This window comes from Danio rerio, chromosome 11, assembly GCF_049306965.1.
Source record: "Danio rerio strain Tuebingen ecotype United States chromosome 11, GRCz12tu, whole genome shotgun sequence".
In the NCBI taxonomy this organism is placed as follows: domain Eukaryota; kingdom Metazoa; phylum Chordata; class Actinopteri; order Cypriniformes; family Danionidae; genus Danio; species Danio rerio.
Window position 1 is genome coordinate 18,673,373 of NC_133186.1, and position 72,089 is coordinate 18,745,461.

General features: G+C 37.7%; 3 protein-coding genes and 1 long non-coding RNA gene across 4 annotated transcripts; all 4 read left to right on the plus strand.

The window, feature by feature from the left end:
- Window positions 1-10,122: 10,122 nt before the first annotated feature.
- Window positions 10,123-15,327, plus strand: LOC141376697 (uncharacterized). Its single transcript, XR_012387427.1, has 3 exons — window positions 10,123-10,325; window positions 12,449-12,571; window positions 12,689-15,327. It is a non-coding gene; the product is annotated as an uncharacterized lncRNA (long non-coding RNA).
- Window positions 15,328-25,074: 9,747 nt separating this feature from the next.
- Window positions 25,075-33,792, plus strand: LOC101883780 (zinc finger CCHC domain-containing protein 12-like). The gene is made up of 2 exons (XM_073917232.1): window positions 25,075-25,299; window positions 25,603-33,792. Exon 2 carries the CDS (start codon window positions 26,259-26,261, stop codon window positions 27,963-27,965), a length of 1,707 nt encoding a protein of 568 aa, XP_073773333.1. The 5' UTR covers window positions 25,075-25,299; window positions 25,603-26,258; the 3' UTR covers window positions 27,966-33,792.
- On the plus strand, window positions 32,809-41,526 carry LOC110438917 (zinc finger CCHC domain-containing protein 12-like). The gene is made up of 2 exons (XM_073917233.1): window positions 32,809-33,033; window positions 33,337-41,526. Exon 2 carries the CDS (start codon window positions 33,993-33,995, stop codon window positions 35,697-35,699), a length of 1,707 nt encoding a protein of 568 aa, XP_073773334.1. The 5' UTR covers window positions 32,809-33,033; window positions 33,337-33,992; the 3' UTR covers window positions 35,700-41,526.
- A 15,099-nt stretch (window positions 41,527-56,625) lies between these two features.
- On the plus strand, window positions 56,626-66,163 carry kbtbd8 (kelch repeat and BTB (POZ) domain containing 8). The gene is given in 4 exon segments (NM_001110030.1): window positions 56,626-56,672; window positions 57,681-57,888; window positions 62,931-64,048; window positions 65,494-66,163. Coding segments are annotated over 4 exon segments (1,806 nt in total). The 5' UTR covers window positions 56,626-56,656; the 3' UTR covers window positions 65,958-66,163.
- The last annotated feature ends 5,926 nt before the right edge of the window (window positions 66,164-72,089 follow it).

Here is a 72,089-nt window from a genome sequence, read left to right on the forward strand (position 1 = left end):
TTTTTTAAACGTCTTTTAAAGCTTTATTTTCCTTGTTTTTACACATTAAATAATTGTGGCTAAGAAATACTTATTTGGTATGGTCAGAGATAAATTTGGTAAAATTTTAAGCACTGAAAAGTCCTGTGAAATAAAAACTGATTGCATTGCGACACAACCCATTTGCTGGTGTACAATGAGCACGCTAATACACAATACACACAAGAAGTGAAATGAATGAGGAGGCATGTGGACATAACACAACATCTAAATCAAGTAATTTAGCTTGTCAAAGACAAATTTATGCATATATAATATATTTTCTCAACAAGAAAAGTGGGGCTAGTGATCACATGGTGGCTAGTAATGTTAGAAATCTACTAGCCACAGTGGCTGGTGATCAAAAAAGTTAATGTCAAGCCCTGGTCACATTTATTAAAAACCTATATCAAAACCCATATTAAAACATATATATTTATACAGGTTTTTTTCCGTGGATGCTCTGGCTACACAATTTACGACTTTCAGAAATATATATTCATTTTTAGAATGGGCCTATGTTGATATAACTTTACCACAGGTGTTTAAATTTCAACTAAATGCTTTTGATTTGAACTTTTTAGATATTAGACATTTCCTTTTCACTAAATATTAAGAAACAAAGGGAAACAAAGGGAAACAGGGCAACTGAAGCAACAAGCTGCTTTATGAGAGAGGAGTGTGATGCAGCACAAGAGTTTTTATCATGTCACAGTTTACTGCTTCCGGTTCTTCGGATCATTATGGGAAATGTTTTTTTTTTTTTAAAGCAGAGATGTCCAAAGTAGGGTTTTGCAGGCCAAAGTTGGCTCATTGTAACTTTTGATTTGGTCCACCATGATGGAGAGGGTTGGGGTGAATGCCTTTAACACAGAGATCGTCGTTCCTAATTTGATGTAACAGAAAAAACAAACTGAAATGAAATGCTTCAATGTTTTTAATGTTAAATGTTTTTAAAAATGTAAAAACTGTCACTCGATGAATAGAAGACTATACAGAAGATATCAGCAAGCAAATCAAGGCAAAAACTAGTGTAATTAGATTGTTTTGTTTTTACTGTGATAAGTTCATTGTACAATATAAAAATACTGTGTTAGTTAATATAAAGCAATGTTTCCTAGGTATTTTTAAACATTATTGAATTCATTTGGAAATTACCCATGGTAAATTGGCCCACCTATATTTACTATCAGCCCACTAGCCTCAATCAGCTTTGGTTTATGACCCTTCTTAATAAAAAGTTTGGGCACCCCTGATCTAAAGTCATGCGAAATACATTTTAGGGTTCTGTTGTAATGCTGCTCAGTGCACAACATGTTAATGTTAAATCTATTGTGTTTTGCCATTTTCTAAAAACCAAACCAGAAACTGTGGGTATATAACATCATTAGCATACAACACATTTGAACATTCTTTAAAGCAAGGTTGCCCAAACTTTTTCCTATAAAGGGCCAAAAAAGTAAACTTGATTGTAGGGTGTGGAGTGAATATATATCAAAGGTATATATCACATTTGCCATGGGTAATTTTCTAATTTATTTGGTAATATTCAAAATAACTAGAAGTCCTTGCTTTAAATAATATTAACTAATGTTTTATCATTTTTAACATTAACTAGTGAATTTATTATAGTAAAGCATAAACAATCTCATTTATAACCAAGATTAATGCTGAATACTCTAGCTGACCTAACTTGATTTGCTCGCAGATGTCTTGTGTCTTGCGGACAGTATTTTAAAAGTCTGATTCACTTACAGTATTTAATTAAATAATTAAATTTCAGTTGGATTTTTTTGTAGCTCAACAATAAAACAAAAAAACAAAAGGTTGTACATTAAATTCGAAATGACAGTAACTGTCAAAGGCAATCGCTCCAACCACTTCCTCTCTCTTTTCAGATGGGATGGCAGGCCAAACCATGGGCCAGTTTTGACACGTGTGCGCTACTTTGGGCATCTCTGCTGTAAAGCATTTGGAATGATGTCCTGTAAAAAAGGACATGTTTGTTTTCCCTGTTTATTTATGCTCCCGAATTGCATTGTGTGATATTGATCTTTCTTCCAATGACTTTTAACCTTGTAAAGTTAAAAAAGGGACTTTTATTAACATTTTAAATAGATTATATCACTTAGCAATGCAATGCCAGACACAATGCACTCAATGGAGTGAGTGACGTCACTGTGATGGGTAGGGTTAGGGGCGGGGTTAGGTGAGCGCATTAAAAAAGCATTGGATGCAGCTCAGATTGCAATGCGCCAGGTCTGCATCCAGACCCCTCTCTAAAAACGTGCTGGATAAGTTGGCGGTTCATTCTGCTGTGGTGACCCCGGATAAATAAAGGGACTAAGCCGAAAAGAAATTAATGATAAATTTTCTGGGAGGGCATCACGGTGGCGTAGTGGGTAGCATGATCGCCTCACATCAAGAAGGTTACCGATTCGACCCCTGATTAATAAAAGGACTAAGCCGAAAAGAAAATAAATGAATGAATATTGTCTGAGTTGGTGTTGTATATTACGACACAAAAGCTTTGTAATAATCTGTCAGTACATTTTCTTTTACTTTACAAACTTCTCTGCATACATTACCCTTTATATTTCAAACTACTAAAATGTCAATAAAATCACTTTGTTAAACAGTAGAGTTAATCTTTTAACATTTAATGTCGACATAGTAGAGATCAACGTCCCATAATGCTAATGTTAATTAACAGATTTTTTTACAGTGTAAGTACGTAAGTCAGAAAAATATATAACACTGTTCTAGTGGTTTTCAGATATTTTAGATAAAAAAAAAAATCTTACATAATGTACCAATGAGATAATCAATGACAAAAATAACACTTTTTGCTCAGATGTAAAGAGAAAACCTGAAGGCAAGTATATATTCAGTCAGGTGAAAGGTGTTCAAAAAATGACACGCTCGCTTGAATAATTAATCATCTTCTCCCTTTCAGAGATCAATCGATGACTTTACTCGACCTACAAGGCCTTCAGATCTTCTAAGTTTAACTCTAACTGCAAAACACCTATCGAAGACAAACTGTGGTTTGACAGTAAAATTACAATGCGATAAATAAAACAGAACACAAAGCAATACTGCTGCGAGACAAAGAAAAGCATTGATAATAAACGGGTTGGGCATCAGCTAGGGATCCGGATTAAAGGTGCGCTTATTTCCTAAAAGGATTTTGACCTCTGTGTGTTTCTGACAGGAGGAATCATTAAGCTCTCGAAGCGCCGGCCGCTGCTTCAGCTGCTCTGATGCAAATTTCACGTCATAACATCAAACGCGCTGCTGATCAAAGGTCATCTCCCATTTGTGTAGGTGTTTGATAGCAAAATTTCTATTTCATCTCCGACTGTCATAGCGCGTTAGTCTCTGTGCGACTGTCTCTGCGGTGAGAGGAGAGAGAAAAGAGGCTTTTGAGGTGTTTATGAGTAGTTTGTATTTTTAAATTTGTTGAGTTTTTCACATAACTGACTTACAGGATGAGGATGATAACTTAAAGAGCAATATCTCTGTGATTTAGGATGGGCAAGTCAGTTTGTTCATGTTGCAAAATAGGCTTTGTAATAAACTCTTCATCTAGACTTGTGTATGTGCTTGTGTGTGGTATGACAGCACACACAACTCAAATTTCACCTTTTGATGTGTGTGTGTGCAGTAGACCTATAGACACTTTATGTATGAGGCCATTTTAACTCGCCTTTATTCATTTTAACTATATATATACACATACAAAGACATTTTGAAGTTAGAGGATCAGAGATATTTGTTAAAATGAAAATGGAATATATATATGAAAATATGAAAAAATGAAAAATATATGTATATTCATTCATTCATTCATTCATTTTCTTTTCGGCTTAGTCCCTTTATTAGTCTGGGGTCACCACAGCGGAATGAACCGCCAACTTATCCAGCACGTTATACGCAGCGGATGCCCTTCCAGCTGCAACCTATCACTGGGAAACACACATACACCCTACATTCACACACACTACGGACAATTTTAGTGTACCCAACTCACCTGAACCACATGTCTTTCGACTGTGGGGGAAACTGGAGCACCCGGAGGAAGCCTAGTGAATGTGGGGAGAACATGCAAACTTCACACAGAAATGCCAACTCACCCCAAAGCCGAAGCTCGAACCAGCGACTTTCTTGCTGTGAAGGGAAAGCACTACCACTATATATATATATATATATATATATATATATATAGTACACACACAAACACACACACACACACACACACACACACACACATATATATATATATATATATATATATATATATATATATATATATATATATATATATATATATATATATATATATATATATATATATATGTGGTGGCACAGTGCTGTAGCACTTGTTCGCGCCTCGGCTTCAGCTTTTATATATATAAAAGGTGTGTGTGCCTAAGTGTCCGACCAGTGACAATAAACAGCCATATTGCACTTCTACGGGTGTGGTATTGCATTTTAACAACAGTTTGACATCATAATCGTGTATATAAAAAAGAAAATCAATCACAAAGTCTGCACTTACTCCACATCTGCAGCTGACGTCAGAACAGCAGAACAGCAGAACCCGTAGCAACTTCACCAATGTCACTTTAGAGCTAGTATTTGAATGTTTTTTTAACGTGATGTCTAAAGTGATGACAAAACAGGTGATTTTGCTCACGATTTTAAGATTATAAGACCGAACGGCATAAAATGCCATCAGTCTAAAGAGATTTTCCAGCATTTCTCTTTTGCAGTCGGGAGATCACAATAATTGACCACGAAAAAGCCAAAGCAAAGCAAACAATACCAGATTGTATACATACAGTAATACAACATACAAAAGATAGAGATTACCATAGAATGTCCCTTACCTGTTTTAAAATGATTGGTTCAGCTGTAGAAAATGCTGTTTTTCTCTTCTATGGACTTATTATGCGGTCTCTGTCTAAGCAGGTCTGTGCGTGCGAGATGATATATTGTAGTTTTTTCCATTATTTTTTTAATCAAAAAAAAGTCTATATTAAAAAAACATTTCTACTCATAAATGAGTAATAATGTGTGTGTTTTTTTTTATTTTTATTTTGTCTCCACATTTCCTCTAAACTTTTTAGTTATCTATAGTTTCCTTTCCGGTGCACACGACAAACGACAAGCAACAGACCGGAATTCATTCATTTCCAATGGAAAGCAGTCCGGGAGCTACGTGGAGTTCCGATCATCTCCATATGCGGAAAATTCGGATCGAAATTGAGCTGTGGATCTGTTGAAATATTTGAACTCCTGCGACTAGACCGTATGCGACCGGATGTGATGTATTCCAGTGTTGTACAAGCAGGTCTGTGCACGCGAGATAAGAAATAGGAGTTTATTTGGTTATTTTTTGAACTATGAAAAGTCTATATTAAAAAAAACATTTCTGTTCTTAAATGTAAGTAAGAAAGTAATAAAAATATTTTTTTATGTTGTCTTCACATTCTTTCCAATATTTTAGCGGTCTATGAACGCACAGAGAATAAAGGCTCTTGCTTTTGCACTCCTTTTTTTCGGACACTGAGAATCAGCTTCTCTCCCATGGTGCACGACAACACTGAAAATACTGTGCGACTGCCACAAGGGGGCATATTCTGACAGTCGTGTCCAAATGTTGTGTGCAGTAGAAAGGCGGCTTATGAGTTTCTAGAATTCATTCGTTCATTCATTCAGTCAGGGTGAATGGACGGAGAATAATAACTTTTGCTTTTGCACTCCTTTATTTTGGACACCGCAAGAATCAGCTTCTCTCCTTGGTGCAAAACAAAACTGAAAATTCTGTGCGACTGCCACAAGGGGGCGTATTCCGACAGTCATGTTCGCAGTCATGTTCGCAGTCATGTACGCAGTGGAAAAGTGGCTTATTGCATGGCTATCATATTCGAGAACCTACGGAAGCCTGGAAGGGACGTAGTGGAGGAGAAATTAATTGGCTGGGTGAAAAAATAATTATGAGTGAAAGAAAAAATGGGTGGAAGGAAAATTTATATTTCTAAGTTTTTGCGTTCTCTCGCAAAGTTTTGCGTTCTCTTGCAAAAATGTTTTGCCTTCCCTTGCAAAACTTTCTTCACAAACACTTCCTGTTCACTTCACTCACGTAAACTCTCCCGTTTTTGTCGAAATTCTCCAATATTTTTCCATTCTATCCAACTTTCTTTGCATTAAATCTGTGCGTCGATCTTCGCCTTTTCATATGCATCTGTCAGTAAGCGCTTATAAATCCATTCACTGGTTCATTCAGAGGTTGCATATGAAAGGCGACGATCGATGCACAGTATTAATGTAAAGAAAGTGGGAAAGAATGGTAAAATGCGGGAAAATTTTGGCAAAAATGGGAGGGTTTACATGAGTAAAGTAAACAGGAAGTGTTTGTGGTGAAACAGTTTTGCGAGGGAACGCAAAACTTTGCGAGAGAACGCAAAACATTTTTGCGAGGAAACGCAAAACTTAGAAATATATATTTTCCTTCCACCCATTTTTTTTCACCAATTTTTTTTTTTTCACCCAGCCAATTTTTTCGCCTCCACTACGTCCCTTCCAGTGGAGACAGAACTGTTGTATAAACACTTAAACTATTTTTTTTCTTAATTAAAATGAGCTAAAGCAACACAATTCTTAAGATTTCATTTGGACAACTTCATTTTTTAATGTTCAATCTACATAAATTTGTCAAAAGTGTTAACTTAATCAATTTGTGTTGGGCCAACATGAATCAATTATGTGGAAACCTGAATTGTTTTCAGTGTATATATATATATATATATATATATATATATATATATATATATATATATATATATATATATATATATATATATATATATATATATATATTTTTTTTTTTTTTTTGTCTGATTTTGTATTGTTTTATTATTCAAAAGTAATCACCAGAGGGAACTGCTTTTTTAAAATTTATTAAAATATTAAATAGTTGGATTATGATAATATTTCACAATATTACAGCATTTGTGATCAAGTAAATATAGCCAAGGGGAGATCAGAGAATTCCTTTCAAAATATAAAAAAAATATAACTCAAAAATATTCATAAGGTCATGCGTGGAAAATCTGCATACTTTCTATAACTTCTAGCATCTTTACTATTCGCAATCCCATCTCAACATCAAAGAATCTCATCCTTCACTCAGATCTTCGGGAATAAGGTTGTGAAATTAAACAGGCTGCACCTTTGGAGCATTGCACTGCATTATCAGTACTGCATTTTCTGCCGACCTCTTCTAGTTCCCATGCAAATGTGATACCTGTGGAGGAGGAAGGTGCTCAAACGCAGCTGGTGAAATGGATTTCACGCCTCATAATGCATAGCCGGGAAAAGCAGGTGTTAGAATATGACACTGCATGCAAATCGAGTGAGTACGAACCACGTGATTAATAGTAAAATATGCCTGATCCATTAACAGCTGGACGATTCATCTATGGCAAGCTGTATTTGCATTTAATCTATAAAACACACCATTTTCATGCTAATATATATATATATATATATATATATATATATATATATATATATATATATATATATATATATATATATATATATATATATATATATATATAAGATACTACTATGGTTTTGTCATTAAGTACAGTGCTTATTCGGTACATTTAAAACTGTTATTGTCTATTAGATACTTGTACAAATTTATCATGTACTGGTAACTATCAAATAAACACTAACCGGACAATAAATACTTAGAACGTCTTTACTATATATAATTTAAAAATAAATAAATACCTGTACGATTAATAAATTACTTTATTTATTTAATTACACTTTAAATCTTTTCCTGTATCTCTTCCATAATCTTTCTAAAAAATACACTGAGTATAATACAAATGTTTGCTACATTTTCCTGTGATAAAGCAGATGACATTACACAGAACCTTAGCTATAACATCTACACAGAGCTGATTAAAAATAAATAAATTGCTAAATATGGTCTGGACAGAGATTGTAAAGCCTAAAACTTATTGTGTCATTTAACAATCTACTACAAGTTATATGTCAAGGTGTTCACATGGCTGAAAACAGAAAATTAGTCAGATGCTGTCAGTACTCTGTTTTGAGGATCTGGGTTATATTCTTTATGTGGATTACTAACTGGATTTGCTTATTGAGATTTGACATGATCCAGGATAGTTCTGTTCTTGAAAATTCATCTAAGGGTTTTTGTCATAGCAACAGGTATAGTGGTAATAGCAGATACTTTGGTGGTTGGATTTTACTGATCTTATGTCAACTCATCTTATATATGTAAGTGTACATTTATGCACAGTTTTTAAAACTGAATAAATAAACTTTCTAGTGATGTATGTTTTTTACGTTATGCTAATTTTTGGCAACTATAATACAATGTATATATCTGAAATCTGAGGGTTCAAAAAATCTAAAAATTGAGAAAATCCCTTTTAATAATTTTCAAACTAAGTCCTTAGCAATGCATATCATAGGAAATAAATGGAACTTATATTAATGAATAAGCACAACTAAACCTTAATACCTAAATTTCATCCAAAATTTTCACCAGGAACATATGCAATTTTATTCTTGATGTTTCATTTTATCTATTTGCTAGAAATTAGTTCACAAACTAAATCTGACATTAATTATAGTCCACAAAACTACATCTTCTTTATCTAGTTACCTGAACTTACTATTTTTATAGAAAAGCCATTAAGGAAATTTTGTGACCGACTCACCTGAACTTTTTCCACTCAACCTTCTCCAACTCCACTCCACTCGACTCAACCTGCTCTCTACATGCATTCTTCTATATCTGAGCTTTTCATAATGGAGTCATAATGGTCCATTAAATTTGTCATCTTCCAGGGCATCCTTCTTTGCAAACACAGTCTCTGGTCATTCTGTATCATCTTTCATATTTTTTGTCATATTAATATAAAACTTTATTTACTTGGACCGCAAAAATATTGCTGTCTTTTTTTATATATTGATGATGAGCATAGCGACCTCAGAATCCACATATTATTTCACACTGTGCATGTGAAGTCAACAACTAACCAGAAGTGCTGTAACAGGCCATTGCTAAAGGAAAGGGGAAAATTCTAACATAGATTCTGAACAATAATGAGTGTGGGCAGGAGAGAGTGTAGTTGTTACAGAGCCAGATCATTCTCAAAGATAATGCGTTTTCGTTTATTGGAGTTGTAAATTTATGAATTGTGTTTTAAATTAACGACTTGTGCTATGCATTTTTGGATTTTATGAATGCACAAATATTAATTTTGAGACTGATCTGGCTCCATAAGTTGTTGGCTTGTTTCATTACATTTTTCTTTGCAATTTTGCAGCATCCACAAGCAAAAATGAACTTTTAAAATGTTTATAGTAAAAAAAGAACATGAACTTTACTTAAAATAGTATTGATTAATGGCATAAAAGAAAAACATAATTGATAGTTTTGACCCTTACATAGTCTATTATTTTTGGCTATTGCTGTAAATATACCAGTGCGATTTACATCTAGATTTGGTTCAGGTTTATATGACAGCTAAGTTTTTAAATAGATAAGTACTACAAAATCTATTTAACAGTAGCATCTAAGTAATATGTAGCCTGCAAGTATCCAATAATAGGCATCATTGTCAAAAATGATGAATTTTGAAATAAATAGGTTAGCTTAATTAAATAGGCCTAAATCTAATCTACTAGAATATTTTAAAATATCATTAATAACTATATAATAAGCACCATTATCTAAATAAAATACAGGTAATGATGATGTACACAATACTTTTACTATTAACATTTAAAAAATTTAGTGGACTATGGTTGATACATTAAATGTTCAAACGGCTTGCCATATTAATTGCATAGACCACGTTGATCTGTATCTCGAGTTGACAGAATGAGACGTTCGCATGATGTTTATTCCAGACCTTTATACACTCTAGCGTCAGACCTATGTTTCAGAGACAGGTGATTGACCAAAAGTATTCAAGAATACACATAAAAAATTCACCTATACTCAGGTCCGATACTCTTTCCTTATCCGAGAGATGGCACTGTTGCACTTCCGCTCAGAGAAACTAATATTTGAATTCTCTGCTCGTGCACATAGTCACTTTGCGAATATGAACATAGGTGTGTATTGGTTTAACACCTTCACTTTTTTGAAGGTGTTACACTTAAATGAAGGCACCACGCTGTGACTTTGTTCCTGTGAGGATGTGTTAGGTTTTTCTGTAGCTGATTACCTGGAAAGTTCATAACAGGTAAGCAATTTAACTGTTGTGTACAGGACTAAATTGGTTCACTTACAGTGTGCCATGAAGAAACTTTTTACATTAAACCAAACTTACAAGTTATATATATATAATCTGACATTAATTGTGGACAATTTTATTCTGCCTGTAATCTCTAAAGAAGTTAGTCTTGTATCAAATACAAGGTAGGCTACAAAAGTGATAGGTTAAGACATAATAAACACAACTCTCTTTATTTTATAGCTTCAGACAACAAAATAATAATATGTCAGATACTTTTTCACTGTCATTCAGGATAACAAATATTATTATCATTCATTCATTCATTCATTCATTTTCCTTCGGCTTAGTCTCTATTTCAGAGGTTGCCACAGTGAAATGATCCACCGTTTGCCAGTATTGGGAAACATCCAAGCTTACTTATTTACTCCCAGGACAATTTATATCGCAGTTGATATTTAGCCCCACTATGTTGGTGTTCCATTCATTCATTCATTCATTCATTTTCTTTTTGGCCTAGTCCCTTTATTAATCAGGGGTCGCCACAGTGGAATGAACTGCTAACTTATCCAGCACATGTTTTACGCAGTGAATGCCCTTCCAGCCACAACCTAGTATTGGGAAAGATCCACACTTACTTATACTCCTAGGACCATTTATATCGCAGTTGATATTTAGCCAGACCATGCTGGTGTTACATTCATTCATTCATTTTCTTTTTTGGCTTAGTCCTTTTAATAATCAGGGGTTGCCACAGCGGAATGAACCGCCAACTTATCCAGCATATGTTTTATGCAGCGGATGCCCTTCCAGCTGCAACCCAGTATTGGTAAACATCCTTACTTACTTACTCCCAGGGCCGTTTATATGGCAGCAGATATTTAGCCGCACAATGTTGGTGTTTCGTAACATCTAATTTTAACCACTGAGCCATCGTGCCAACCTCTTAATTATCATATTTTGAATTATTAATAAGGCATTGCTGGCAAATAGCTAAAATCTAGCATATTCTAGCAGATTCTATTTTGGGCCTCCACTTATCTTTTATTTAATATTTCGAAAACTGATACTTTTTCTAAATCTGTGAACATATTTGGCCTTGTTACATTGTATTTTAGTGTTGTTTGCAAGATATTCATTATTTTTTCCTCAGAAACCTTTTGTGATTTGCCATTTTAATTAGGTTGGATAACTGTACACTGTAAAACCCAACATCCAACTTTATCAATTGAAATGAGTGTAGTTTGCTCAAAATGTACTGAAAGTTAATTCTACTCATTTGAAAAGAGTTTTGAACTCGGTGTTGAAGATAATAGGTTAATTAAATACCTCGCTATTTCAACTTAAATGGAGCAAGTTCACAGTACTCAAATTTTTTTTAACTCAAATGGTTTGTTGCAATCGGTTTCCCCAAACGGTTTGAGTTCTCATTATTTATTGGGTTTTACTGTGCTCAAATTGCTTTGTTTACTCAAATAGATTAAGTTTACAGTATCATTAGGATTAGTTTTTGAACTTTATGGGTTTTACAGTGAAAATATTCTGAATAAAATTTTATATTAATTAAATTTTAAATAATATATTTATTTAAAACATTTTGTTAATCTCACACACCCTTGGAAGTTTGCTGAGACCCCCCTACAACTGGCCACGGGGCCCCTGATTGAGAACCACTGATCTAAGGAAACTGATTTATATGCAACGCAGGTTTTCTAATATGAGAATATGATGTCTGAAAGACCATCAGTGTTAGAGAAACACAAAACTCATCTCCGTAACAGATTGCCTTGTCGTAACATGTCCAAAGTGAGTCAATGGGAGATAGATAGATTCATTCCAATGGGCAATTTATTCTCTTCCGGCTGCATATTAAAGTCAAGCTTCAATGTCCATTGTTGGGCATAAGGGATTAAGACTTTCACCGCAGCTCTAATAGAGAGAGAGTGAAATAGAGAGAGAGAGTGAGATTAGGAAAAGTTATTCAAGATTTATCCACAGATATTTTTTTTTTGAAGGACCATCAAAAACCCTGCCGAAGTCCCTCCGGTGCAGTTTAGTTCAGACGTATTTATTTCGATCTTTGTATTACTGCCATTAAATTTGCAATGTTTGCACGCTTATTCTCTCCCCAGGTCAGAGCCTTTGCCACACAAAGACCCGTCATTAGTATTCCTTATACGACTTTGCGCCAGACAGCCAGCGCTGCTTATAAAAAGCTCCTCTTCTATCACAGAGAGACACCCCCCGTACACATGGTGATGGGCTTATTTAAGCATGAGATATAGGTGTATAAATGGAAAGAGAAAGCTGAAAACCTTTATCCAACAACACAAAACCTATCCTGACTAAATCTGTTCCATTTTTTTGTTTAGGTCGGATTCAAATGGAATATGTAAAGGGAGTCCAAACAACTTCTCTTTCAGAAAAGATGGATTTCCTTGCACACACACACATGTATTTGTGCACACGCCTGCTCATAAATACAGAACAGGGGCCCCTGCTAACAGTTGTCATGTTGTCGGATGAAATGACCTTTGCTTAAATGACTGCATGTCTTTTCACGCCACATTGAGTTGCTTTGCATTAACAGACGGGCCTCTGCTGGACACTGTCATGTGTGTGTAATAGTGAAGAGGATACATAAGGGTCAGGGTGGCTAGACCACCTATTCAGATGGGCAACACTTTAGAATATGGGCCAGTTTCACTGTGTTGAGTAAGGTACTTTAAAAAATTTGTTACTAATTATCAGGTAAAAGAAACAAATTACAATTATTCAAATTACTGTAAATGAGTAGATGTTCTCAGGAATTATAATTTACTAAGTGGTCTTAAAAATGTGTACTTTTACTTTCCCTATTGAGTAGATTTTTAATGTGGTATCGGTACTTTTACTCCACTGCTTTTCTTCAACCTGCACTCACTACTTTATTATTTCCTGTCTATGGAGATTAGAAAAATCAATCCTGTGATACCTGTACAATCAAATCACACATAGAAAGTAAATCAAAAAATACTGAACCACCTTAAGACATGCAGCAAACTGTTTGGAAGCATTATAAGTGTACAAGACAAGCAATGATTGTGTAGACTGCATATGACCAATAAGATTACTGTTTACAGTATGATGACTGAAATGGCCTTAAACAATAACTAAATGCACTACAGAATGTTACGTTTTCACACACACGCACAAATTACATGTGAATGCATTAACCTTGCCAGATACTCTCTAGTTTTTACTCATACTTTGAGTAATATTTACAACAGATACTTTTACTCTACTTGTGCTACATTTTTGGGTGAGTAATAGTACTTTTACTTAAGTATGATTTTTCAGTACTCTTTCCAACACTGCTAATTATATCAATGTAATTGTATAACTATACCTAAAAAAATAATTTAATTACTCAAATATATAATTACTTCACTCAATAAAAATACCTATTCATTTTAACATAAAATAAATTAAACTGTTTTATTTCATAACATTTGAGTAAAACGTGTCGTTTAGCTTTAACATTCTGTTAATTAAATCAAAACAAATATTACTCTGTAAAAAAGAAACATTAAAAAAATATATAAAAATAGGAAACTTTTAAAGCTAAGAAACGTATTTTATTCATATTTCGTGGCGTGTTCAATGTAAACAACTGACAATCTTTAAACGCTTTGGTGCATCCGTTTGAGATTGGTGTCATTTAAGAAAAGATTGTAGCTCCAAAAACAGTTTTAAAAAGGTTCAAAAAGTTCTATAAAACAAATGTGATGTGCCTTAAGTTTATGAAAACAATAAAACAGAAAATGTAGTTTAATATATCACATAAAATATTGAGTGTAAGGTTTTTTTTTAATAAAAAATGTTTTTAATAGAAAATATTTTTAATAGGAAACAATAAATTGTCTTGCTAATAATAAAAATAAATAATGCAAATAGAATAAAATGTACTGAGGAAATATACTATTTAATGTAAACTGAATTTAAATGAATTGTGTGAAATCTGACTTGATAAGCATGTTACAATCATAGACTGTAAAAGATATGGACGTATATGCGTTGTCATCCATAGGTTTCTGAAGATCGCAAAAGAAGTTACAAGTAGGTTTGGCCAACCGTCAGCATTTTGTTCCCACGTCATCGCACTGACCGTGGGATACCAAACAAGGGCAAAGAGGCAAAGAGTGAGCGGAGCTACGAACCCTTCTAGCATTTTGCTCAGACAGGCTTTTCTTTGGAAGAAAAGCTTAATATTTCATCACCTGTGACTCGTTTGTGTTCTGACCACATGTGCTTGGTTGTACACTATATCAATAAAGTGTTTAGTTTTTAAAAACACTGTTGTTAACATAAACTAAACGGATGAGTTATAAAAGTATTCACCCCCCTCACAGTTGTCATGAAGAGTAATATTAGCTATATAAACCAAAATCATTCTTTGTACCAGGCTGTAAACACCTTTTTTTCTGCTGTAAAGTTAGCCATTTTATCAGTAAACTCCATAGAAACTTGCTCTATTATGTAGCCAAAACTAGCGGAATTTTCATGAATTGCAGTTTCAGTTACTTCCGTATTTGCTTCACGAGAGAGAGTGGGAGGTTGCCACCTGGTTACAACTAACCCTCTGTCTATTACAACTATTGGGGGTAAATAGTAACATTTTTACTACTGGCACTTTTGGCAATACTGCACAGACACCATAGTTCCGGAGATCATACTTTCAGAGCTCATTTGAAGGACAGGTTTGTGTTTGGTAGTTTAAAAAAATGGTTTGTCTAACCTCATTACATTGTTCATTATTTGGCCAAAACCAAAAAGTGTTATTTTGTGCCCCGCTCTCCCCTAGTCTTTGTTTTAACTGCAGGTAGCACCTCTGCGTTAAGATGCTAGCGACAACATTTTTTTCCTATAGTTCAGTAATTTGATTTGTCTCTGGGACTAAAGCAACTGCAAATACAAAAGTTTGGAAATAAAACTAAACCTTCAACTATTAAACTGATCCTCTTAATGTTCCAAATACAAGCACAGTTTTTTAGAGCTCATTTCTGTTTTTGATGCCAGAATTGACCAGTATTATTAGATGGATGTGTAAATGGTGCTTTTGCTAAGAAATGACGGAATGTTCTTGCCTATACGTGAACAGCTCATCTATGAATACACAGGTAAACAATAAGTGAAGCAAGACACCTGTCAGACAATGACAGATGGGTAGAGCTGTTACCTCACAGCAAGAAGGTCGCTGGTTCGAGCCTCTGCTAGGTCAGTTGGCATTTCTGTATGAAGTTTGCATGTTCTCCTGGTCTGGGTTTTCTCTGGTTGCTCCGGTTTCCCCCACAAGTCCAAAGACGTGGTGTAGGTGAATTGTGTGAGTGAGTATGAATGTTTTCCAGTGATGGGTTGCAGCTGGAAGGGCATCCACTGCGTAAAACATATGCTGGATAAACTGGTGGTTCATTCTGCTTTGGCGACCCCAGATTAATAAAGGGACTAAGCCAAAAAGAAAATGAATGAATGAATGAAATCTGTCAGTCTGATTGATCAGTCCAGTCCAAGTGCAGTCTAATTGTAGAAATCATGTAAACTTCTTATGATCATAATGAGTTTTGACTCATGCTAGTGCTCTTTCACTTGATCACGACACGAGAGTCCATCCAATTCTGTGTATCTTCATTTACATGGATTTATATTAGATATCCAAACGTGTCAATAATCACAATCCACTTCTATACAACTTGTTTGTTTCAGATTGATGAGTTCTTATACCAGTTTGACACTTATCAAAAGTGTGTGCTCTCCAACACCTGGCCATCACACTAACTCACATGTGTCAAAAAACATGCATACTAAAACAGCATACTATGCGCAGTAGTAAAAATAACTAAAAGTATATGACATACAAATCAACAACACATTACAAAACCTACAAAACCTAACACATTATATAACCCCAAAAATGATGATAATTACATTGAACAATAAACTATGAAATATGGCTATTACACAAACTGTAAAACTCTCATGATTGTCATCCCTACCCACCATTTTGTTTGAGATGCAGTTTTAATTGACTAAGATTTTAAATCAAGTTAGGATACATATGTTGAGGTAAAAATGGTCAGACATTTGTTTTTTAAATCACACAGGCCCTAACTGCATGCTATGATTATTGCTATCAAAAGACATCATGATGATGTTAAGTCAGTTCTGCTCAGTTTGCTTAACTCTCAGCTCACTGTTGTCCAATCAGCTCAATTCCGTGCAGTAGAAAAACAGTTTAATTGATTCAGCTGAAGTAAACTCAATTCTGCTGATGCAAAATGCTCAGTGAACACACTAACAGTGGGAACCGTTCTGTTTCATTGCCTTAAATATTCAATAACATGACACGTCTGTACAGCATAATCTGTAGATATTACTACAGTATGTTAATCAGGACATCCACATTGCTATAAAATTACCGTGTACAAGCACCATTTAGTCCCATTTACATTTGCATTGCATTTATATTCATAGAAGGCACTTTCTTATAAAAGCTTCTTAACATAGAGGATATTATCCTTATAAACATCCAACATATGAGGTTTTTATGACATGTGACATATGACATACTTACATGATTTAGCTGTCGTTTTTTTTTTTTTTTTTTTTTTTGTAATGCATAAGTGATGCATAGTTCACCAAAGTGACACATAACTAGGCATTGGCCTGTATAAGATTCAGATAACCTTGGATAAAAATACAATGGTTTCATGGTATCACAGTATTGTGATTACGGCTCTAAAATAAGTTTTTTTTTATGTCTGGGTAAAAAACAAAACATTTTTCCCCTTTGAAAACAATTTATTTTATTTTTTGAAAGATTAAAAATATTTTGGAGCAGTAAGCTGTCAGGCTAAATAATAATTAAAAAAAAATAATCATTGACTTCTGCTGTCTTCATCAGTTTCATAAACACAAATTTCTTTACAATTTAAAACGGCATCTTTGGATATTTGTTTCTGCTGAAAATACTGTTGTCCTAAAAAAGTAAATCAAAAATCCTTCACATACTTTAGAAACAGTATTACAGAAAATCTTGGAGGTTTTAAAACCTTGACTTTTCCGAACCAAACGGTTATCGTCCCATGCCTACATATAACTAAATACACAAAACTTGTTGTGAAGAAAATATACAAAAGTTGTCAAGAAAATTTACTAAGTTCATTAATTCATTCATTTTTCTTCGACTTAGTCTCTATTACAGAGGTCACCACAGTGGAATGATAAGGTATAGGGCTACTATATAAATAAAATGTTAAATAAAAAACAGAATAGAAAAGTTAACAAAAGTGTTTCTTACAGCACGTCCCTGTATTGAAAATCTGACCTATGGCATGATGGCAACCTAAGCTAATTACATTTGGATTTCACTGCAAAAATAAAAATTTCAAACATATCATGTATACATATATCTGTGTATATGTGTTCTTATAGTATAGAAAAATATAGTAGTTGGAAAAAAATGGCAATTTTTGCAATATTTTGCCATGCATGACAAATATTTTATATGTGTGAAATTCAAATGAGCTAGTATGTCACATATGTCATTTACATATATTTCTATATGTCAGATTTCTATTTTGAGATATGTGTTTCCATCAGTCTGATCTTGTGGATTTGGCCAAAGGTTCTCCCCTTTACATCACAATGGTTTTTTTCATTAGTCAAAAGCTTGGAAATAACCTTCTGTCAGTGTGAATCTAGACCTGACATTGGTCTGCTGTGATTGGGATATCTTGCATACATGTCAAATATGAAAACATTGTCTGTAAAAGCAGTACATAAAAACCATATAAGGATGAAATCATAATGTAGTCCAGTTGGTCACCTTCTGTGGTGGTAACTGATGTCATATGATCTATCCTGAAACTTTCATCATCTAAATATGTAATATTGTCCATTGTTATTTACATATTTACGTTATGTATGTTAATTATAGTTTTTTTACAATCGTTTTGCCACAAATTTTAGAGAGGTCTGGATACAGACTCGGTGCAGATGCAATCTGAGCTGCATCCAATGCTTTTAAAATGTGCGTCTTCGACGTGACATTGAGTGATGTACAATATGATTAGATGATTAGAGTTTGAGGATAGACCAAATGACATTAGTTACCACAGAAGATGACCCTAATTCCATTTATGGTTTATTTGTTCCGTGTACCACTTTTACAGACAATGTTTTCATATCTGATATTACTGTACTGTTTGTAAGAAAGCCCAATCACAGCAGACCAATATCAGGCCTGGATTTACATTGACAGAAGGTTCTTTCTAAGATTTTTGAGTAATGAAAACACCACTGTGATGTAGAGGACCAGACTGACGGTAACACAGATGCCAAAATAGAAATGTGATATATAGAAGTATATGTAAATTACATGTGACATAATAGTTCATATAAATTTGACTTTATAAGATATCATACTGTCAAAATATTGCCATTTTCTTCAACTGCATAATAGAATTACAAATATGTACATATATGTTACATAAATATGTTATATTTTATGTTTTATATTTTACCCCTTTTTAAAAAAAAATAAATAAATAACAGTAAACCTATATTATGATGGAATGATCAGTGTATCCACTGTCTGCACAGTGTGCATATTGTGTGCTAGTGATCTAAAACATTGTTCCTGTAGTATTTGTATGATAAAAGGATTATATGAGCCAATGATCCTGCAAATGCAAGACTTCTTTAAGGAAATGAACCCAACATGCAGAGTTTTGAACAGTAGAGAGTCTGCGTTAAAAGCAGTAAGTGTTTAGAGTTTTTTATCTACAGTATTGAAAGTTGACATCAGGGTTCTGAAATTTGTGGCAAAACAATTGAAAAAAAAAAAACTAAATGAATATATTTCAAATGTAATTTTAGAGCTGCATTTTAAATTGTGATCAATTTGATGTTTAATTTAATTATATTGGAAAGGTGATTTAAGTTCAATGAACAAAGTATATTTGAGTTAAGAGTTTTACATAAATGTGTAATTTTGGCAATGGTTGTGAATTTTTTGTCTGGAGTTTTGAAAAGTGACACCATGGTTCTGAATGTTGTTGCGAAACAATCGAAAAAAAAAAAACTAATAATGTAAGGGTACATGCAAGTTTAAAATAATAAATATTAATTATTAAATATTAATTAATTATAGAAGATTTTATGAATGTATAAATAAATAATATATATATATATATATATATATATATATATATATATATATATATATATATATATATATATATATATATATATATATATATATATATAAATAAATGTTATATATATAAAGATGTAACAATGTAACAGTTTTGAGTTGACAGACCAATTATAATGATCATTTTTAAAAACGGGACACTTTATTTTAAGGTTCAATTCTTGCTTTTAATAAACCATTACTTTACATCAATACATCAATGCCTCCAATTTGTTGCTTATTAAAAGATATATATTATGCAATGTAATAGTTGGGTTTAGATATTAGGTAGGATTAGAGATGTAGAACAAGATCGTGCAGTACTATAAAAACGTAATAATAGACAGGTAATAAGCCACTAGTTAATAGTGAGAAGTGGAACTAAAGTGTTACCTTTTGAAGAATTGAACAATTAACTATTAAACAGAATATTATTCATTCATTTATTTTCTTGTCAGTTTAGTCCCTTTATTAATCCGGGGTCGCCACAGCGGAATGAACCGCCTACTTATCCAGCAAGTTTTTATGCACCGAATGCGCTTCCAGCTGCAACCCATCTCTGGGTGGGAAACATCCACACACACATTCACACACACACACACACACACACACTCATAAACTACGGACAATTTTAGCCTATCCAATTCACCTGTACCGCATGTCTTTGGACTGTGGGGGAAACCAGAGCACCCGGAGGAAACCTACGCAAACGCAGGGAGAACATACAAACTACACAGAAACGCCAACTGAGCTGAGGCTCGAACCAGCGACCTTCTTGCTGTGAGGCGACAGCACTACCTACTGCGCCACTGCTTCGCCCACTAAACAGAATATTAAAACTTTTAAATTATTATTTAAATGATTATTGAACTTAAAGCTTATGAAACAGAACATTTAACATGTATTTCAATAAAATAAAAACATCTTTAGATAGTGTAACAACAATAATTGTAACTAATCACTATCACAACAATATTTAATGAAATTATAGATATGCGTTACTAATTTGAGCCACATACCAAACTACTGCTAGAGAGCATTCACATTCATACAGTTTGATTTATGACTAGTTCTTACATTTGTGAAAACTTGCTCTGGCATTCCTTATACTCGCAGGAAGTAAGAGTTTAGCACCTTTCTTTATCTGTTGAACTTAAAAATAGTTGCCTATTATTGTACTTTACCTACTTATCTAAAACCAGTGACAAAAAGGACAGATTTTTTGTTTTTTGCACAATAAATGTTCTGAGTTATTGATGAAAAAAGCCTTGTGTTTTTTCTCACGGCAGAGACACACACACTGTTGCAAGGGCAGTAAAGCCACGGTGCCCTTGTTAAAGGAATGGATGCCTGAGGCTGGTTCAGATGCATCTATATCCAGGGTGTGATCTTAAGCTGGAACATTCTCATCTGACCCAGGATCAGTCCAGCCCTCTGGAAACACAGCCAGGGAATCAATCACACAGTAATGCCGACCACCCTCTTCCCTCAGAGCTTTCGGAAAAAACATAGCCTCCTTTCTCCCCCTTCTCTGCTCTCCAGGTCAGAGTTTGTCTATGAATTTTTTGTCTTTCTCTCCCAAGGGCAGCTGGACACTTCAAGCCGTGCTCGCCAAGACTGTGCTCTGACCATTTACCATCACAAGTTTTGGTCAAGATAATAAGGACACTTGTGTCATATTTATGAGGTTAACTGTGGTGCTTTCAAGAACTTCAGAGCAAACTTTTGGAGCTTAGGCTACGTCATCAACATGATACCAATTGTTATTATTATTATTTTCTTTTGCAGAGTCTAAAAGGTTCGCATGCATACATTTCAAAAAGAAATGTTTTTGTCCACATGCAAATGTATAAACTGCATTGTAAACAAAGTAATTAGTTGAGTTTTTACTTTAAAAAAATTAGTAAACTCGTTATTAAGTAAACATAGGTATAAAACTGGGTGACATGGTGGCGCAGTGGGTAGCGCTGTCACCTCACAGGAAGAAGGTCGCTAGTTCGAGCACCAGCTGGGTCAGTTGGCATTTCTGTGTGGAGTTTGCATGTTCTCTACTACTTCGCATGGGTTTCCTCCTGGTGCTCCGGTTTCCCCCCACAGTCCAAAGACATGTGGTATAGGTGAGTTGGATAAGCTGAACTGGCCTTAGCGTATGTGTGTGAATGCAAGAGTTTATGTGTGTTTCCTGAAAGAGCATGCTGGATAAGTTGGCAGTTCATTCCGCTGTGACGACCACTGAATAATAAAGGGACTGAGCCGAAAAGAAAACGAATAAATGAATGAATGAGTGAATTATAAATCTTAAGTTAAGTCAATTGGATTTACTGACTTTTTAAAAAGTAAAAGCAGAAGGTAAAAATAAAAGGCTTTTAAGGCAACAGGTTTACTCCCTTGCTGCAGATGGGCTACAGCAGCAGAAGACCACACTAGGTGCTACTCCTGTCAGCTAAGAACAGGAAACTGGACATATAGATTATAGGGTGAGAATTTGGCATCAACAACATGAAAGCATGGATCCATCTTGCCTGGTATCAACGGTTCAGGCTGCTTGTGATTGAGTGGGGGATATTTTCCTGGCACACTTTGGGCTCATTAGTACCAATTAAGCCTCATGTCAACGCCACAGCCTACCTAAGGATTGTTGCTGACCCATCTTCTGATGGCTACTTCCAGCAGGATAAAGCGCCATAGTGTAAATCATCTCAAACTGCTTTCTTGAACATGACAATGAGTTCTCTGTTCTCAAATGGCCTCCACAGTCACCAGGTCTCAATCCAATAGACCAGGGGTTCCCAAACTTTTCAGGCCGCGACCCCCAAAATGACAATGCCAGTGACTCGCGACCCCCAATATACTCTGAGGTGGTTATAAATACAGAAACCTTGCATGCAATGGCGCACACACACACCAATGGACCCAAGTCTATACTTCTTTTAATTTTTTTAATGTATGAGAGCTGTAAATGGGCCACAAAGTTTAACCAGGTGTTATGAAATCTGCTGCATCTGACGCTATTGCTGTGTCTTTAATACAATTTAATTACTGCAGGGGTTGCAATCCAATAGAAGTAATAACTATAAGTTAATATAGTAACTATATATGGTATAAACAACTATTTTTTTCTCTTCAGTAGGTTATGGATAAAATATGGTAATTCTTATGGCTTAATAAAAAAAAATAGATTTTTGGAAACCACCAGGCGACCCCCCCTTCATTGTCCCGCGACCCCCACTTTGAGAACCATTGCAATAGACCACCTTTGGTATGTGTTGGAACGGGAAATTAGAATAATGGATGTGCAGCTGACTGCGTAATGCTATCATGTCAATATGGACCCAAATCTCAGAGGAATATTTCCAGTACCTTGCTGAATCTGGCATTTCTGAAAGTAAAAGTAGGTCCAACGCGGTACTAGTAAAGTGTACCTAATAAAGTGGCCGGTGCGTGTAAATAAAAAAAAGAAAAAGAATTATAAAAGAGAAAACCTACATTAAAACCATCCAGCCAATATTTTAATACATAGGCACATGAAAGCTTTGATTTCAATATTTTAGGTAAAGAGCATCCAACTTGATTTAATATGAATAGTATTTTGTAAAAATAAATAAAATAAATATGTTATAAAGCTGTATTATAAAAGAGAAAACATTACAGACAATACTTTTTAACATAAAGGGTAAATTACCTGAAAGAAAGCTAAATCCATACAATATGGGGAGTATAAAATATATTTCTTTCTTTACAATCTGATGATGCAGGATTTGACTCACTCTATATTCAGTTGAATGCCAAGCCATCACTATACGGCTTCAAGATCATGTTGTAAAGTTACATTTTCTTCCTCCAATTCTGAACTGTAGGACTATGTTATTGCCTTTATGTGATACATTACATTGACATGATTGCTGAATATTCCCCTGCACATAAAACATGCAAAAGGGGGCTGTAGAAGTTTCTGCTGGGACCTCAGAATTCATGGCATGCAATTGGATTTGCTGAAGGATCTTTCCGTTTGGCTGCAGCGATATTGATGACAGCCAGAGCTTTCACACACGGCTGCTCAGCGCTCATGCTGAGGGACTTTCTTTAATCCGATTCAGCTATTAGAGCAGGAGACCCTCAGCCGGGGGTCTGTGGCCCTTTCCCTCGCTCTCTGTGCTCAACCGAACTGAGCTACATCAGGCTTACTGCTGCTGAGAGAGAGAGAGAGAGAGAGAGAATTAGAATGATGCTAAAAAAAGCTTAATTGCACAAAACTGGATCCATCAGCTTGACAGGTTGGATAAATGAGATGCCTTCTAGCAGGTTCCACTGTGGCTTATTTATTTGCATTAATAACCTGAAGGACAGATGCAGAGTGGTCACTAAAACTAACGAAGTGTTAACAAAGTGGAGGAGAAAAACGGTGAGGAACTCTTAGTGTTATAAATAAATAATGTAGCAGCAGATTTTCTCTCTCTCTCTCTCTCTCTCTCTCTCTCTCTTTCTCTCTCTCTGTCTCTCTCTATCCATGTGTGTGTTTGTGTGTGTGTTAAATGCAGACTATTATTATCTTTGTATTTATTTAAATTATTTATCTTTATTATTAATAATTAACTATTGTCTATTTAGTTTTTTGTTTCCATTTCTTAAAACTGCTGTAAGGAAAAAGATAAGCTCTAAATCACTGGTCCTCAACCCTGTTCCTGAAGATCCTTCCTGCATAGTTCAGCTCCAACCCTGATCAAACACACCTGAACTAATTAACTAGGACCTAAACAGCACTTGATAATTACAGGCAGGTGTGTTTGATATGGGTTGCAACTAAAATCTGCAGGAGGTAGATCTCCAGGAACAGGGTTGAGCACCCCTGATCTAAAAAAATGAATATAAAATAAACAAAAAGAAAATTACTTTCATTGGACTTATCTTTTGTCATTGAAATCCTCCATTGAAATAGTCTCCACATATTAAGCTGGTATAGCTTATATTAAATACAAAAAGGTGGCCGACCCAGTTGCTTTCAGTTTAGAGTCAGCGGGATATACAAACAACAATGAACCATGACCAGGACATTAAAATAATCAAAAGAACTCCAAGAACACAGCTGACTTTAAGTTTTTGGGATCTCTGTTCTATTGTTCTCTGTTCTATTGGCCACTGTTATAAACCAAAATAAATAAGAACCGAGTAAAAAAAAAAAATAATAAAACTTAACTGTGGGTGTACTTACACTATAGACACGGTTGCCTTAAACTATGTCGTGTTGCGCTTGTGCCCCCTCCCCTCTTCATCTCGGCCTGCACTTATTGTATTTTTTACCTTCCGAGCCTGAGTATGCTTATGTAACCCAGATTACTGAAGAGTTATATTTGTACATTTATAAAATAATATAAATAATCAGGGGATAAAACAACATACAACTGTGGATTCATTGTTCTAAAATGTTCTTAATAAGAAATAAATTGTTTAAAAATAATAATGTGAAATATTCACATGTTATTGGTTTAGCCAATCAGTGATGTGTGGGAGGGATTTGCGCTTGCTGACGCAGTGGGAAGAGATCGCCAGACTGTGGAGGAAGAGAGAGTGAGATCGCTAGATTTGATGATTTAAACTGTGAAATTAGATTATAACTTTGAAACTAGTTTGAGATACTTACAAAAAGCTTTCATAGAGAAGTATTTGAAGAGGATTCAGTCGTTAAATTGTTCCTGTGACGATCGATGGGAAAATTGCATCATTGTGTTGTTGAGGAGTGAATATATGGACATGGTGAGTTTAATTACTTTGTAAACACTCTGAATTTAATGTTAAATGACGAACAAACACAGTTTGTAGAGAAACAAGAGTTTATTTTGCTGTTGTGTGATATATACTGTATTTAGTTGTCTCCACGTGTTATTATTTCCCTTCACGTGTATGTTCACATGCATATCGCCTTGTATACATGCCTAAAAAAAAGAGATACAGGTTAATTGTAATGATTATAATGTTATTTGCTTGTATGTGGAAATACTTACCTGATATAATGATATCATTGACTAAATGTAGTCATGCTTTTGGCCTTTTGTACAGGTCAGGTTTTTTTCTTTGGTGTTTTTGATTGAAGACTGATTTACATTGATGGCGGGCCAACCTATTCGGACACTAGAAAAGGAAATTGGAAATTCACCCTACTGAACCAGGAGAGTACTTTAATACTTTTTATTTTTCCAGCTCAAGGTAAAAGACTGTTTTTTTCCGTTTCTGGATAGAGACTGTTCGTATTTTTCCCTGAGAACTGATTAAGAAAAAAGACTAATACCAGCGCAAGGACACTGGGAAATCAAACTATTTTCCTTTTGAAGTGAAATGAGAAATACTGAGTTTGTTGATTCTGAACAAGTGGTTTTCTTTACATTTTCAATGTAATTTCAATTGAACTTTATTTTGTTTTATTGTGTTTTAATTGTTTTATTGTATTTTGTTAATTTTATTTTGGGGAAAGATCTGCAGAAAAATATATCTATAAACATTTCAAATACTTACCTATATAGTGGTTTCTGTCATTTTTCAGCAAATGCTCATTACCTCCAGTAGACGAATCCTAGGCTTCTGATGTCCAGATTGATTTGATAGTGTAACCTGTTACATAAAATTGGCGAGCCAGCCAGGAGGTGGTGCTGTATTGCTGAGAACTGACAGGTGATTAAAATACTATTGGTGTTTGGAATAATCATTTCTCTGTTAAAATGGATGTAGTTATGCAAGAAGGTATCAAAATCCCAAATGCTATTATAATTAGTGGGGAAACTGAGACAGCAGATAATGAAGAATTTCTGAAAATCTTGCAAAAACACGGTTCTATTGTTAGATCGGTTAAAATTCAAGACCCTGAATCTGAGTTTAATCAGGATGTGATTATTGAATTTGACAGTGGCAGTGCTTTACAGTCTTTAGAGCCCCTGTTGCCATATACTTACCAGTTGACTAGTGATCCAAATATCACTTACTTAGTGAGATCCTTATCCAGTGTGTACACTCAACAGTTAGGGGGTAGTGCTACCAAATCATACCTAAAGGGATTGAAAGAAATCGCAAAACTTAGTGGGGCAAATTTTGAAGCAATGTTGAGTGAAATGCTAACAGAAATGAGTGCTGTAGTTCTTCCTGCAAGCTCTGTATCTGAAGCTCCTGACAAACCCCCTATTACACCATCTGGTCAAGAGCCAATTAGTGGCAAAACATCTCCAGTTATGGCTCAGCCTAGCAACGAAGGAAACCAGGAAATGCATCAAACTGCTGCTCATGTCGCTGATTCTTCAGTTCTTACTTCCCCCACAATACTTAACCCACCAGAAGTACAGAGGTTGGTTGTTGAACATGTGGTGAGGAGTGGAGAAGGTGTTGCCCAGGCACACATACCCATGCGACTCAGACTGTTTTCTGGTAGGAAACCTCGCCCTGCTAATGAGACAGATTATGACACATGGCGTTCTAGTGTTGATCTCGTTTTGAAGGATCCTGCAATATCTGATCTTCATGGTTCAAGAAAGATTCTAGATAGCCTTTTGCCCCCAGCTGCTGATGTCATTAAACAACTGAGCGCTGACGCTGCTCCATCAGCTTACCTGCAGTTGCTAGATTCTGCCTTTGGTACAGTCGAAGATGGTGATGAACTTTTCGCTAAATTCATGAATACCTTGCAGGATGCAGGAGAAAAACCTTCGGCCTACCTGTATAGGCTTCAGGCAGCCTTGAACATAGCCATCAAGCGGGGTGGTGTGTTGGCCAGTGAAGCAGACCGACACCTTTTGAAACAATTTTGTCGGGGCTGCTGGGATGATGGTTTAATAGCTGACCTGCGATTGGCACAAAAACGAGATGATCCTCCTACTTTTGCGCAGCTATTATTGATGTTACGAACCGAGGAAGATAAACATACTGCAAAAACCATTCGTATGAAGCAACATCTAGGTAGTTCCAAGCAGCGTGCACTGATGAACACCCAAAGGATCTGGGTATGCGATGAACCTAAGCAAAGTACAGATTGCAATGTGTTATCATTAGCAACAGAAGCTAAAGAGCTTAAAAAACAGATAGCCACTCTACAGAGCCAATTAGCTAAACTCGCTACTAAATCTGAGGCCCCAAAGAAACTGGCATCACAAACCGTAGATCGGAAAGACAAAAAATCAACCAAGCCAAGTGTTGAATCTACAATGCCTATGCACTATAAACAAACTGACAAACCCAGGCCATGGTACTGTTTTCAATGTGGGGAAGATGGCCACATTGCCTCCTCCTGTGATTCAGAGCCCAACCCAGCACTTGTGGCTGAAAAGCGTAAACTTCTGAGGGAGAAACAGTCCCAGTGGGAATCTCAAAACAATATGGCAAAGGCTGCTTTAAACCAGAGCCAGTTCCTGTTGCGGGACAGCCAGGGACTGAAACATTAAAGTGTCCCCCTAAAACTAAAGCTTCTATGCAAAGCCATAGTTCGAAAATAAAAGATGGCAAATTACCCAGAGGGTTGGTTGGTGAAAGATGCATCGCACAAGTCACTATTTTAGGGCAGAAATGTAACTGTTTGATCGACACAGGCTCCCAAGTTACAACTATTCCCTTATCCTTTTATGACCAACACCTTTCAGAAACCCCCATCAATTCCATTTCTGATTTGTTGGAAGTTGAAGGTGCGAATGGCCTTTCTGTGCCCTACATTGGGTACATAGAACTGAATATAACTTTTCCTGCAGAGTTTATTGGGACAAGTGTTGAATTACCTACTGTCGCTTTGGTGGTTCCAGAGCCAGAGTCTTGCACCATGCCTTTAATTATTATAGGGACAAATACTTTGGACACCCTTTATGATGAACACTTGAAAACGAGTTCTATGACCTTCCAGCCTTCCTTGTTTGGCTACAGAACTGTCCTGAATACCATCAGATTGCGGCACAAACATAATGCTGGTGCTCTTGGTCAAATAAGGTTGAGGAGTAAGGTACCAGAAGTCATGGAGGCTGGCCAAACTGTCGTTTTAGAGGGCATTGCCCATATGCATGGCTTTCCAACTGATAAATGGATTGTTGTGGAACACCCCTCCATATCTTTCTTACCCGGTGGAATTGTGGTGAAAAATTGCTTACTTACTCTCCCTTCTAGACGATATAGCCATCTTCCTGTGGTTCTCACAAATGAGACTGATCACAATATCACTATCCCACAGAGGTGTGTCATTGCAGAGATCCATGCTTTGGAGTCAGTGCTTTCTTCTGACAACGCTATACCTAAACAGGAATTCCAAAGTGATGAGCCCAAAGTAATCAAAGAAGAAGAGTTCATTTTAAATTTTGGTGATTCTCCATTATCACAGGAATGGAAGGATCGAATCACAAAGAAACTTCGTGAGATGCCAGAAGTCTTTGCTCAACATGATCTGGATTTTGGACATACACAAAAAATGAAACATTGCATCAAATTACATGATGAATCCCCGTTCAAACACCGCGCTAGACCAATTCATCCACGTGATATTGGGGCTGTAAGAAAACACCTTCAGGAACTTCTTTTAAGTGGAGTCATACGCGAGTCAGAATCCCCTTTTTCTTCGCCAATTGTTGTAGTCAGAAAGAAAAATGGAGATGTACGACTCTGCATCGATTATCGGAAGTTAAATCTTCAAACAATCAAGGACGCATATGCTTTGCCGAACCTTGATGAGACATTTTCAGCTTTAAATGGATCCAAGTGGTTCACTGTACTAGACTTAAAATCTGGCTACTATCAGATTGAAGTTGCAGAGGAAGACAAACCGAAAACGGCCTTTGTGTGTCCCCTGGGGTTTTGGGAATTTAATCGTATGCCCCAGGGGGTAACCAATGCCCCAAGCACTTTCCAAAGGCTAATGGAAAAGTGTATGGGTGACATTAACCTGAAAGAAGTGCTAGTGTTTTTGGATGATTTGATTGTCTTTTCTGCATCCCTTGAGGAACACGAGAGACGTTTGCTACAAGTTCTTGCTCGTCTGAAGGAGTATGGGCTAAAACTTTCACCAGAAAAGTGCCGTTTTTTCCAGACCTCTGTTAGATACTTGGGTCATGTAGTATCCGAGCAAGGCGTGGCAACAGACCCTGAAAAGATTGAGGCTATAAAGACCTGGCCTTGTCCAAGGAACCTTAAGGAGTTAAGGTCATTTTTAGGCTTTTCAGGCTACTACCGTAGGTTTATTAAAGACTACTCACAAATAGCAAAGCCCTTAAATGAACTGACTTCTGGTTATCCACCCTCGAGGAAGAGTTGTAAGAAAGCTGAAAAGGAATATCAATACCATGATCCAAAAGAGCCTTTTGGCGGACGTTGGACAGCTACTTGCCAGAGAGCATTTGAAATCCTAATTGAAAAGCTTTCTACTGCTCCCGTCTTGGGATTTGCGGACCCCAAACTTCCTTATGTTGTTCACACCGATGCTAGCACCACAGGATTGGGAGCTGCATTATATCAAGAGCAAAATGGGAAGCAACGTGTTATTGCATTTGCTAGTAGAGGCTTGTCGTATAGCGAGGCCCGATACCCGGCCCATAAACTCGAGTTCCTTGCCCTTAAATGGGCTGTAACTGAGAAATTTCATGATTATCTTTATGGCGGCACATTTACTGTCATAACAGATAGCAATCCATTGACATACCTTCTGACGACAGCTAAATTGGATGCTACCAGCTACCGATGGCTTGCTGCACTTTCAACATTCTCGTTTCGGCTGCAGTACCGGGCTGGTAAACAAAATGTTGATGCAGACAGTTTGTCTAGGCGACCACATGAATCATTGCCAGAAGACCAGTTATCGGTAAAGGAGTTTGAAAGGATCAATAAGTTCGTGGAGTATCATACCATGGATACTGAGAATCCACAAAATACTGATAGAGATATAATCCGAGCTATTTGTGAGAAGCATTCTGTCCAACAAAGTGATGATTCTGGTGTCACTCTAGTTGAGTCTTTGGCAATCCATCCTGATGCTGTGCCGGAATGTTTCGAACAAGAGGATAGTCTAAACGGATTAGCTGCTTTACCTCTCCTTATGAAGGAAGACTTGGCTGAACGGCAGAGATGTGATCCTGTCATCCGTGAGGTAGTGATGTGCATGGAATCTGGTGAAAAACCTCTGCCTGCATTACGACTAGAATATCCAGATCTTCCATTTTACTTACGAGAATGGGACCGTCTTGAGTTGATAGATGGAGTTCTGTACAGACGGCGACGAGAAGGAGACTCTGTCAATTTCCAACTGGTTTTGCCAGAGGATCTTAGAAGTTTTGCTTTGAACAGTCTACATGATCAAATGGGTCATATGGGAACAGAAAGGACGCTAGATTTGGTCCGTTCTAGGTTCTATTGGCCAAGGATGGGAACTGAAGTGGAGCACAAAATTAAGACTTGTAGTCGTTGCGTACGTAGGAAATCCTTGCCGCAGAAAAGTGCGCCCTTAGTAAACATTCAAGCCACAAGACCCTTACAACTTGTTTGCATGGATTTTCTTTCTCTTGAACCAGATAAGAGCAATACTCGTGATATCTTGGTTATTACCGATTTCTTTACGAAGTATGCAGTGGCCATACCAACGCAGAATCAGAAAGCAAGAACTGTTGCAAAGTGCCTATGGGATCAGTTCATTGTGCATTATGGTTTCCCTGAGCGGTTACATAGTGACCAAGGACCAGATTTCGAATCTCATACCATCAAGGAACTTTGTGCAATTGCCGGAATCCAAAAGATTAGAACAACACCATATCATCCTCGAGGAAATCCTGTGGAACGGTTTAACCGGACTTTGTTAAATATGCTCGGAACGTTGGAAGAAAAGGACAAAAGTCATTGGAAGGATTTTGTCAAACCCTTGGTACATGCATATAATTGTACTAAACACGAGTCTACAGGATTTTCTCCATATGAGTTGATGTTTGGCCGTCAACCACGGTTGCCGCTTGATCTTGCTTTTGGATTGCCATGTAAAGACTGTAAACAAGTGTCTCATTCACAATATGTTCAAAGTCTTAAATCTCATCTAAAGGAAAGTTATGAGGTTGCTTCACAAAATGCACGGAGGATTGCTGAAAAGAACAAAATCCGGTATGATAAACATGTAACTAATTCTTCTTTGGAAGTCGGAGATCGTGTTCTAGTAAGGAATGTACGCATCCGTGGAAAGCATAAGCTAGCTGACCGATGGGAATCTGAAATCTATGTTGTTGTGAAACAAGCTGCTAACTTACCAGTTTACACTGTCCGGCCAGAAACAAAAGATGGTCCACTTCGTACTCTTCATAGAGATCTTTTGCTTCCCTGTGGATTCTTACCTGCTTCCAAGATCCCAGATCCAGTTGTGAGTAAACCTAATGTAAGACATAATACTCAGAAGAATCCTGATTCACAGATCCTTGACAGTTCAGTTTCTGTTCTTGAGATGGATAATGACATTCCTGAAATGATGTGTGGAGCTTATCCAATTGATGAGACAAGATTTACTACGGTTCACCAAGTGCTTAGGCCGAATGTCTCTGATGAGGTCCCTCGTAACCCTGAGGTTATTCATTCACGCTCAGCGGACAAAGTAGCTCAGAGTGATCAAAGTAGTGACTTACCTGCGGATGTTCCAGAGCAAGCTCCACCTACTGAAAATATAAGAGAACACTTACCTGTTGGTGTTCCAACAGACTCCTTACCTGATGTCTCGGAGATCACTGAGTCAAGTCCAATTCCTGATGCAAAGTCAGTTAATGATCAAGAAAATTCTCAAGAGGAATGTAGTGGACAGACCCAGACCTCTGACGAGGAGGGGAATGATCTTTTAGAAGACCTACCCAGACGATCAACTAGACAAAGAAAGGGTCCTAAAATGCTTACCTATCCACAGCTTGGAAACCCTTTAATGCACGTAGTGCATTCCTTTTTCCAAGGCTTAAACACTGTTTTGCTTAATGCATTGGATAATAGTGAAAGTCTGAATGATTTACCTGGGAAATCCTCCATACAGGATGTATAATATGTTAAGTTATTCTAAACTGTCACGAGACGTGCACAGTTAAGTGGGGGAGGATGTAACCCAGATTACTGAAGAGTTATATTTGTACATTTATAAAATAATATAAATAATCAGGGGATAAAACAACATACAACTGTGGATTCATTGTTCTAAAATGTTCTTAATAAGAAATAAATTGTTTAAAAATAATAATGTGAAATATTCACATGTTATTGGTTTAGCCAATCAGTGATGTGTGGGAGGGATTTGCGCTTGCTGACGCAGTGGGAAGAGATCGCCAGACTGTGGAGGAAGAGAGAGTGAGATCGCTAGATTTGATGATTTAAACTGTGAAATTAGATTATAACTTTGAAACTAGTTTGAGATACTTACAAAAAGCTTTCATAGAGAAGTATTTGAAGAGGATTCAGTCGTTAAATTGTTCCTGTGACGATCGATGGGAAAATTGCATCATTGTGTTGTTGAGGAGTGAATATATGGACATGGTGAGTTTAATTACTTTGTAAACACTCTGAATTTAATGTTAAATGACGAACAAACACAGTTTGTAGAGAAACAAGAGTTTATTTTGCTGTTGTGTGATATATACTGTATTTAGTTGTCTCCACGTGTTATTATTTCCCTTCACGTGTATGTTCACATGCATATCGCCTTGTATACATGCCTAAAAAAAAGAGATACAGGTTAATTGTAATGATTATAATGTTATTTGCTTGTATGTGGAAATACTTACCTGATATAATGATATCATTGACTAAATGTAGTCATGCTTTTGGCCTTTTGTACAGGTCAGGTTTTTTTCTTTGGTGTTTTTGATTGAAGACTGATTTACATTGATGGCGGGCCAACCTATTCGGACACTAGAAAAGGAAATTGGAAATTCACCCTACTGAACCAGGAGAGTACTTTAATACTTTTTATTTTTCCAGCTCAAGGTAAAAGACTGTTTTTTTCCGTTTCTGGATAGAGACTGTTCGTATTTTTCCCTGAGAACTGATTAAGAAAAAAGACTAATACCAGCGCAAGGACACTGGGAAATCAAACTATTTTCCTTTTGAAGTGAAATGAGAAATACTGAGTTTGTTGATTCTGAACAAGTGGTTTTCTTTACATTTTCAATGTAATTTCAATTGAACTTTATTTTGTTTTATTGTGTTTTAATTGTTTTATTGTATTTTGTTAATTTTATTTTGGGGAAAGATCTGCAGAAAAATATATCTATAAACATTTCAAATACTTACCTATATAGTGGTTTCTGTCATTTTTCAGCAAATGCTCATTACCTCCAGTAGACGAATCCTAGGCTTCTGATGTCCAGATTGATTTGATAGTGTAACCTGTTACATAAAATTGGCGAGCCAGCCAGGAGGTGGTGCTGTATTGCTGAGAACTGACAGGTGATTAAAATACTATTGGTGTTTGGAATAATCATTTCTCTGTTAAAATGGATGTAGTTATGCAAGAAGGTATCAAAATCCCAAATGCTATTATAATTAGTGGGGAAACTGAGACAGCAGATAATGAAGAATTTCTGAAAATCTTGCAAAAACACGGTTCTATTGTTAGATCGGTTAAAATTCAAGACCCTGAATCTGAGTTTAATCAGGATGTGATTATTGAATTTGACAGTGGCAGTGCTTTACAGTCTTTAGAGCCCCTGTTGCCATATACTTACCAGTTGACTAGTGATCCAAATATCACTTACTTAGTGAGATCCTTATCCAGTGTGTACACTCAACAGTTAGGGGGTAGTGCTACCAAATCATACCTAAAGGGATTGAAAGAAATCGCAAAACTTAGTGGGGCAAATTTTGAAGCAATGTTGAGTGAAATGCTAACAGAAATGAGTGCTGTAGTTCTTCCTGCAAGCTCTGTATCTGAAGCTCCTGACAAACCCCCTATTACACCATCTGGTCAAGAGCCAATTAGTGGCAAAACATCTCCAGTTATGGCTCAGCCTAGCAACGAAGGAAACCAGGAAATGCATCAAACTGCTGCTCATGTCGCTGATTCTTCAGTTCTTACTTCCCCCACAATACTTAACCCACCAGAAGTACAGAGGTTGGTTGTTGAACATGTGGTGAGGAGTGGAGAAGGTGTTGCCCAGGCACACATACCCATGCGACTCAGACTGTTTTCTGGTAGGAAACCTCGCCCTGCTAATGAGACAGATTATGACACATGGCGTTCTAGTGTTGATCTCGTTTTGAAGGATCCTGCAATATCTGATCTTCATGGTTCAAGAAAGATTCTAGATAGCCTTTTGCCCCCAGCTGCTGATGTCATTAAACAACTGAGCGCTGACGCTGCTCCATCAGCTTACCTGCAGTTGCTAGATTCTGCCTTTGGTACAGTCGAAGATGGTGATGAACTTTTCGCTAAATTCATGAATACCTTGCAGGATGCAGGAGAAAAACCTTCGGCCTACCTGTATAGGCTTCAGGCAGCCTTGAACATAGCCATCAAGCGGGGTGGTGTGTTGGCCAGTGAAGCAGACCGACACCTTTTGAAACAATTTTGTCGGGGCTGCTGGGATGATGGTTTAATAGCTGACCTGCGATTGGCACAAAAACGAGATGATCCTCCTACTTTTGCGCAGCTATTATTGATGTTACGAACCGAGGAAGATAAACATACTGCAAAAACCATTCGTATGAAGCAACATCTAGGTAGTTCCAAGCAGCGTGCACTGATGAACACCCAAAGGATCTGGGTATGCGATGAACCTAAGCAAAGTACAGATTGCAATGTGTTATCATTAGCAACAGAAGCTAAAGAGCTTAAAAAACAGATAGCCACTCTACAGAGCCAATTAGCTAAACTCGCTACTAAATCTGAGGCCCCAAAGAAACTGGCATCACAAACCGTAGATCGGAAAGACAAAAAATCAACCAAGCCAAGTGTTGAATCTACAATGCCTATGCACTATAAACAAACTGACAAACCCAGGCCATGGTACTGTTTTCAATGTGGGGAAGATGGCCACATTGCCTCCTCCTGTGATTCAGAGCCCAACCCAGCACTTGTGGCTGAAAAGCGTAAACTTCTGAGGGAGAAACAGTCCCAGTGGGAATCTCAAAACAATATGGCAAAGGCTGCTTTAAACCAGAGCCAGTTCCTGTTGCGGGACAGCCAGGGACTGAAACATTAAAGTGTCCCCCTAAAACTAAAGCTTCTATGCAAAGCCATAGTTCGAAAATAAAAGATGGCAAATTACCCAGAGGGTTGGTTGGTGAAAGATGCATCGCACAAGTCACTATTTTAGGGCAGAAATGTAACTGTTTGATCGACACAGGCTCCCAAGTTACAACTATTCCCTTATCCTTTTATGACCAACACCTTTCAGAAACCCCCATCAATTCCATTTCTGATTTGTTGGAAGTTGAAGGTGCGAATGGCCTTTCTGTGCCCTACATTGGGTACATAGAACTGAATATAACTTTTCCTGCAGAGTTTATTGGGACAAGTGTTGAATTACCTACTGTCGCTTTGGTGGTTCCAGAGCCAGAGTCTTGCACCATGCCTTTAATTATTATAGGGACAAATACTTTGGACACCCTTTATGATGAACACTTGAAAACGAGTTCTATGACCTTCCAGCCTTCCTTGTTTGGCTACAGAACTGTCCTGAATACCATCAGATTGCGGCACAAACATAATGCTGGTGCTCTTGGTCAAATAAGGTTGAGGAGTAAGGTACCAGAAGTCATGGAGGCTGGCCAAACTGTCGTTTTAGAGGGCATTGCCCATATGCATGGCTTTCCAACTGATAAATGGATTGTTGTGGAACACCCCTCCATATCTTTCTTACCCGGTGGAATTGTGGTGAAAAATTGCTTACTTACTCTCCCTTCTAGACGATATAGCCATCTTCCTGTGGTTCTCACAAATGAGACTGATCACAATATCACTATCCCACAGAGGTGTGTCATTGCAGAGATCCATGCTTTGGAGTCAGTGCTTTCTTCTGACAACGCTATACCTAAACAGGAATTCCAAAGTGATGAGCCCAAAGTAATCAAAGAAGAAGAGTTCATTTTAAATTTTGGTGATTCTCCATTATCACAGGAATGGAAGGATCGAATCACAAAGAAACTTCGTGAGATGCCAGAAGTCTTTGCTCAACATGATCTGGATTTTGGACATACACAAAAAATGAAACATTGCATCAAATTACATGATGAATCCCCGTTCAAACACCGCGCTAGACCAATTCATCCACGTGATATTGGGGCTGTAAGAAAACACCTTCAGGAACTTCTTTTAAGTGGAGTCATACGCGAGTCAGAATCCCCTTTTTCTTCGCCAATTGTTGTAGTCAGAAAGAAAAATGGAGATGTACGACTCTGCATCGATTATCGGAAGTTAAATCTTCAAACAATCAAGGACGCATATGCTTTGCCGAACCTTGATGAGACATTTTCAGCTTTAAATGGATCCAAGTGGTTCACTGTACTAGACTTAAAATCTGGCTACTATCAGATTGAAGTTGCAGAGGAAGACAAACCGAAAACGGCCTTTGTGTGTCCCCTGGGGTTTTGGGAATTTAATCGTATGCCCCAGGGGGTAACCAATGCCCCAAGCACTTTCCAAAGGCTAATGGAAAAGTGTATGGGTGACATTAACCTGAAAGAAGTGCTAGTGTTTTTGGATGATTTGATTGTCTTTTCTGCATCCCTTGAGGAACACGAGAGACGTTTGCTACAAGTTCTTGCTCGTCTGAAGGAGTATGGGCTAAAACTTTCACCAGAAAAGTGCCGTTTTTTCCAGACCTCTGTTAGATACTTGGGTCATGTAGTATCCGAGCAAGGCGTGGCAACAGACCCTGAAAAGATTGAGGCTATAAAGACCTGGCCTTGTCCAAGGAACCTTAAGGAGTTAAGGTCATTTTTAGGCTTTTCAGGCTACTACCGTAGGTTTATTAAAGACTACTCACAAATAGCAAAGCCCTTAAATGAACTGACTTCTGGTTATCCACCCTCGAGGAAGAGTTGTAAGAAAGCTGAAAAGGAATATCAATACCATGATCCAAAAGAGCCTTTTGGCGGACGTTGGACAGCTACTTGCCAGAGAGCATTTGAAATCCTAATTGAAAAGCTTTCTACTGCTCCCGTCTTGGGATTTGCGGACCCCAAACTTCCTTATGTTGTTCACACCGATGCTAGCACCACAGGATTGGGAGCTGCATTATATCAAGAGCAAAATGGGAAGCAACGTGTTATTGCATTTGCTAGTAGAGGCTTGTCGTATAGCGAGGCCCGATACCCGGCCCATAAACTCGAGTTCCTTGCCCTTAAATGGGCTGTAACTGAGAAATTTCATGATTATCTTTATGGCGGCACATTTACTGTCATAACAGATAGCAATCCATTGACATACCTTCTGACGACAGCTAAATTGGATGCTACCAGCTACCGATGGCTTGCTGCACTTTCAACATTCTCGTTTCGGCTGCAGTACCGGGCTGGTAAACAAAATGTTGATGCAGACAGTTTGTCTAGGCGACCACATGAATCATTGCCAGAAGACCAGTTATCGGTAAAGGAGTTTGAAAGGATCAATAAGTTCGTGGAGTATCATACCATGGATACTGAGAATCCACAAAATACTGATAGAGATATAATCCGAGCTATTTGTGAGAAGCATTCTGTCCAACAAAGTGATGATTCTGGTGTCACTCTAGTTGAGTCTTTGGCAATCCATCCTGATGCTGTGCCGGAATGTTTCGAACAAGAGGATAGTCTAAACGGATTAGCTGCTTTACCTCTCCTTATGAAGGAAGACTTGGCTGAACGGCAGAGATGTGATCCTGTCATCCGTGAGGTAGTGATGTGCATGGAATCTGGTGAAAAACCTCTGCCTGCATTACGACTAGAATATCCAGATCTTCCATTTTACTTACGAGAATGGGACCGTCTTGAGTTGATAGATGGAGTTCTGTACAGACGGCGACGAGAAGGAGACTCTGTCAATTTCCAACTGGTTTTGCCAGAGGATCTTAGAAGTTTTGCTTTGAACAGTCTACATGATCAAATGGGTCATATGGGAACAGAAAGGACGCTAGATTTGGTCCGTTCTAGGTTCTATTGGCCAAGGATGGGAACTGAAGTGGAGCACAAAATTAAGACTTGTAGTCGTTGCGTACGTAGGAAATCCTTGCCGCAGAAAAGTGCGCCCTTAGTAAACATTCAAGCCACAAGACCCTTACAACTTGTTTGCATGGATTTTCTTTCTCTTGAACCAGATAAGAGCAATACTCGTGATATCTTGGTTATTACCGATTTCTTTACGAAGTATGCAGTGGCCATACCAACGCAGAATCAGAAAGCAAGAACTGTTGCAAAGTGCCTATGGGATCAGTTCATTGTGCATTATGGTTTCCCTGAGCGGTTACATAGTGACCAAGGACCAGATTTCGAATCTCATACCATCAAGGAACTTTGTGCAATTGCCGGAATCCAAAAGATTAGAACAACACCATATCATCCTCGAGGAAATCCTGTGGAACGGTTTAACCGGACTTTGTTAAATATGCTCGGAACGTTGGAAGAAAAGGACAAAAGTCATTGGAAGGATTTTGTCAAACCCTTGGTACATGCATATAATTGTACTAAACACGAGTCTACAGGATTTTCTCCATATGAGTTGATGTTTGGCCGTCAACCACGGTTGCCGCTTGATCTTGCTTTTGGATTGCCATGTAAAGACTGTAAACAAGTGTCTCATTCACAATATGTTCAAAGTCTTAAATCTCATCTAAAGGAAAGTTATGAGGTTGCTTCACAAAATGCACGGAGGATTGCTGAAAAGAACAAAATCCGGTATGATAAACATGTAACTAATTCTTCTTTGGAAGTCGGAGATCGTGTTCTAGTAAGGAATGTACGCATCCGTGGAAAGCATAAGCTAGCTGACCGATGGGAATCTGAAATCTATGTTGTTGTGAAACAAGCTGCTAACTTACCAGTTTACACTGTCCGGCCAGAAACAAAAGATGGTCCACTTCGTACTCTTCATAGAGATCTTTTGCTTCCCTGTGGATTCTTACCTGCTTCCAAGATCCCAGATCCAGTTGTGAGTAAACCTAATGTAAGACATAATACTCAGAAGAATCCTGATTCACAGATCCTTGACAGTTCAGTTTCTGTTCTTGAGATGGATAATGACATTCCTGAAATGATGTGTGGAGCTTATCCAATTGATGAGACAAGATTTACTACGGTTCACCAAGTGCTTAGGCCGAATGTCTCTGATGAGGTCCCTCGTAACCCTGAGGTTATTCATTCACGCTCAGCGGACAAAGTAGCTCAGAGTGATCAAAGTAGTGACTTACCTGCGGATGTTCCAGAGCAAGCTCCACCTACTGAAAATATAAGAGAACACTTACCTGTTGGTGTTCCAACAGACTCCTTACCTGATGTCTCGGAGATCACTGAGTCAAGTCCAATTCCTGATGCAAAGTCAGTTAATGATCAAGAAAATTCTCAAGAGGAATGTAGTGGACAGACCCAGACCTCTGACGAGGAGGGGAATGATCTTTTAGAAGACCTACCCAGACGATCAACTAGACAAAGAAAGGGTCCTAAAATGCTTACCTATCCACAGCTTGGAAACCCTTTAATGCACGTAGTGCATTCCTTTTTCCAAGGCTTAAACACTGTTTTGCTTAATGCATTGGATAATAGTGAAAGTCTGAATGATTTACCTGGGAAATCCTCCATACAGGATGTATAATATGTTAAGTTATTCTAAACTGTCACGAGACGTGCACAGTTAAGTGGGGGAGGATGTAACCCAGATTACTGAAGAGTTATATTTGTACATTTATAAAATAATATAAATAATCAGGGGATAAAACAACATACAACTGTGGATTCATTGTTCTAAAATGTTCTTAATAAGAAATAAATTGTTTAAAAATAATAATGTGAAATATTCACATGTTATTGGTTTAGCCAATCAGTGATGTGTGGGAGGGATTTGCGCTTGCTGACGCAGTGGGAAGAGATCGCCAGACTGTGGAGGAAGAGAGAGTGAGATCGCTAGATTTGATGATTTAAACTGTGAAATTAGATTATAACTTTGAAACTAGTTTGAGATACTTACAAAAAGCTTTCATAGAGAAGTATTTGAAGAGGATTCAGTCGTTAAATTGTTCCTGTGACGATCGATGGGAAAATTGCATCATTGTGTTGTTGAGGAGTGAATATATGGACATGGTGAGTTTAATTACTTTGTAAACACTCTGAATTTAATGTTAAATGACGAACAAACACAGTTTGTAGAGAAACAAGAGTTTATTTTGCTGTTGTGTGATATATACTGTATTTAGTTGTCTCCACGTGTTATTATTTCCCTTCACGTGTATGTTCACATGCATATCGCCTTGTATACATGCCTAAAAAAAAGAGATACAGGTTAATTGTAATGATTATAATGTTATTTGCTTGTATGTGGAAATACTTACCTGATATAATGATATCATTGACTAAATGTAGTCATGCTTTTGGCCTTTTGTACAGGTCAGGTTTTTTTCTTTGGTGTTTTTGATTGAAGACTGATTTACATTGATGGCGGGCCAACCTATTCGGACACTAGAAAAGGAAATTGGAAATTCACCCTACTGAACCAGGAGAGTACTTTAATACTTTTTATTTTTCCAGCTCAAGGTAAAAGACTGTTTTTTTCCGTTTCTGGATAGAGACTGTTCGTATTTTTCCCTGAGAACTGATTAAGAAAAAAGACTAATACCAGCGCAAGGACACTGGGAAATCAAACTATTTTCCTTTTGAAGTGAAATGAGAAATACTGAGTTTGTTGATTCTGAACAAGTGGTTTTCTTTACATTTTCAATGTAATTTCAATTGAACTTTATTTTGTTTTATTGTGTTTTAATTGTTTTATTGTATTTTGTTAATTTTATTTTGGGGAAAGATCTGCAGAAAAATATATCTATAAACATTTCAAATACTTACCTATATAGTGGTTTCTGTCATTTTTCAGCAAATGCTCATTACCTCCAGTAGACGAATCCTAGGCTTCTGATGTCCAGATTGATTTGATAGTGTAACCTGTTACACTTACATCATCGACGAAACTGTTCCGTTAGGAGAAGTGCTCTCACTCAGTATAGTGGAGATTGCTTTAGTTATATTGTTTTGTATTTTTTTTTTTCATTTGGGACACACAGTCAAATATTTTTCTAAACAGATCCAACACTTTTGACACTTGAAAAATTTTATGAAAGTCATCGTGCTGCATGTATTAGAAGGTTTGTTGAAGGTGCAGTTGACGTGCAGAGAGGGGTTTTTATCTTTAATAAACTATGACAGCTCGCGTTCATTGAAAAGTAAGAATGATTAATAAATTCATATGAAACTGTCCCATAAAAGGAATGCCGCTTCTTCAGTTTCACGATCAGGCTTGCTTTGGACTCAGACTACAAGTGTACCATGCTAAGGCCAAACGAACTGCACTCCAGACCACCTCTTCCAACTGGCCCAGGGCCACTAACTGAACCGTGCCTGGGCATGATTTGGACCACTCATACTTATCAAATGAACTGGGAAATAATGGTCAGACGTGCCTGGGCATGGTTCGGATAACCTTGTGTGAGTTCTCTGTTGACTTCAGTTTGATGGCTTCAGACAAAATATTCTTAACCGCGCCCCTCTTATTTTACTAGTTTTCTATAAAAAATAAAAAGCCCCGCACCCTACTCAATATTCAAACAATCAAACAATAGTTTCAGTTGAAAGTATATCAACATACTGAAAAGTCTAAGCAACTTCTGGTACACACAAGACTTTCTGCCCTGGTTCAATACCTTTTTAAGCCCTTGATTCACAGAAAAGCGTTTTAAGACTTTTTAAAGGCTCACAGTAACCCTGCCAGATACTAAAATGATAATAAATGGCAATTTTTTGCTACTCAACTACATAATGTTCTCAATAAAACCATTTTATCATAGATCATTGAAAAAGGCCTGGAGAATCAATCTACAGTTCTTCTCCATTCTTCTATGACACATTAGCTTAGCATGCTCACCTCTAATCCTCTAATATTCGTCTGTATAATAAAAAAAAGTAGAAATAATTATTGTCCCATTTAAATAAATGGATCCCCAGCTTGTAAGATAAAATAACCATTGTTAAGACACACGCAACTTTACTTCCATACCGGCAAGAAAGATTGTTCTCTCCATGAGATGGAGCCACCGGTGATGGACATGCGACTCGCAGATGCTCGCATATTCATTCCACGTATGGGGGGTAGAGAGGCACTTTTTAAACATGAGGCGGGAAGCTTGGGCAGGTATTTACAGCTGCCTCCCATCGAGCTCCTATTTGCTTCATCACGGGTGGCGAGAGAAGATGCGGGAGACTGAACGGTTTCTCTGAGCGTCTGCAGATGCTCTAACACGGGTCCCCGGAGGCATATAATAACCTATTACCTCCATCTCTGACTAAAACACACATTTAAACTACAATTACACCCCCTGCTTTCTTTGCCTCTTGCTTTTCATTTCATTCTCCTACAGTGTCTGCTCTGCAATTCAGTGCTGTGGTTTTTTGGCAGCTGTGTTCACTCTACATCTCTCTCTTTCTCTCTTCCATGAAAGAAGAGAGATCCTCTCACAGCCTGAGAGGTGTTTGGTGGGCCAATTTATTACCTGGCGCAATTGCTCTCAGTGAACATTTCCTTCAGCTCACATGCACACATTTGAGGAGATTTAGTCCAACTGAAAAAGTTACATTTTTGCACTTTCTAAGTGAACACTGCATTTGGTTCTATTTGTATGTGCCATTGTGCTGGGCTGTTTAGAAGTTAGAAGCATATATATATATATACATATATATATATATATATATATATATATATATATATATATATATATATATATATATATATATTGTAGCGAGTCGGCTAATACCACGTCGCCCTGGGCACAAATCCACACCAGCTGGAACACTCATCAACCCCGGATCGCTCACAGCTGGACCTCATCAGCCAGGGAGAGATATAAGCCAGCCCCACACAGGAGGAAACTGAGCTTCATTACACATGACTCCCTGCGCTAACGCTTGTCTCTCTCTGTCTCTCCCACAGCCGAATCCAGCTCGTGACCGATCCAACACCATACCTCTCACCAGTCTTCACCATCTCCCCGGAGCACTTGAGCACGCACCTTTAAGAAGAGCACTCATTCACCCCTTAACCACTTGTAAATAAAGCACCCTCCGGGGCATTGTTTGTAACATCATCTACTGTGTTTGTGTTTTCAGAAGAAACACTTACCATTAAGAAGAAATAACCGCTGAATTTTTCTTTGTGTTTGTTACAGACAGGCATCCGCTCTCTCTCTCTCCCACGTTTCCTCTTACTCGGCTGTCAACATCCCGTCGCCATGTCTCTGGAAGAGGTACTGCTCCACCTAGCGGAGATCTCCAGTAAGCAGAATTCCATCTCTGAGCAACTTACAGCCAGACAGGATCGACTGGAACAACAGCTCCGCCAGGCGGCCAGATACCATCCGACTCCCGAAGTGAGTACGCATCATCATCTCACTAAACTCAGCGACCTGGATGATATTGACGCTTACTTACATACTTTTGAAGTTATTGCCGAGAGAGAAGGCTGGCCAAAGGAAAACTGGGCGAGAATGTTGGCTCCGTTTCTCACAGGAGAAGCACAACGAGCATATTTTTCACTAGAGACACCTAAAAATGAAGATTACAAAGCGTTAAAAAAGGAGATATTAGCCAGAATGGGGCTATCCACAATCAGTGCAGCACAACAGTTTTCCCAATGGGCTTATGACGAGAAACAGCCAGTGCGGACTCAAGCAGCTCAACTTTCTCGTCTAGGAAGGCTATGGTTATTAGGAGGAGATCCCTCGGCAGTCCAGGTCGCTGAGAAGGTGATTATAGAGAAGATGATGCGAGCGTTACCCCGACGTTTGCGAACACTCACCAGCATGCGAAATCCTGAGTCACTGGCCACCCTGGTGGAGGCGATCGAGCTGGCTGAAGCTCACATCGCCAGAGACAATGGGGAGAGAGCGGCTCTGCCACCCCGGAGGGTAAGTGCACCTAGGCGACCGGTGGAGGGCACAGCGCGACAAGGCAGCAGACCAGCGGTCCCCAGCCCGATGGACGAGCCGATGCCCACCGAGCCGACGACGCACTCGACCCCAGCCTGGACAGCAGGGTGCGCGGTACACCGCAACATCCCTCCCGAAGCTCCCACCCATAAAGTCCAGCTAGAGGGAAAAACACAAACGGCCACGTTAGACACAGGAAGCGCCATCACTCTGGTTCACCCGAAGACTTTGAAATACCACCATGAAAGCAAAGGGCGAATTCCAATCACGTGTGTGCACAGTGATACCCGCCACGTACCCGCCCGAAGAGTGACCATCGCGGCGAAACCAGGCAGCTGGCGCATCGAAGTCGGGATTGTTCCGGATCTTCCTGTGCCCCTCATACTGGGCAGAGACTGGCCGGGGTTCGACGAACTCCTAACTCACCACCACGCTCCATCGGCTCGTTCAAAGAAGAAGAACAAGCCACGGGCTCATCGGGACCGCAAACCAGCGCTGATGACCACCGAGAGCGACAGAGGGGGTGAGTCATCCATATCAGCTAATTTATACTTTGATCTGTTTCAACAGATAACCGCAGGAGGCGATTTTGGCAGAGCACAAAGGGAAGATGAGACGCTCAAACACTGCTGGCCGCAAGTAAGGATCATTGATGGTAATGAGCGACTTCCCAGCCCTCACCCCCTCCCACATTTTATTGTGGAAAATGGTCTGCTGTACTGTGTCGCAGAGAGGCGGGGGGAAAAGAAGACACTACTGGTCGTTCCGAGGACCAAGAGGGAGACGGTCTTAGAATTGGCACATACCCACCCGATGGCTGGACATCTGGGAGCGGCCAACACGGTGAAAAGGATCCGCGACCGTTTCCATTGGCCGGGGCTAGACGGGGAAGTAAAAAGGTATTGCCAGGCATGTGACATCTGCCAGAGAACGTCTCCCCAACGACCACCCCCCAGCCCTCTAATACCACTACCCATCATTGATGTGCCCTTCACCCGCATTGGTATGGACTTGGTAGGGCCTTTGCCGAAGTCGGCCCGGGGACATGAACACATCCTTGTTATCCTCGATTATGCCACCAGATACCCTGAAGCGATTCCCCTGAGGAAAGCCACGTCATCGGCCATCGCGAAGGAGCTGTTTCTTCTATGCAGTCGAGTGGGAATTCCAGCAGAGATACTGACCGACCAGGGCACCCCCTTCATGTCCCGGTTGATGGCAGACCTCTGTCACCTCCTCAAGGTAAAACAAATAAAAACCTCAGTATACCATCCACAGACTGACGGCCTTGTCGAGAGATTCAACAAGACTCTGAAACAGATGCTCCGACGGGTGGTGGCAGAGGACGGGCGCGACTGGGACCTCATGATCCCGTAAGTGTTGTTTGGTATCAGGGAAGTACCCCAGGCCTCCACAGGCTTTACCCCCTTCGAACTGCTGTTTGGCCGCCAACCCCGAGGGCTATTGGATGTGGCTCGTCAAGCCTGGGAACAGGAGCCAGCCCCCCAGCGGTCGGTGATTGAACACGTACGGGACATGAGAGAACGCATTGAGAAAGTCATGCCCATCGTCAAACAACACCTGACCGAAGCCCAGCGCGCCCAGCAGAGATTGTATAACCGGCCCGCCCAACCCAGAGAGTTCCACCCAGGGGACAAGGTGATGATACTCATACCTACCACAACCTCGAAGTTCCTCGCATCCTGGAAAGGACCATACACAGTGGTAGAAAGGGTAGGGCCGGTAAATTATCGAGTCCGTCAGCCGGGACGAAGACGGGAAGAACAGCTATACCACATCAATCTTATGAAGAAGTGGGTTGCAGCTCCAGGTCATCTCGTTGCCTTCACTGAAGAAACTCTTCCCGTTGTCCACATAGGTGAGCAACTCTCACCAAACCAGAAGGCGGAGCTGCAAGCCTTGGTTGGTCAGTTCAAGGATGTGTTCTCGGAGAAACCGGGCCGAACCACCATCATCCAGCACAACATTATCACTCCACCTGGCACCATCGTCCGGCAAAGGCCTTATCGAGTTCCAGAGGCTCGCAGGCTGGCTATCGACGAGGAGATCCAGAAGATGAGAAGGTTAGGCGTCATCAAACCATCCCGTAGCCCGTGGTCCAGCCCAATAGTGATGGTCCCCAAACCCGATGGCACCCTCCGTTTCGGCAACGACTTCAGGAAACTCAACGAGATCTCCAAGTTCGACGGGTACCCCATGCCTCGGGTGGACGAGCTGCTGGATAGGCTGGGTGGAGCCCGATTTATCTCCACTATCGACCTCACCAAAGTCTACTGGCAACTTCCATTAAGTGATGACGCCAAGGAGAAAACCGCCTTCTCCACACCCGGTGGGCACTGGCAATACCGGGTTCTTCCCTTCGGGCTCCACGGGGCCCCAGCCACATTCCAGAGAATGATGGACATCCTGCTGAGGCCCCACCAGCCATATGCAGCAGCATACCTGGACGACCTCATCGTCCATTCCGAGTCATGGGAGGAACATCTATCCCGGTTACAGAGGGTGCTCTTAGATCTTCGACGGGCTGGGCTCACAGCTAATCCCAAGAAATGCCACCTGGGTCTAGCTGAAGCCAGATACCTCGGATTTCACATCGGAAGAGGTCTCATACAGCCACAACAGAACAAGGTCAAAGCACTACAAGAAACTCCACAACCCACCACAAAGACCCAGGTACGTGCATTTCTGGGGTTAGCGGGCTACTATAGATGTTTCATACCTAACTTCTCATCCATAGCCAGCCCTCTGACAGACCTGACCAGAAAGGGGCAGCCGGAGAGGATAAGATGGACCAAGGAAGCCGACGACGCGTTCCGAGCCCTGAAGACGGCCCTCACATCCTCACCGGTACTGCACGCACCTGACTTCGGCTGCCCCTTCATTCTTCAGACGGATGCTTCCGACTCGGGCCTGGGCGCGGTCCTCTCCCAGGTCCACGGCGATGAAGAACATCCCATTATGTACGTGAGTCGGAAGCTTACCCCCGCAGAGACCCGCTACGCAACGGTGGAGAAGGAGGCCCTGGCGATCAAGTGGGCAATCCTGGAGCTAAGGTACTATCTCCTTAGCAGGAAATTCACTCTGGTGACCGACCACGCCCCACTACAATGGATGGCTACAGCGAAGAACAACAACGCTCGGGTCACCAGATGGTTCCTGTCGCTCCAGGATTTCAACTTTGACGTCCAACATCGAGCCGGGGCCTCCCACGGAAACGCAGACGGACTCTCACGGCTCTGGTCAGGATGGGCAGGTCTGTCAAAACATTCTACCCCCCTTCTCAACACACTGCTCTTTCTTCGCAGAATACCCAGGACCAGGACGACGCTAATGGGGGGGGGGGTTGGGGGGGAATGTAGCGAGTCGGCTAATACCACGTCGCCCTGGGCACAAATCCACACCAGCTGGAACACTCATCAACCCCGGATCGCTCACAGCTGGACCTCATCAGCCAGGGAGAGATATAAGCCAGCCCCACACAGGAGGAAACTGAGCTTCATTACACATGACTCCCTGCGCTAACGCTTGTCTCTCTCTGTCTCTCCCACACCCGAATCCAGCTCGTGACCGATCCAACACCATACCTCTCACCAGTCTTCACCATCTCCCCGGAGCACTTGAGCACGCACCTTTAAGAAGAGCACTCATTCACCCCTTAACCACTTGTAAATAAAGCACCCTCCGGGGCATTGTTTGTAACATCATCTACTGTGTTTGTGTTTTCCCTCTGCCTCGCTACTATATATATATATATATATATATATATATATATATATATATATATATATATATATATATATATAAATGGCAATTTCTTTTATTTAGCATCACACATAAGTTCACACAAGTAAAGACAATGATAACTTAAGTAAAGACAATGCAACTCGGTGCATTAAGGCATGTAGACATGGTGAAGAAAATCTGCTGCAGTTCAAACCAAGCATCAGAATGGGGAAGAAAGGTGATTTAAGTTACTTTGAATGTGGCATGGTTGCTGGTGCCAGACAGGCTGGTCTGAATATTTCAGAAACTGCTGATCTTCTGGGATTTTCACGCACATACATCTCTAGGGTTTACAGAGAATGGTCCAAAAAAGAGAAAATGTCCAGTGAGTGGCAGTTCTGTGGGTGCAAATACCATGTAAATGGCAGATGTCAGAGGAGAATGGCCAGACTGATTCGAGCTGATAGAAAGGCAACAGTAACTCAAATAACCACTCGTTCAACCAAGGCATGCAGAAAAGCATCTCTGACTGCACAACACGTCCAACCTTGAGGCAGGTGGGTTACAGCAGCAGAAGACCACATCGGTGCCACTCCTGTCAGCTAAGAACAGGAAACTGAAGCTACAATTTGCACAGGCTCAACAAAATTGGACCATAGAAGATTGGAAAAACGTTGCCTGGCTTGATAAGTCTCAATTTCTGCTGTGGCATTCGAATGGTGGTGTCAGAATTTGGCATCAACAACATTAGAGCATGTATCCATCCTAACTCGTGTCAACAGTTCAGGCGGTGGTGTAATGGACTGGGGGATATTTTCTTGGCACACTTTGGGCTCTTTAGTACCAATTAAGCATTGTGTCAATGCCCACAGTACTTGAGTATTGTTGCTGCATGTCCATTCCTTTATGACCCCAGTGTAATCATCTTCTGATGGCTACTTCTAGTAGGATAACTTTTCATGTCAGAAAGCACGAATCATTTCAGACTGGCTGCTTGAACATAAAAAACGAGTTCACTGTATTCAAATGGCCTCCACAGTCACCAGAGCTCAATCCAACAATCCAGAACAGGAGTTTTGCATGACGGATGTGCAGCCGACAAATCTGCAGAAACTAAGTGATGCTATCATGACAATATGGACCAAAATCTCAGAGGAACATTTCCAGTACCTTGTTAAATTTATGCCACGAACAATTAAGGCACTTCTAAGGGCAAAAGGGGGTCCAGCCTGTTGCTAGAAAGCAAGAATTAATGAACCAGCTTCACACAAGTAAAGATAATCACCAATGTCCATAGAAGCAAACTAGCAATGGGAACATACGCTAAACAGGAACTAAGCACAGGAGCCAACTTGAACTCGTAACTAATGACTAATTACACCAAGACGCGTCGACAAATAGCAGTCTTTATTTTAAAATAAACAAATTCAAGACCTCTGTAGTCCTGATTGCATCATACCATTACGCTAGGAATGAATTGCTTTGAAATAAACTCCAAAGCCAACAAGACTTGTAACAATATTTGCTGTCACTGCTGTTGTTAGTCTCTGACAGATATAAATGCAGATCTTGAAAAATGCAGCTGGCTAACAAAGCAAATGTTTTTACTGTCAAAAGCTTAAATGAAAATGCGATTACTGCCGGTGGCAATTCCAGATAAAAAGTACAGCAGCTTATCAAATAGCATTACGATATTGAACAGGAGGGAGTTTCCTAAGGGAATTCTACAAGGTTAAACCCTTCCAGTGTGATTGTTGCTTTCCGCAGTTCTGGGCATATTGGGAAATTTTGCAAGGAATATGGCTTTTCAAGTTTGACCTGTTCGCATTTTAAATTAGTAAATCCGCTTTGCTCTGATGTTAGTACAAAGCATGCAGTCCCAGGGACATATGATGATATGGTGTGCTGATATCAGGAAATCCAGCTCTATATATAAAAGTGGCAGCCTATAAGAATGTAAACATAAGCAAAAAGATATTATACAGCCGAGGCAACAGAAAGCCTTTCATTTCAGACTTACTGGGAGCAATTTCATGGCCTGTTCCATCTACTGTGATAGAAAAGAAATTGGGGGGAAAAAGTGAAATCTATTGCCTGGATTGCAGTTATACCTCATTGGACCACCTTTTTGTGCAGTGTTAGACTGTGTCAAAATGGATCGCTAGTCTAGTGGACTAACAGGAAGAAGAGAAAACATTTTGAGGTGTGCTTTTATCCATTGGCTTGAAATAATGGCTAACAGAGATGCCCAAGATGTGTGGTAATATATATATATATATATATATATATATATATATATATATATATATATATATATATATATATATATATATATATATACAGTTGAAGTCAGAATTATCAACCCCCCTGAATTATAGACCAATTACCAGCATCATGCATGACGTCACAGGGGTCCCTGGTTGTAAAAAAAGACAGGCTGCAATAGTAAACAAGTTGTGTTGTGTGATAGGATACCAAATTAGGAAGTCCAAAAATAGGAAACTTATCTTTTGCTGTACACCACACTGCTTTAATGCCAACTGCAGACGTCTTTGGCTAAAAGGGAGCTGAATGAATTGATGACCTAATTAAAAATGCTGGACTCTGAAGTTCTCATGTTATATCAGGTAAGTTCACGCTATGCTAAATCATACACATTTCTCATTTTTGATTGCAGAAATGATTTTAGCAAAAACAGTTACATATGGTGAATTAAACTGCGGACACTGAATGCTGAGAATGAAACCTGAAAGTGTAAGTTATTAAGGTAACCTTGGTTTTATATTCACACATTCATTCAGTGACAACTTGTGACACACTCCCTATATCATTTACCACAGCACTTTAAATATTCGGTCTGAAATAACAAGCAAGTATAAAGTGACAAAAAACATCAACACTGTTTACTTGACTGTGAATAATGTTATACTTTTTTAGTCATTGACTGCTAATATGATTTCGCTATTTAGAGTTTGCAAATAATACTTTTAGAAAATTATATTACTAAGGAGAAAGTCTGAATGTGCGAATATAAAACCAACTTTACCTTTATGTGTAAGTTCACATACCCTGCCGCACAGGTACAGTTTGCTGTCAGAATACAGTTGTTCTGCTTGTTGATGATTAATTACCCAGGCCTTGTACAGTTCCGTCTTTTTTCCTTGTCTTTGGCTTGGCAGAACCTCGGTTTTTAGCACTACATAGTGTTGAATCTGGTAATCATGAAACATTATGTCTTGCACATGACCACAGAAAACAACATTGTTGTAATCCACAAACTTGTAGGCCTTTAACTTCTTTCTTGTAAAATCACTTGCAGCTTCAATGAGTTTGTATATTTCGGGCAGAATGCTTGGTCATTTCGTGGTATCCAATACTCATTGGAAGGGTGCTATCGCAAATGGACAGATGAACGCCGCTTACTTTAATGTTAATTTTGCCGAATCAATGTGCTTATCACTGGGTGACGAGCTGTTATAATATGCTGAAAGCATTATGTAAATTATATATATATATATATATATATATATATATATATATATATATATATATATATATATATATATATATATATATAATATGTAATTAATATATCTTATTTCTAAGACAACAACAAACTCTGTACCTCATTAAATGTCATTCCCTCGCTGTAAATGTCAGCACTCCACTTTTTTTTTTCTGCCACTTTCTTGCATGCGCATCCTAAATGTTTACAAATATGGTAATTGGTTTATTAGACCCCCTTTTTATTTTTTCCCCCAATTTCTGTTTAACGGAGAGAATATTTCTTCAACACATTTCTAAACATAATAGTTTTAATCACTCATTTCTAATAACCAATTTATTTTATCTTTGTCATGATGACAGTAAATAACATTTGACTAGATATTTTTTAAGACACTTTTATACAGCTTAAAGTGACATTTAAAGGCTTAACTAGGTTAATTAGGGTAACTAGGCAGATTAGGCTAGTTAGGCAAGTTATTGTATAACGATGGTTTGTTCTGTAGACAATTGAAAAAAATTTTTGCTTAAAGGGGCTAATAATCTTATCTATAAAATTGTGTTAAAAAATTAACTGCTTTTATTCTAGCCGAAATTAAACAAGACTTTCTCCAGCAGAAAAAAAAATATTATAAGACATGCTGTGAAAATTTCCTTGCTCTGTTAAACATAATTTGGGAAATATTTTAAAAAGAAAAAAAATCTAAGGGGGCTAATTAATCTGACTTCAACTGTATATTCCGCCACAGCTGAATGAATCACCAACTGTTTTTAACAGCAGATGCCCTTTCAGCCTCAACCCAGTACTGGGAAACACCCAAACACTTTCACATTCTCACACACTTGAGTCAGTTGATCAATCAGTCAGTCAAAAAGTCAGTCAACAGTGGCCTCTGGTGGATTTACATCAGACGAGAAGGCCCAAACGGCACTCGTGAGAGAAATTTGAGACCTCAAAATGCACACACAGTGGCCTCTGGTAGATTAATGAAAACAAAAACTGCAAAAAACGTAGCTCCTGGGACATATTTGGCGCTTTTCAGAAATGTATATAGCGGTACGTTTTCAGAATGAGCAAAGGTTGGAACCAGAAGTTGCTAAGACTTTTATTCCAATGTGTTGGTGTGCATTCAATTAAAAAAAAAAAATAAAAAAAAGATGTCTTTGCTCTGTGTTGCATTCTTATTATTGAACTGCACCAGGAAAACAATACCTTGATTACTTCTTAAATGAATACCATTTTCCACACTTGTCCTATTCTGAGCCTATAATGTGTCTCTGGCCTGACCTGACAGCTATACAGAAATCAGTACAACTGAAGAAAATATAGCAGTTACCCACATCTAATGTGGGAATAAAATTGTCCTATAGGACTTATTTCTCTACTTAGTCCCTTTTCTTTACTTAGGCATTGTGTTTGCTCACTGGGGGGCCGGAGTCTGAAATTATGTAAAGCTGCTTTACTATTGTTAAAAGTACTACACAAATCAACATTAAGTTTACTGAAAAGAAAAAGAGGGGTCTGTGTGCCTCTGTTTTCTCTGTAAGCTAGTATTTAGCTTTAAGCTTTAAAATTTCAGCTGTGGAAGTGGTAGCAGTTGCAATAGCACAAATATCTATAACGTTTCAAAAGGAATTGAAGACAGACAAGCAAGGAAGAACTATTAAATTTGAAAATCACTTTGATCTGTACAGACATGAGGGCTACACATGCAACACATTTTCAGAATTTGGAATATAAAGAGCCCCATTTGACATTTCTACACAAAATAAATACAAAGGTGATTTGTGAATATAAAGCAAATTAAATACAAGCAAAGCCTGTATTGATAATTCAATTAAGTTTTGTGAAAAAGCCCAAATATGGCTGAAATAATAGCACTTTATTTTACAGTCCTGTTTTGCATGTTTATTCTGTGTAGCTATATACTTCCATTTATAAATATTTATTATCATTATCAAATTCATTATCATGCATAAAGCTATGAAATAACATTACACAAACTAATAAATCGGTAATCCTAAACCTACCACTTAACCTAACATTAACTCATGCAGTAATCTTATATTACAAACTGCTTCCTTGGGTAGGTACATTGAAAGTACACATACTGTAACATGAAGTGCATCCGAACATCATATATATACTGTATTTTTATATATATATATATATATATATATATATATATATATATATATATATATATATATATATATATATATATATATATATATATATATGTATGTAAATTGCACACATACGTATATTTAACTAAACGTAATCATATTCTCACTTATCTTCAGCTTATTCCTTTTTTTATCAAGGGGCACCAGAGAGGAATGAACTTTTGCACAAGTTTTATCAGCAGATACCCTTCCTGTCCCCACCCTGGATAACAAGTTTAAGTTTTTATTTTTTATTGAAAGAGAGGAGAGAGTGTCCAGTAGTTTATTGAGGCGACTTATTGAAACAATATTTTTCTAATAGTTATAGTAATTTCTAATTCTAATAGTATCAGTACTGATCCAGCCTCTGCACTTACCAGGCTTCACTAGTCTCTTTAGTAGTTTTTGCTTTTCTTTGGGTTTTATGGTGTTAATATAGTAGATGAAGCACAGAAATGCAGCCAAAATTCTGTAGATTGATTTTGTTTCATGCCCTTCAGCTTTGTAACCTTAATCTGTGAGCAAGATCCTCTGTTTCATCCTCATTACTAAGACATTACAATACTCAACATTAGTCAAGGTAATAATTATAACTGTTGCTGTTTAAACAGTCAGCTGCAGACATGAATGCATGGCGGAAGTAAATAGTTCCTCACATAAGTGTTTGTGATTTCCCGCATTTTATTTGTATACATGAATATTCTGTTCAACAGTTGTATAACACAATATCACACAAGTAGCACTATAAATGACTGTATATCAGCACTGGAGGTATGCTGGCTTTAGCATGAACACACCTGACCGCATACTATATGTATATACGCAGTCGAAGTTGGAATTATTAGTCTCCCTTTTAATTACTTTTTTTCTTTTTTAAACAGTTCCCAAATGATGTTTAACTGAGCAAGGACATTTTCACAGCTTGTATGATAATATTTTTTCTTCAGGAGAAAGTCTTATTATTATTAAAATAATACAAAATTATTAGTTCCTTTAAGCAATTTTTTAAAAACTTTTTACAGGACTAACCACCGTTATACAATAACATAATTACCCTGACCTGTTAACCTAATTAACCTAGTTAAGCCTTTAAATGTCACTTTAAGCTATATAAAAGTGTCTTGAAAAGCATCTAGTAAAATATTATACTGTCATCATGGCAAAGATAAAAATATAGTTATTAGAAAGAGTTATTAAAACTATTAAGTTTAGTTGAAAAAAAAATCCTCTCTCCGTTAAACAGAAATTGTGGAGAAAATAAAGAGGGGGCTAATAATTCAGCGGGTCTAATAATTCTGAATTCAACTGCGTGTGTGTGTGTGTGTGTGTGTGTGTGTGTGTGTGTGTGTGTGTGTGTGTGTGTGTGTGTGTGTGTGTGTGTGTGTGTGTGTGTGTGTTTGTGTGTGTTTGTCTGCGTGTGTGTGCGTGCGTGTGTATACAGTTGAAGTCAGAATTATTAGCCCTCCTTAGAATTTTTTTTTCTTTTTTAAATATTTTCCAAATTATGTTTGACAGGGCAAGGAAATGTTCACAGTATGTCTGATAATATTTTTTTTTCTTCTGGAGAAAGTCTTATTGTTTTATTTCGGCTTGGCTAGAATAATAGCAGTTTTTAATTATTTTAAACAACATTTTAAGGACAATATTATTAGCCTTTTAAGCTAGACTATTTTTTCGATAGTCTACAGAACAAACCATTGTTATACAATAACTTGCCTAATTACCCCAACCTGCCTATTTAACCTAATTAACCTAGTTAAGCCTTTAAATGTCACTAATCTGTATAGAGGTTTCTTGAAATAATATCATGTAAAATATTATTTACTGTCATCATGGCAAAGAGAAAATGAATTAGTTATTTAGAGATGATTTATTAAAACTATCATGTTAAGAAATTTGTTAAAAAAATCTTTTCTCCATTAAACAGAAATAAGGCAAAAACAAAAATAAATAAATAAATAAATAAATAAATAAACAAACAGAGGGCTAATTATTCAGGGGGGCTAATAATTCTGACTTGAACTATATACACACACACACACACACACACACACACACACACACACACACACATATATATATATATATATATATATATATATATATATATATATATATATATATATATATATATATATATGGTTACATTGAATAGCATATTAGTGAAATATGATTTTCTTTAAATACATAATTGTACGGAAAAAATAAAGGCTTAAACTATGAAGCCTACTTTTATTTATTTTTGTTTAAAAAATAAATAAATAAATAAATAAAGTTTTTACTCCTGACCCATATATTCTCTATTTACATTTGGACCCTTAACTCATGAATAATGTGCATCCTATCTATGATTTATTAACATATATATACATTTTATCTCAAAAACATATTCATATGGTTGCTCACAAACCCAGGCAACGCCGCTCCTGAGGGAATATAAACTCTGCTTTGAACTATTTTGCTAAAACAGGCGGCCTCGAAGCCCTATTGGCTGTTGCCAACATTGGGCGAAGCTGATTGGCTAATGCCTGTTTCCGGGGCTCCATTCCATTAGTGACGTTTTCCCAGTCGCCGTGAACAGATTGGGGAGAATGGCTGCCAGTGGAGGTTAGATCTTCTCTTCAAAATCCAAACTTATTTACAAGAGTTTTTTAGCCGGTTTACGCGTTATTTATCTGTAATAGTAACTAGCTTTAACTGTATGCGATTGAGTTAGACGGTTTGTTCATATATACGGTAATCTGCTGTTGTTGTTTGTATATAGGCAGAAAAGTACGGAGAGGTAGCGGCTAGCGTGACTAGCTCGGCGAGAGTGTGTAAACACTCGCTTATTTGCTCCCTGTTTTATGATATTACTCTCTCAACTACATTAATCGTCGTGTATTTGTCTCCTTTTTACATTTTTAATTCGCTGTCATTGTTTATTTCCTGCTATGAAAGAGTCCTAGCCCATGTTTGAATGACTCGAGACCGGACTAGCCTGATGTTGTGCTAACCGGTAAAACAGCACCTGGATTAGCACAGTTAATAAGTTAAGCACCGAGACTCGCTTACTCGTAGTAACTAAGCACACGTCTTCGATCAGATTAATTAAAGAGTATTAATTGTATGTGGCTGTCCAAAGCATTACTCTAAAACATACATTTTTTGCTCATACCTAGTTATACTCTAAATACCATCTGGAGTCTGATATTGGTTAATGAAAATCTTTTGTCTCTAGTAACGTTAAGAACTTGTGTGACAGGCTTTTTGTATAAAAACTGAGTTTATTACTTAATATTCTTTTAACTGAAGTTTATTAAGTGGTTGATTTAGATTGAAACTCAGTGTTTCAGTCTCTGACTTCAGTTAAAATCAAGTACTATTTAAAATGCACGTATATCATCTCAGTAAAAAGAGGGCTAGAGAAAGTAAAACTGACTAAAAGAAATTTCTAAGTATTTGCATTAAAACTGAGGGTTCGATCTCTGACTTTTTCAAATTTAGAGTCAACTTAAAATTCACCTTGTTCATATAATTGTAACATTGAGAAATGTATGTAATCCGAAGGGCTAAATAATTCATACTTGGATTACATTGCATCATCTCAGCTGTCTCTGCATTTTTGTCTCATAGACGTAGGAAAGCTGTTACAAGTACAGAATGGAACTCCAGCAAGCACAAGCTACAACGGGGTAGATGCCCTGCATGCCTGTAACATCCTCCAGCAGCTAAAAGCCTTGTACGACGAAGCTCAGCTGACTGACATTGTCGTGGAAGTGGACCATGGGAAGACATTCTCTTGTCACAGAAATGTTCTTGCTGCCATCAGTCCTTATTTCAGGTAGCAGCACAGATTACACACCTCTAAACCATTCAGTATAAAATTTTCAGAAAAGGAAAGACACACCACAGTACAACGTTAATATGCATTTAATTTTTTTATGTTTTATATACACATATTAGACAGTTAAACTTATTAGCCAAGTCATTTTTTTCCTCACTTATTTTGTCTGAAACCACTAATTATTACTGCACATTTTATTTCCCTTTGACTTTTGAAAACTTAAAGATGAACTTAAAAATTAAGCTCACATGAAACTAATTTTATTAAATTATTAAAGATTCAAAAGAACTTTTTTGTCATGACCATGTGTACGTAGGCTTGTATAAGTACTGTAAAATACTCAAGAATTTCTCTGTCAGTGTTTTCAAACAATTATGTTTAATTTACCAAAGTCACACAAGTGGCAATTTCACATATGTCATATCCCTAACAGAGAGATGTCACATCCATAATGAAGCTTTTCCTCATCATTGCAAAAATGTAAAATAAAATCCAACACTTATCCTTTTGATTATCATTATTTCTTTTGGGTTGTGCAGAATTTAATTTACAGAATTTCTACAATGTTGTAGACTGTAAATTCCCAGACTTTTTGGTCACATCCATAAAGCAGGTTAATTTTCTTCATTTAAAATCTAAAAAAAATAGATTACTATTTTTCTGATCACATAACTCTATGGTTGGTTGTTTTGGAAAATATAAACAGATGTTTCAATATAATGTTAACATATACTTTCTATGTGAATTAATGTTTTGAGTTTTTACTTCAAATGCCACATCCATGATGGTGGATAGGGATACACCGATATGGATTTTTTGGCCGATACCGATAACCGATAATTCTTCAGACTTGGAGGCCGATAGCCGATATGTATAGGCCGATAATCATAAATATTTTAAATTGTTATATTTTTTTACAGCAAACTTCATAAATGATTGAACTGCTCTTATGAACTGAATAGCCTATACACAAAGCAAAAAAGCTATAACTTCAAAATTTCAAGGTGATTATAGACCTATATTCATCATTTCACATAAATCAGCATGCAAAAAAAATTTTCCTTTTCTTTATTGCAAATGAACATGTAAGTTGATTGTTACATAAAAATAATAGTTAAATAACAATATGGTATTTAATTAACAAGCAAGATAAATATATTTAAATAAGATGAAAATGAAAGAGCTAAGAACTGAAACCATCATGAATAAAACATGTTACAGTGATGTACACATGGACAAATATGTCATGTCCGAAAAAGCCTTTATCAGAGGAGTTTTGACAGTTTAGAGCCACCGTACAAGCCAACAGCTAAATACAGGTAGTACCTTTAGAAAATGCGGCACAGATTCATCCTATTTGGGGTTTTACCATGTCACATGTAGGTGCTGCTTGTCAATCAGACGCGTCTGCGCTCGTTCTTGCCGTCAATCGCGGGAAAATGATTGATGAAAAGTTTATGATAAACCACTGAGAGTTTTACTCAACTGTAGAGGCAGAGTTGCCATCAGAGTCAGATTTTGATACAAAACCTGCATTGAGCTGACTTTGACAAACACAGAGCAGAATATAAAGACAGAATGAGCAGCTAGTTAAGAGCCCCTTTGACTAGATTCACCTCTCGCCTCTCCCCCGTGCTACAGCGTGTGTGTGTGTGTGCGGTGACAGCTCTCACGCAAGCTCGTTATAATCAATATGAATATTCCGATCAAACTGAATACAGCTTGCATCAACAACACATGACCAGCAACTCGTTAATAATAACAAATAATCAGATTACAAACAACCGTTATGTTTATAGGTGTTGTAAAATGTGCGTGTCCTTCAACGGGACTGGGCTGCAGTTTGGGGTGTGTGAGACAAAGAAAGAGAGAAAAGAGGAGCGGTTTTTAAGCAATGAGATCATTTTCTGTGATGTTCCCTCTTTGGTGACTACATTTTTGTATCACACGGAAAGTAATTAATATTTTGGACCAAGTTACATGTGTCCTCTTTCATTCACTAGCTACAACGAAAAGAGTTCACCCCGAAACTAACATTATTCGGCCCTGGAGTAATAAGTGAATCTCCCCTGATATCTCTTAACACAACAGAGACAGAGCAGGAAAGGTTTACACATGTAATATTTTTCCTGAGGCGATTTAAAGCAAAATACACAATGACTCTCAATCAAGCATATCGACAATGATAAGGAACGTGGTTACTTACTGAGTTATTAACGCACAGCAGATGATTTTTGGGGCTGGATTAAAATCGGCGACGTAGCGCAGAACTGCAAGTGCAAAGATGACGCATCGATTTCTCATTATTATTTATAGCGGAGTTTTCTTATCATATGAGAAGATCCGGCTTCTTAATTATTCATGAGAGCACTACTTTCCGAAGACAATGCAAACCTGGCTGCCACTGCTAAGCTCAGCTGTGAAATCCTACGTTGATGACTGGGTGAGATGCGTCTGCGGACCCACGGCATGCGGCATGAGTATTTAGCCGTTCATGAAGGCTCGAATGTGTTTGTTTCCATGATCCACGGGGTTTGTTGCATGTTTTTCCCTGCGATCCTGTCAGGGCCGATACAGCAAATATGTGTGTGTGCTGCAAGAATTTTTGTCAGGAGAGCAGTACGAGAATTGGAGAATGGCAGACGTCGTCTTTTATCAGGAGTTCGTTCACATTTAGACGCATCGCTGTGGTGCTGTTCGCCTATATCCTCCAGATTACCGTTAGGGCTAATGGTTAAAATTAACAGGGCAGAGACCTGCTGCATTGATTCTGCATTCAGACCCGGGGATTGAGGGAAAAGTCCTCATTTAGTGTTTATATGAACACGATTATCTCTATAATGATATAAATTGTAGTTATATGTATATGAAATTACAAATGTTGCAGGGCATTAAATTACTATTTATTTCTTTGCATTTTAACTTTGTAAACTATAAATTCATGGGTCTCCTCATGGTTTGTATCTCATTTTTTTAATGAGCAAAACACCTATTTCAATATGGACCCTGAAAAAAGACACTGATGTTTTGTGAATTGATGATAGTAAAGGATATTGCCAGTAGTCAGTAGGCGCAATGTATGGCATACCTGGAGAATCATTTGTAGAAACATGTCTCATCTTTGAGAGATATGCACCTGTAAAACCCAGGTCACATTTCACTAGGCATAGGCCAGTATATGAGGTTCTGATGGTATGATAACCTTGAATAAAAATGTCATGGTTTCACGGTATTGTGATTACTGCTCTACAATATGTTCTTTTTTAATTGTCTGGGGAAAAACAAAACAAAAAAAAAAAACATTGACCGCACTATTTTATGTTAAGAACAGGGTTTCCGCAGGGTCTTAAAGTATGTTAAATCAATTTAAAGTCTTAAATGCTGCTACTGTTAAACTGTTACTGTAACTATTAAATTTTGCATCATTTTTGATTATGCAGTTGTATAATTAAAGTTGTATGCAAAAGTTAGAAATTTTGGGATGCTGTGTAGTTTATGAAATCGATACAATTCTGCTATATTTGATACCACACTGCTTTGTTTACTGCAGAAACCAACGTAGCATCATTATTTCTGCTGTTCTATAGGCGACACCTACATTTTTATGAGGTATATGAATAATGTTTTAGTTTAGGATTAGTTTCTTACAATCAGTATTTTGTGAATATATTAAAAATCCTGCCAATCTTACCGGTTCAGACCTAAAGTGTCAATGAGGTCTTAAAATGAATGGAAAGACTCTTAAAAAGGTCTTAAAAGGTATTGAATTTTACTTGCTAATTCCTGTATATACCCTGAAAAAACATTTAAAATATTTTACAATAAACAAAAAAATATTTTACAACAGTAAATATGTCATTAACAGTAATGATGTCACTTGATGTGTGGTTAAAAAGCTAAAATAAATGGGAAAAAAAAACTTGTAAATACTGTAAGAATGGTATGACAGAAAATTGAGGTTTTAAAACCTTGACTTTTTCAAACTGGTTATCGTCCTATGCCTACAGTAGACTTTGAGTATGATATATAACATATAAATCAGGGTTCGACGACTAAGGACTTATTCAACTGACCCAATCGGTCCAGTAATTTAGATTTTTACTTACTCTGCCCTTTTTACTGGTTACATAAAAAAATATATATATATGTTAATAGCTGTTTCTTAGCCGCATCTTTTAAATAATATGACAAAAATAATGTTTGCGTATGTAAATTATAAATATTTTTAAAATCAATGTATAATGAGCAAAAATCAAAGTGTTATACAAAGAAAAAGAGCAGTATGAAAAATGTGCAAGTGTTTTATTGCAGTTCTAAATTATTTTTTAAAAAGGTGGCTGACTTGCCAAACTGACAGCAAACGGTGCAAAACATTGCTTAATTTTTTGGTGCGTTGCACCCACGTAAATGTCTGCTTCCAAGGCGTTAGAAACATATGTTATCCTTAAGCCTCATTATTTATCCTACCACCTCTTCGCTGTACTGGTTGTTCTCAGGTTAAAAAAAAAATGTTCGCACATAATCCAATCACAAAAAAAAGAAACCGAAAAGCAATATGTGAAAATATAAAAGCAATAAAAAACTGTATTTAAACTGTATTTAAACACAAGTTGACAAATAGTTGCAGTTAATAGTGTCAGTAACGATTCTGTCGACTGCGCCGAGACGCTTTCGCACGCTGGCACGGGTCCATCGGGCATCCCTTATTGTTGAGCCCTGTAAATGCATATGGCTTTGCAGCAAAAAGTGTTTTGATTCCAATAGAGATAAAAATCTCGAAAACATGGACTGGTATAAGATTTCACGGTATTGGGATTACCGCTCTAAAATATGTTCTTTTTTAATGTCTGGGTAAAATAAAAGCACTTTTCAGTAAACATGTCAGGCTGAATAATTAAAATAAATCATTGACTCATGCTGTCTTCATTTGTTACATAAACACATATTTCTTTACAATTTAATTGCAGTCAGCAACTCATACAATTGAAAGACTTTCATGAAATAAAAACACATTTTAATGGTACTTTGTCTTTTGCCAGATCTATGTTCACAAGTGGCCTTACAGAGAGCAGTCAGCGGGAGGTGCGGATTGTTGGCGTGGAGTCAGAGTCCATGCATTTGGTTCTGGACTATGCTTACACCTCACGGGTCACTCTCACAGAGTCGAACGTGCAGGCTCTGTTCACAGCTGCCAGCATCTTCCAGATCCCAGCCCTCCAAGACCAATGTGCCCAGTTCATGATCAGCCGTTTGGACCCTCAGAACTGCATTGGGGTCTTCATGTTTGCAGATGCCTACGGTCACCAGGAGTTGCGAGAGCGTTCACAGGATTACATCCGCAAGAAGTTTCTATGTGTAATGGGCGAGCAAGAGTTCCTTCATCTGACCAAAGATCAGCTGGTCAGCATTCTTAACAGTGACGATCTGAACGTGGAGAAAGAGGAACATGTGTATGAAAGCATTGTGCACTGGTTGGAGTATGATTGCTCACGTCGGGAAGCCGATTTACCGGAGGTTTTTGCCAAATGCATTCGCTTGCCACTTTTGGAAGAGGCCTTTTTGAGTCGTATACCTCCAGCCTTCGCTCTGGCCTTGTCTAGGGATTCCTTGGATAAGAGTTGGCTCAATGGCACCAATGGTTGCTCTCAAAGGCTTGGTATGACTGCATCTGAGATGATCATCTGCTTCGATGCTGCTCACAAGCATTCAGGGAAGAAGCAGACCGTGCCTTGCCTGGACATTGCCGCCGGGAAGGTGTACAAGCTGTGCAAGCCGCCCAATGACCTCCGAGAGGTTGGCATTTTGATTTCGTCAGAAAATGACATCTTCATTGCTGGAGGCTATCGGCCGAGCAATAGTGAGGTGTGCATTGATCACCGTGCAGAAAGCGACTTTTGGCAGTATGAACACGCTGGTAATAGGTGGCTTCCAAGGTCGCCCATGCTACGGGCACGCATCGGCTGCCGACTAGTGCACTGCTGTGGGAAACTTTACGCTCTGGGTGGTCGAGTGTATGAGGGGGATGGACGTAATGCATTAAAGTCCGTGGAGTGCTATGATGCCAGAGACAACTGCTGGACAGCGGTCAGCCCCATGCCGGTGGCCATGGAGTTTCACAGCACAATAGAGTATAAGGACCGCATCTATGTGCTGCAAGGTGAGTGGGGTTATTGCAGAGTCACCTAAAATCAGGCTGTACAAATGCATATATCCTTGTAATTCATTTGCCTGTCGTGTCTTTTAGCTTTGCTCAGATGATAAGGTCAGGCAGGTTAACCTCTCTCAGCAAAATCAGCAGTAAAGAGCTAGAGTAGCACTTACTCTTAGGGATGTGCTGATATTTTAACCGCTGAAAGTTTGCAACAGAAAATGTCATAGAATGCTTGTTTGGAAAGGAATATGTAAACAGCAACTTATGTTTCCCCCCCCAAAAAAACTTTTTCAATATTTTTTATTTTTTTTTTGCAAGTTCTGATAATGTGGTGCTTTGTGATATTTGGAATTATGAATTAAAAATTTTATTTAGAAATCAGCATTACACACTGAAACAAGCACAGTGCTTTCACAAGTAAAAAATGGTAACATGTAATATAACACCAATTTGGTTTAATCAGTAAAAAAATACTTTAAAATAAATGTAAATACTTAAAAAGAAAAAAACGTTAACTAATTATTGTTAAAAGATTATTGGCGTGTGTCTTTTCACCTTATTCTTTGCGTACGAATGGACACAGCCATTTGAATCTCTTTCTTAAGACTTCCAGTCTCATTCACTTCCATTTTTTTCATACATTAAAAGCATTGCTATGCTGCTTGATGTTGCAAATTGATATTTTCCTATTATATTATATTATATTATATTATATTATTTTCTGCCATTTATAATTCTTATTCATTTCTCCCATAGCCAACTGAATCAGAAGTTTTAAAGCAATCACTAAAAGGAGCGCACTTCGACATTGTAGAATAAGATCAGTACAATGTATTGTGGTTAACAAAAACAAAAAAACTAGAACTTGTTTGTGTATATTAAAATATGATATATTTGAGTTTATGTATATATTAAAAAGAAGGCTGACATAATATCTAAATGACAGTTAATAAATGTTACAATAATAATATATAATATAGATAATAAACAGTAATATAAAATAATTATTAAAGATTCATTTACATTGCACAATCAATTATTGAAACATGCACAATTATAAATCATACATTATTTTTTATAAATAATAACACACAAATTTGCTGTACTCAATTGTAAAAAAAAAAGTAATGGAGTCATAACTAAAACTATTAAATATGTTTTTATTTGTTTTTTTTTTAAGTAAAGCTTAAGTATTAAATAAAAAGATTTGGGTTGACTAGAATTAAGATAGCAACTGAAGCTAATTAAAATTATTAATATCGGCATTTAATTTATAAATTGTGATTAAATGGTACATAAACTGGTTTGTGAATTTCATTTTAAATCCACAGTTTTTCATTTAATTTTGGTGCTGAGCAAAACAAAGAACTACCTTTAAAATCTACATTTTATATTTAAACATTTTGATGTTAGCAGTTTTGGATATTGATCATCTTATGACTATTTCGCAGGAGAGTACTTTTTCTGTTTCGACCCTCGCAAAGACTATTGGGGCCATTTACCGTCCATGAACATTCCCCGAACTCAAGGTTTGGCTGCCCTGCACAAAAACTGCATCTACTACATAGCAGGCATCTGCAGGAACCACCAGCGCACATTCACTGTCGAGGTGTATGACATCGAGCAGAACACATGGTGCCGCAAAAGAGACCTTCCCTTCGACCAAGCAACCAGTCCCTACATAAAGGTGCTTCTGCTTCAGGGCCGATTGCATCTGTTCGTTCGAGCTACGCAGGTCATGGTCGAAGAACACGTGTTTCGCACCAGCCGCAAGAACTCACTCTACCAGTACGATGATGAAGCTGACCATTGGACAAAGGTCTATGAGACGCCGGACCGCCTCTGGGACCTTGGTCGCCATTTTGAGTGCGTGGTGGCCAAATTATACCCTCAGTGTCTTCAGAAAGTGCTGTGAGCAGCGAGGAGGGGGGGGAAGATTACGACACAACGTGCTGTTTGAGACAGCAGATCAATATTTTTGGAGGATTGGATGGTGGTACTACTCAATACATGGTGCTGTCTGTGTCCCCAATAGCAGAACTGCAGGGGAAGTCTTAAAGCGTTAAAGGTTCCAATCAATAAACTTGAGGGTGCTGTTCGAAAAAGTAAAAAAAAAAAAAAGGCAGTATTTTACGTTTGACAATTGTGCACAAAGCACCCACACAATCGCTTGTTTTACAGTTTCAAAAGTGAATCATAAGTGCAATTATCTTTGGGGGTTTTCTCTCTTTTTGGCAGATGTTGAGTCATTTTTTGCTGCATTCTATCTAAAGTTTCTGTTGCTGTTTTGGCTTGGGTGATCGCGAGCAGTAGATGTCCTTAAGGACAAGCAGAATGTCAACAGACGAGTACAATTAAAGTAAAATAGGTGAAAAAAATAAATATTTAAAGCTATAAATATTCATACGGGTATGATGAGCAAGTTTGCTCACTGTTAGTGTGAATACTGAGTTTTTAAATGGTCATGTCTTTCAGGTTTGCAGATGCGGCGGTTGATCAATGCAACCTACTAAGAGACTTTCTGTGGTTTGCTTAAGAATTTAGTTAGAGGATTTTCGATTATTAATGGAAATAACTTGTTTGCCAAGATGAACACATAGGTGGCTGTCGTTTATTTTTTAAAAGTCTTCTCATTTATTTTAAGTCATTTCGTGTGTTGACTTAAACTTCACAGCAGTTTAAAATTTTCATTTGCTTTTATTATGTGCCCAGCTTCCACATTGAAATCTATATCTTTGCAATTTCGCATCACCAGCCAGATCTTTAGTGAGGTTACAAGTTTATACTCAGTCTCCATATTGGAGAAGATAAGGAAAAAAAATAAACGCGGATACCAGCTTAATTTGTAGCTGAAATCAAAAGCGGGCAATTTGTTGACGGCCAAAACAACAGAACAGCTCAGATCAGGAGAGAACATGAAGCAGGTTAAAGAGGAGACAGCCAAAATGTGGATGCTCACAATCCACTGGCATTTATTGACTCCTCGTGTCTGAGACACTGGTGCAGTTTGAAAATGCCTCCAAAATGCCAAAATGTGTTCAAGGAAGGCCTAGCCTGCTCCTCGTGGCAGCAATAACAGGTGTTCTGTCATGGTTCCGTAGATAAAGTGCATTAGAAAACTCAAGCGATGAGGTTTTACAACAATAATTCCAGAATAAAAAGTTTAAAATGGCCTTTGTTTTGCCACCAAGGGCAGAGTTGGTTAACGTTCAGTCAATTGTGTTGCTATGAAGGGATGTAATGGTGCCTGTTCACTTCAAAGGCACAGGCATCAGTGATGGAGCTAGCCGAGCCTGTTTGAAGTCTTACAATACAGTTTGCGTTTGCACTAAGGTGCTTTTACTTTAGAAAAGGTGTATTTTGCCACTGAGTCTAGTTTTCCGATAAAAGCACTCACACATGCTCTGTTTATTAAAGCTTGTTTGGTCACTGAACTTTGTAAAAAGGTAATTAAAATTTTTGTTTAATCAACGGTAAGCTTAAGAGGATAGTTCACCCCAAATTGAAAAATCTGTAGTTTTCTCACCCTTGATTAAAACACAAGTAGATATTTTGAAAAATGCTTGTAGATGGCACTCATTGACTTCAATAGTGTTTTACTTCTACTATGTAAAACACAGGTGTCAAATACTGGAGGGGTGCATCTCTGCACAGTTTAGTTTCCACCCTGATTCAACATACTGATCTGGGGTTTCAAACAGAACTGAAGGACTAAATTAGTTTGATCAGGTGTGTTTAATTACATTTGGAAATAAACTGTGCAGAGCTGCGGCCCTCCAGGAACTTGATACATGTTTTGTAAAGCCTAGGTCTCAAACTCAATTCCTGGAGGGCTGCAGCTCTGCACAGTTTTGCCTCCAATCCTATCTAATCTAGTAGTCTAGGACACCTTGATTAGTTGGATCAACTGTGTTTGATTAAGATTGGAGCAAAACTGTGCAGAGCAACGGCCCTCCAAGAACTGAGTTTGAGATTTATGATGTAAAGCAGGGGTGTTTAAACTCAGCCCTGGAGGGCCAGTGTCCTGCTGAGTTTAGCCCTAACTTGCTTCAACACACCTGCCCGGAAGTTTCTAGCATATCTAGTAAGAACTTGATTAGCTGGTTCAGGTGTGTTTGATGGAACTAAACTCTCCAGGACACTGGCCCTCCACAACAGAGTGTGGACACCTCTGTAAAGCAACGAGTGTTCATTATCAGCTTTCTTCAAAATAGTGTCTTTTTGTGTTTGAACAGAAGAAAAAATCTGTTTAATTCATGAGAGAGAGAGTAAATAATGAGGTAATTTTCATTTTGGGGTGTACAACCCCGTTAAATCTTACAATTCAGGCTATTTTATGTACAAGGATTGCAAAAGGATTTCTTCAAATCAATAATTTATTTAAATATAAATTTGTTGTAATTAACAAACTTGGAATTACAAGTTTATATCTCAGTTCTGATAAAAATAAGAGAAATATAAATGTAGAAAAATGTTCTGCTCAGTTCTGACCTTGATCTCAAAACTTTTGACTTTTGTCAATTTTACAATTTACTTTTTCTCAAAATTGCCTTTGTTAAGACTTGACAAGTGTGTGAGAATTAATTATGAGATACATATTCTCACAATTGTGAGAGTCCATTTTGGGAGAAAAGTCAAGCATTTGTAGGGTGAATTATAAGAAAATTAATGAAAAAAAAATTATTAGTTTTTCTTTTTTTCCCCCCTTTTTTTTTTGGTGTCAGAAACAGGCTTGCCAACTCTGCAAATGAACACTTTCTCTCTCTTTCTCTTTGCATCCCCTCATCTTTCAGTCTTGAAACATGGAGAAAAAAATATCTTGTTTTTTGGTGCTGCTTTTTTGACAATCTTGTACAGAATATACAGTGATTTTACAGCCATTTGTCGTCGCTTGACACTTCCAAAAGTTGTCAGTCTTATATAAGTTATTGTGTCTCAACGTTTGTTTCGTTTTTTCCAGCCTCATGTTTATTTCATCATGCAGGTTCCCGATTTTGCACTACATTGTTTCCTCCCTGGAAAGCGCTCTGTTTTTCAGACACGGAGGCTGAAGACGTGGTAAACGGCGTCTTTAAATAGGACAGCTGATGCCCAGCCTCATCTGGAAGGGAGGTGGAGAAGAAATCGCATTATTTTTTTGGTGCAAATGCACGTTTCACATACTTGCGCTCAGTAGCATGGGAACCAGAAATGGACACTTCTCAGGATTATTGTCAATACACAGTACTGTATTTAAATGGTTTGTTGTATGTGTAATATACTGTAACATATGTTTGCTGTACTTGCACAGTTTTTTTTACACTATTTTTTTTGTGCTTTTTTTCCTTTATTTTGAACTTGAATAGTTTTTTTGTTTGTTTGTTTTTCCTACTTTTAGATGGGTGTGTGTGTGTTTCTTTTTTTTTAATTTTTGAATATTTACTCTTAGGTTTGTTAGATTTTATGATTTTGCTTTGTTTTAAAAAAATTGTGAAACAAAACATTAACAAGCATTTTTGTTCTTCAGTGTGTGTTCATTTAGTTTTTTTTTGTGATTGCGTCAGTCTTAAAGAACACAAAGCATTACAGAAAATAAGTTATGGCAGTGCTATTTTCCAAAACACTAGTCTGTCTAGATGTTAAATAAAAGCTTTGAAAGAATTTATAAACGATAGTTTTGTGTCGCTGGCTGCTGCGGGTGTGAATGCTCTATCACAGGAACTTCTTTTAGTTTCTCTCGGCTTGCTGTTAATTTATCCTCAGAAGTTTATACAGTGTTTTCTTTTTCTTTTGTGTTCTTGATTTGCATTTGATTTTGTATGTCTTTGGTTTGCTTGTATGTATGGTGTGAGAGTTTAGTAAACATTCATTGATCTCTACTGTGAAATTCACCTTGCACATAATTTGAAAAATAAAACAATAAAAAGTAAAGGACTAGTGTAATGTTTTACACGTGAAAGCATGACTTTGTTTGCATTATGAAAGACATAAACAGCATTAACTGATTATAATTTATACTTTTTTATTTTTCTTAAACATTTATTTACATTTTTTATTGTTTTAATTATTTTTGACCATTCAGTTGCTCTTTTCAAAACTAAATATTAAAATAAGTTTGAAGTTTTACACTAAATATTTTTAAGTTGAATCAAATTAAATTTACAATTCATTTCAACTTAAATCAATTAAAGAGACTTAAAAACCGTTAAAATTTGCATAACTCAAAAATAAAAATCTGATTCACTTATGTAACTCAAACATAATTGTTTTCTACAAAATATAGCAGATATGCACATAAAGAAACAATAAGGACATACTACTATTTGAATTTATAGTAAACTTGCTATAGTTTTCAGTTATTATTAAATAACAAATGGTGCAAAAAAAAAAAAAAAAGAAAGCCAAACACAGACTTGATTTGGTGTTCCTTTCAGTTCTTTGCACCTATCAATTTTTAAGAAATGGATGTAACACTGTCTTTTGTTATGTCTCATAAATCAGCCTGAGTTTACCATTATATCGATCCATACTGGAGTTTCTGCTTTTCATTGGCTTCACTTTTTAATTCCAAACTCTTTCGCATTCTGCTGTAAAGTGTTTCAGATAGCAGTGCTGTTTAATTATTCAACGGAAAGCTATTTTTAGTCAAATTGAGAGGAGAACTAAATATTCATCTGCTCTAAAATCAAGACAATTAAGAATGTTAACTTCTTTTCACATCTATTCATTTATTAAAAAAAAAATTCTTAGAGGTTTATATATCATTTTAGCAAAATTTATATAAGAATATATATATATATATATAAATATATATACATTTATAAATATATATAAAAAAACTTTCTCAGCTTTTATTTACATCTGAAAAAAATATGTGATGTCCAAAATTATTCATACCCTTTGCAAACGTTCAAAGTGTTTGGGAAAATCTACCATTCCAAATAGTCCTAAAGCATCCTAATTACCCTAATTCATTGGGAAAGCTGTTTTAATAAACTAAACAGGTGAAAACAGAAGCAAAAAAAGAATCCAAGCATCACCACCAAGGTCATCCTGATGAATTTGGGCTCTGCTGGTGGAAATATCTCAAGGCAGACAGTTCAAAGGACACTGCACACTGCTGGATTTTATTGACACAGACCAAAGAGGACAGCACTTCTCAAGAGAAGGCACACAAAGGCCTGCTTGGACTTTGTAAATGCTAACCTGGAAAAAGACGTTTTTTATGGTCAAGTGGAACAACAAATGTATTCTTGGCCACAATGATGTAGCCTTCATTTGGCATAAAAATGAAAAGCCTTCAACCCCAAATATACAGCCCCCAATGTCAAACATGGTGGCGGGGATTGTTTAGCTGGTGGAACAAGGAACCTGATCACAGTAAATGGCACTAGGGGCATATGGCATATCAATATTCTCAGCTACATCAGGCACAAAACACACCAAAAGTGGTGAAGAAATGATGGGCAGACAAAATTATTAACGCTTTGAAGTGGCCTAGCCAGAGTCCTGACTTTTATCCTAATATTGACAATCTGTGGACGGAGCTGAAGAGCAGGGTAATGACAAGGAGACCCAACACAATCTCACGGCAATTCGTAACTTTTTCATTTAGTGGCTAATTCGTATGAATTCGTACGATCTAATTTGTACAATTTAGTACGATTTGCTTATCCCCCAATGACGGTTGGGGTTAGGGGTGGGGTCAGGTGCCACGCCTCCTTTTTAAAATCGTACCATTTTGTACGACTGAACTCGTACAAATTCGTACGAATTAGCCACTAAACTGGCAAAACGTAAATTACTTACGTTTTCTCGTGAGATCAGGCTGGGAGACCCACCAACTTTAAAGAGTTGGAGATCATCGCTAATGATGAATTATATTTATTGTACATACTTTTGAAACAAAAATTGTGCACTTTCCCCAATCTCACCCTAAAGTTGAGGGTAAAGTTGAACACATGGCAATTAAATAAGCCCTAATGTTCTTAATTTTAAAGGGATAGTTCACCCAAATGTTTTTGTTTGATTGAAAACAAAATGAGCTCTTTTGAAGAAAGCTGGAAAC

Coding starts and splice junctions, on each gene's coding strand:
- LOC101883780 (XM_073917232.1), top strand. CDS start 26,259: ATGGATGTAGTTATGCAAGAAGGTATCAAAATCCCAAATGCTATTATA.
- LOC110438917 (XM_073917233.1), top strand. CDS start 33,993: ATGGATGTAGTTATGCAAGAAGGTATCAAAATCCCAAATGCTATTATA.